This window comes from Musa acuminata, chromosome BXJ2-9 (genome assembly GCF_036884655.1).
Source record: "Musa acuminata AAA Group cultivar baxijiao chromosome BXJ2-9, Cavendish_Baxijiao_AAA, whole genome shotgun sequence".
In the NCBI taxonomy this organism is placed as follows: domain Eukaryota; kingdom Viridiplantae; phylum Streptophyta; class Magnoliopsida; order Zingiberales; family Musaceae; genus Musa; species Musa acuminata.
This window is the reverse complement of record NC_088346.1, coordinates 31,696,283-31,768,371: the sequence shown is the minus strand read 5'-3', so window position 1 is coordinate 31,768,371 and position 72,089 is coordinate 31,696,283. Positions and strand designations below refer to the sequence as shown.

Genomic DNA, 72,089 nt, shown 5'->3' with positions numbered 1-72,089 from the left:
AATTTATTTTTTTGAAACTATGCATGATGATGATGAGTTTTGGGTAATTTATAGTTTATTGATCTTGATGATTTCCATAATGATCTTTTACAATTTATGGATTATCGATTTATACCACGATGAAAGTTGCTTTTAAAAAATGATGCACGGCTTTTGTATGCAAACTAAGCATGAAAGGATAGATTCACCTAAAATGAAAAATGCATGACTACAACAAATAACAAATGATTTTGGTTGAAAATACCTTATGCTCAATGAAACTATGAATATGCTTTATGTTTAATGATTTCTTTGCCTCATATATCCTATCATGATGAATATTTTAAAAATAAATGAAATCATGTTTGATTTGAAGTAATGCATAATGATCATGCTTAATGAGTTTTCTTTCGAAATGATGCATAATGATTTTTATGATTTATGGATTATCATTTTTTATGATAATAAAAGTGGCTTTAAAAATAATGCATGTTTTGATTTGATATAAATAAAATAGGCATGCTTGTGTTAGGACTCTAGCTTCGAGAGTCCTAATTGATAGGGACATTAATGTAAAACCTACCTAAGTCGACCCCTATTAAAGAGGTGAAGAGACCGGGTAGGGTTAGGAGGTTGTTTCTTAGAGAAGAATAAGAAGTTGTAAAGCAATAGATGAATCTTTTCTACAGCCTTTGAGCAGCAACTTGGAGGGAGGAACCCCTATAGAGTTCCAAGGAGGCCGATCCCCTAAAGAGATCAACCCCAACTTTAGAATCTACAAGGGTTCTAACACTTGGTATCAGAGCAGCGTTCTTGGCATCTCGCTGCCCTTCCACAGCCATCCATCAATCCTCCACAATCGCCCAAAGTAATTCCCACAATTGCTTAAAAGATCGTCGCCAAATTCCGCCGTCATCTCCACCACCACGGATCATCCTTTGATCTCCCCGTGAATTGCAACAGGTTCTGGTTTTCTACCTTACTACTGTTGCAATTTAGTTATCCTTATTTAAAAATCCTAAAAAAAAAATTATTCCTATATTGCTGCATAAACTTTTCATCATAAAGTTTTCATCTCCACGATGAAAGATACATTGGAGAATTCCAACCGCATAGCACCATCTTTTTGATCTTGCTACTGTGTTTTTTCTATCCAAATTTCTACAAAATTTTTATGACATCTTTGACACTTCCTAATAGTGGATTTCCCTTTAGTTTCATCGAAAAATTCTCAATATAAACTACTGATCTTTTATATCCAATCTGCTACACTTGAAAATCTATGCTGCAGAAAATTTCAATCGCATATTGTTGTCTTAACCCATCTATTTATAATCTTTTTTGAATGAAATTTCTAATACACTTCATAGATCATCTTGACTTCCATCTAAGATTGATCTATTAAGAAATTTATCTCTAAAAACAATTTTGTGTTGCTGTAAATTTTCGTCGTAAACCGTTGAAATTTTTCGACGAGAATTCTGCAATCGCAACTTGCACCAATTTCCTTGCTGTTATACTGCCAAAATTTTCTTGATTAAATTAGACAACCTTGCAATTATATAAACTGTGATTTTGCTATCAATTTCCTCCTCAATTCTCTTACGTTTTTGGTGAAAATTATGTCGAGAAACCGTTGTTTCTTCGATGACAATTCTACTCTTACAAGACAGCACATACTTGCTGCAACTTCCACTTATTTCTATCAAACCTTTGCTACCATCTACCACAGATCCAAAACTTTCATCCACAGCCCTAAACCTCCACTAAACCACACCCTCAAACTGCACCCAAAACAGCCACAAAACAAGCCTAAACCGTAGCCTACATATACCAATCCACCAACCCTTTTGACCATCATCTCTCTCAACATATACATGCCTTTAACCTGACAACAAAAGAGATATCATAACATCACAGATTTGGAGGTATATACTATAGCATTTGAGGAGGCAATCAATGCTAAATTCGAAGCCTTTGAGGCACGAATGAAGGATATGATTCGGATACTCTTTACTGAACTCAGATTGGGCCGACCACTAAGCCCAAAGAAATCAAATCAAGGAGAGAGCTTTGCCCAATCACACCAAACCCGAAGAGATGACTTCCAAAAGAGGAGAGGTTCTATGATCGATCCCAACTATCTATGCATGAGGGCAGACTTCCCTAGATGGGAAGAAGGAGACCCGATTGGTTGGATTTTGCGTGCGGAGCGATATTTTTGGTACCACAAAACTGTGGATGCATCTATGGTGAAAATTGCAGCTATACATCTTGAAGGGGATGCCATACAGTAGTTTGACTAGTTTGAACATACTTATGGAGTCCTCTCATGGTGACAATTCAAAGAAGGACTACTGATCCGCTTCAAACCAACCGATTACGAGAATATTGACGGACAACTAGCAAAGATTCGACAAACCTCTACTATTCAGGAGTACCAAATCAGGTTTGAAAGGTTATCTAATTAAACTCATGATTGGTCTCAAAAACAGCTATTGAGGACCTTCATTGAGGGCTTGAAGCCGGAGATCCGAGGAGAAGTTAAAGCGTGACAACCATATACGCTTATGGCAGCCATCTCTTTCGCACGACATCAAGAGGAGCAATTGAACCATGAAGCTCAAAGGACTAGGGTCGCTCCTCAACTAGTAATATTGAAGCCCTCAGCCCCCCCTACTGTCGATCGAGTCCCTGCACCAAAGAAGTTGACAAAAGAAGAGCTTCGGGAGCAATCTGCGAAGCGGTTATGTTGGCATTGCGATGAGCCGTGGAGTTACAAGCATTGCTGTAGAAAAGGGAGACTTCTTTTGATTGAACCAATAGAAGAAGAGGTCATTGAACATTCAGAAGAGAACCTTGAACATAAAGAAGATGCAGAAGAAGAGCCACAACCGACTGACATTACAGTACACGCACTAGCCGGCTACTCAAACCCACAAATGATGAAAGTTGGAGGCCTTCTCAAACAACAACCGATCACTGTTCTCATCGACACGGGCAGTACTACTAACTTCCTAAATAGTAAGCTTGCTGTTTGGATAGCATTACCTATCGAGAATCGCTGCAGGTTTGCTGTTAAGGTCACTAACGAATGGATTTTGAATTGTGATCGTAGGCGCCCGCAAGAGAAACTATTGTTGCAGGACCAAGAGATAATTACAGATTTCTTCCTTCTCCCTCTTAACAATCATGAGGCCATGCTCAAAATTAAATGGTTGATGACATTAGATGATATTTTCTGAAATTTTATGAAACTAATTATGAAATTTTACAGTAAAGAGAAACAGGTGACATTGCACGGGAAACGTGGTGGCGACATAACAACGATTTGCACACAACAAATGGAGAAAGTTTTGCATAAAGCATGCAGCAGCTTTTTGGTACAACTTGAGCAATAAACTAAAGGAGAGCCAACAGAATTTGAAGATCCAAATCTACTTCCTTTGCTTGCTAAATTTTCAAATATATTTGACGAACCGTGTAACCTACCTCTTGCCCGTCGGCATGATCATTGTATAACGATCCTTCCAAGCAAATCTTTAGTAAATGCTCAGCCATATCAGTATCCACATCTCCAGAAGGATGAAATAGAAAGGATTATAAAAGAGATGCTCGAAATAGGAGTTATTCGGCCAAGTTGCAACCTCTACTATTCACCGGTGCTACTTGTACACAAGAAGGACGGAACAAGGCGATTATGCATTGATTACCGAGCTCTCAATGGCATAACCATCAAGGATAAATACCCTATTCCAGTAGTAGATGAATTGTTAGATGAAAGGGAGCACAAATCTTCACAAAGCTGGACCTTCGATCTGGGTATTATCAAATACGAGTATGCGAAGAAGACATATCGAAAACCACCTTTTGAACACACAACAACCACTATGAATTTTTGCTTTCTTCAAAAGAAGGTGGAATATTTTGGGCATATCATATCAGAGGAAGGTGTGGCAATAGACCCCTTCAAAATTGGAGTAATACAAAACTGGCTAACCCCAAGGAACATAAAATTGCTACATGGATTTTTGGGTTTAATAGGCTACTACTGCAAGTTCGTGAAAAACTATGGAGAGATCAGTGCACCACTTACTTCCTTACTGAAAAAAGATATCTTCCAATGGTCGGACAAAGCCTCCGCTGCCTTTGACAAACTTAAGGCAGCCATGACAATGATGCCGATGCTAACACTACCAGATTTTAGCCGACCCTTTATTATTGAGGCCGACGCATCTGGAGTCGGAATTGGAGTCATTCTCATGCCAGATGGTCGACCACTCATATACACTAGCAAGGCATTATCTCCCTCCCATCGAAATAAATCAACATATGATAAGGAGATGCTCGCCATTGTGCGCGCAGCAACGAGGTGGAGACCCTACTTGATTGGTCGACGATTTCAAATTAAAACCGACCATAAAAGCCTCAAGTACTTTTTGGAATGAAAGATATCATCCCCTAAGTAGCAAAAAAGGGTAACAAAACTTCTTGGATTTGATTATGAAATAACTTACAAAAAGGGGAAAGAGAATGTTCTTGTAGATGCGCTTTTACAACTACTCGAGCAAGTTGAAGTTTCGGCCGTTTCACTTCCAACCAGCGACTTCCTTGAGGATATTAAGATGGAATGACAGGAAGATTTAGAGACTAGTAAGATTATAAAAAATTTGGAGGAAGCACCAAGCTCCGTGGCTCATTACAATTGGAACTCAAAAGAATTACACTATAAGGGATGCATTATGCTTGTGACAAATTCTACTTGCATCTTCACAAGTAGATTTTGGATAAAGTTATTCCATATGCAGGGTATTAAATTGAGAAGGAGTACGACATATCACCCACAAACTGATGGCCAGACGAAAGTTGTAAATAGGTGCTTGGAGACAGCCCAAAGCCACCCACCAAATAAGACTACCCAAGGAGAACTCCAGACTCAGCCAAGTGCCATTATTGATCGACGGATCGTGACTCCACGATGACGACCCACTAATGAAGTACTAATATAGTGGGCGAACCTACCAATATAAGATGCCACTTGGGAGAACTATGACGACTTGAAGATCAAATTCCCAGAATTCATGAATCATCAGTCTCGAGGACAAGGCTGATTTGAAGAGGGCGGGTTTGTTAGGACTCTAGCTTGGAGAGTCCTAATTGAGAGGGACATTAATGTAAAATCTACCTAAGCTGACCCCTATTAAAAAGGTGAAGAGGCCGGCTAGGGTTAGGAGGTTGTTTCTTAGAGAAGAATAAGGAGTTGTAAAGCAATAAATGAATCTTTTTTGCAGCATTTAAGCAGCAACTTGGAGGGAGGAACCCCTATAGAGTTCCAAGGAGGTCGATCCCCTAAAATGATCAACCCCAAGTTTAGAATCTGCAAGGGTTCTAACAGCTTGATGATTGATGATTGTATCTTTAAAAATGATGATTGACGATTGACAATTGACGATTTATGATTCACGATAATAAGAGTGGCTATTACACATAAATGAAATAGTGTCATACTTGACGATTATATACTTAATGATGCATAAAGTTGTAATGAAAATATTGAAATTTTGATACCATGATTTGATGATTTTATGCATGAGATTTTAAAGTTATACATGATGATCTTTATGGTTTATTGATCTTGATGGTTTTTATGAAGAAATTTATTTTTCAATCCTAAACGTTGATGCATGTTTTTATTTGACATAAATGAAAAAGACATGCTAATATGAAATCAATCACTTAAAATGTATCACATAAAAAGGAAAATATATTATTAGGTTTAAAATCATGAATCTATTTATGAATTTTGTGAACATTGAAATTGACTTTGATGGTTTGAATCTAATGGGTTTTATCGAAATCACGATCTTGATCTCTTGAAATTTATAACATGAAATCCTTTATGAATCAAGATTTCTTACACTTTATTATCTTACATTTTGAGAAAATTTTCAATATGAATTATAAGAGTTCTTATGCATGAATTGAAATATTTTTTTCCTACGTTTCCTTTTGTGATTTACTAAAGAGAATATCTTTTTTTTGAAAATTATTGACTTAAAATTTTATTTGAAAATATCTTATTATTTGATCTCCTAAGATCTCTCTTTGAATATTTAAAAAGAATTTTCTAGATGAATCATGATTTTGATGATTGAATATTTGATATGCTTGAATTAATATCTTGTTCTCCTACAAAATTAAATGAATTTTATCTATATCATGATCTCCTAAGATTTTCCTTTGATTATTTAAGAGGATATTTTTTCAAAAGAAAACATGTCTTTTGGTATTTATGAAATATTTATCTCATCACCCAATAACTCTTCTTGATATTCCTCATGTGATGATATGAATACATAAAATATTCATTAATTTGTTTTGGTGTATACAAATAAGAAATTTCAATCATGCATGGTAGGATGTAATTTGACAAAATTGATACCATCATGATGTGAAATAAATAATGATTTAGAATTATGTATGTAATGATAATTTTACATTTTATATACATGATGATTTGGAATCATGCATATCATGATGAGTTTATATGTTTTGAAAATATATATGATGATTTGGTATTATGCATGAAATACTTTAATGTATGATAATGGTGCATGCAATGATGAAATATTTATGATAAAATAATTATTTTGACATTCAAGACTTGAATTTTCATCTATACTATTTATCTTTGTCATAATTTAGAAATTAACATAAAGGGTCTTTCCTTCTTTTTGATAATGACAAAGGAGGAGCAAAACATGCTAGAAAGCTAATTTGCTAGCTCGCACAATTCAAGAAAAAAAAAAAGCAAAAATTACACTTCTCAAAAGAGAAGAAATTGTTATCTTGAACATCACCAAGGAGTGCTATCTTGCCTATCTCAAGAAGCAAAAAGTTAACTTGCACATCTAGCAAAACTTATATTTCAAGAAATAAGAGTTGCTTTCTTGAAGATCTCAAAATTGCTAGCTTGTGTTTCTTAAAATGTTAAAAAAATTTTGCTCACTTGTATATTATAAACTTGCTATCATACTACCATATATATTTATGATGATAGCAAACTTGCATAATGATAAAAATGGATATTATGTTTTTCATGCAATGAGTTAAACTTGTATATCTCTAAACACAAGAGTTGGAACTTCTCGTTTTTGTTAATGACAAAGGGGGAGAAGTATGATGATATGACATGTTATGCATAAGTTTATGATGACATGTTGCTTGGAGTTTTGAATCCAAGAGTTTCTATCAATAAGCCAAATTGATAGGGGGAGTTTGTGTAAACTCCGGGAGTTAAGGTTAACTCCGTCATCAAGTGGTTGTCATCATAAAAAAGGGGGAGATTGTTGAATCTTGTATTTTGATGATAAAACCACTTGATGTGTTTATGATTTAATCTACGTTTTGAGGGACGCAGGATACTTCGATCAGGATGAGACAATTAAAGCAGGAAAATAATGTTGCACCGGAGGAACATGTCAGAAGATTGGACATCGGGCTGATAGATCGGTCGACGTATCGATAGTAGGCTTCGGGCCGTGGATTCGGATATCGGGCCAAGAAGAGCGGAGATTGTGCCAAGGATATCGGAGTTGCAGAGTCAACTGGTCGATTGGGCAATAGGCCACAAGAGAGGACGATGTACCGAAGAATCGGACGAAGTGTCGAGGGACCAATGACATGATTGATAACTTGATTAATTACTTAGGATTAATTATCTCGATTGAAGTTTTATTTTAAGTGTGCAGGATTAATTACGATAGCTTGAAGACATAAAGCAAGTCTACCAGAGTCAAGTTCGATAGGTGTTCGAGAGTCCGCCGAGAGTCTAAAGATTCGTTGGAAGTACTGCCGAAACCAATCGAGAAGAAATCGGGGACTTGTCGAAGTTTTCGGAAGTCCACCGGAGAGATCGTCGGAGGTTCGTGAAGATCACCGAGAAGGTTTGACTACTTGCTAAAGACTCACTAAACTCACTTTAAGATCGGGAGCCTATTAGGAGTCCACCGGAAGAAATCCGAGGGTGTATCAGAAGTCCGTCGGAAGTCCACCGAAAAGCTCACCGGAAGGAAACTCGACGTTGCTAGTTAAAAACTTGCTTAGGACTATGTCTTAATTTCATAGTTTGCATGTAATTAGGGTTAGGATTAAAGGTTATCCTATAACCCGGATTTATACATATATACATATGTATATATATATATATATATACATATATATATATATATATATACATATATATATACATATATATTGTTAGTGAAAAAAAGTAACGTGGCTGATGAGTTAGCACGGTTAGGTCCACAGGTCGATGTAGGGAGTTTCTTGCGGAGTGAGTAGGATGATGCAGTGGCCGTGCCCTCGGGGAGGAATGCTAGTCGATGTTGGTCGGGATCCAGGCCAACTCACTTCTTTCCCTTGTGTTACGGAAGGTATCTCTTGGGTCGAGATGCTCGTAGCTCGGGGGTGGCCGTTTCGGAGCGACTCGGGCAAGAGTCGGGCTGGCGGAGTCGGGTGTCGTTTATGCTGGGTCACGTCTCTCCATCTCCGAGATGGATGAATATTCCCAAGTTGAGACGCTCATTGGTCACGGGCGGCCGCTTTCCTACAAAATGGCCTTCGTCGGGTTCTTCCCGACTTCGGCCCCTCTGACGAACAAGTTAGTGGGGGGTTTTTTTTCTTGATCTTTTCTTCCCCTAGTCGGGTGTCGGACAAGGGTTTTTATACTATCGTGTGAGGACTGGTTGTGCCTCGGTTCGATGCAGCCACTGACCTTTGTGGGATGGGATGGCTTCTCTAACGAGCTTGCATCTTTGGGGATGCCTGAGCGGCGTCAGACGACACCGCCCAGAGCTCTTGGGATGGTCATGTCGCATAGTGTCTCGGTACGGAACCCGACTTGGCGTGCATCATGGGGTTCTGATGGCGTGTCGGATTCTGACATTGGTTGGGACGTGGTGTGTGACGTCGGTGGTGACTCATCCGGGAATCAAAATGTGTCTTATCACTTCTCCCCCCCCTCCAAGGCATGCCGCTGGGTCCCTAATGGACCAGGAGGAATGCCTGGGGCCGAGGGATGCGATTGTGCTGGCCGCCTGCGTGGGGGATCTAGATTGATACGTCAGGGGGCAATTTAGAGGGGCAATGCCTCGTTATTCGGGCAGGACTGACCTTGCTGATCAAATGGTAGGAGCCTAACCAGGTGAAATTGAAGCGTCGATGCTGGTGAGTCGAGGCCTACGCAGTGAACCCGACATGTCTAAGTTCAGATGAAGGGTTTCGCATGGCTGCCGAGTTTGCAAGTTAGTGAACGAGCTGGGGCGGCTCGGTTAGAGACTTGATGGGCTGCGAGTCGGGGGTCGATGTGGATCGACGTGGATAACGGACCAAGCCGGTGATTCGGGCATCAGATCGACCACGAGGTGTGGCTCGGGCATTGTATCGGCCGAGATGCGTCTCAGTTTGAAGGTTGGGCCTGTGGGCCGAGTGGTTGAGTTCGGGCTAAGATTTTGGTGCCGGCGGGTCGCAAGTCAGGAGCGATTTGGAATGACCCGGGCAGGGGCTAGATCTGGGGTCCGAGGGACTAAGCTCGGCTCCGAATCGAACCTAGGGATCGAGTGAGTAAGCTCAACTCCGAATCGAACCTAGGGACCGAATGAGTAAACTTGGCTCCGATTCGAACCTGGGGACCAAGTGAGTAAGCTCGGCTCCGAATCGAACCTGGGGACCGAGTGAGTAAACTCAGCTCTGATTTGAACCTAGGGATTGAGTGAGTAAGCTCGACTCTGAATTGAACCTAGGGACCGAGTGAGTAAGCTCGGCTTTGAATCGAACCTAGGGACCGAGTGAGTAAGCCTGGCTCTGAATCGAACCTAGGGACCGAGTGAGTAAGCTTGGCTCAGAATCAAACCTAGGGACCGAGTGAGTAAGCTCGGCTCCGAATCGAACTTGGGGACCGAGTGAGTAAGCTCGGCTCTGAATCGAACCTAGGGACCGAATGAGTAAACTCGGCTCTGATTCGAACCTGGGAACCGAGTGAGTAAGCTCGACTCCGAATTGAACATGGGGACCGAGTGAGTAATCTCGGCTCTGAATTGAACCTAGGGACCGAATGTTTAAGCTCGGTTCCGATATTGGTGCCGGCGGTGGGTCACCAGTCGGGAGCGATTTGGAGCGACCCGGGGAGGAATTAAACTTGGGGGCCAAGTGTTTAAGCTCGGTTCTGATTTCGGTGCCGGAGGGTCAACAAGGGCGATCTGGAGTTACCCAGGTAGGAATCGAACCTGGGGGCCGAGTGTTTAAGCTCGGTTCTGATTTCAGTGCCGGCAGGTCGCCAGTCGGGAGCGATCTGGAGTGACCTGGGTAGGAATCAAACCTGGGTGCCGAGTGTTTAAGCTCGGTTCCAATTTCATTGCCGACGGGTCGCCAATCGGGAGCGATCTGGAGTGACCTGGGCAAGAATCGAACCTGGGGGCTGAGTGTTTAAGCTCGGTTTCGATTTCGGTGCCGGCGGGTCGCCAGTCGGGAGCGATCTGGAGTGACCCAGGTAGGAATCAAACCTGGGGGCTAAGTCATACCTAGATGCCATTGTGCCACATGGGGGTCGGGTGGAGCATCATGGGACCTGGCGGGAAACTTCGTTTTGAACATCCTTCGACGAGGGGTTTCAGGTGATGGGACGCCTCTGGTGGGAGCTTCGAGGCGGGCGAATCTGGCAGATCCGAGGGGTTGTGATGGGTCTTTAATGACGTGATTGTTCCTCTCCTCGGGAAGCCCTAATTACCGCCTCGCCGTGGGTTACTCGCCTTTTATAATCCCCACCCAGGGCGGTTGCCATCACCTTTACCATTAGTCTTTCGTCCTGCGCTTCAGCTCCTTTCTTGTAACTCCGCCATCCCTTTTGCTTCAATCCCCCGCCCCAAACCCCGGGCTTCTTTCTCATAACTTTGAGGTTGGGATGTCTCCGTCTTTGTCTTCGTCTTCATTTTCATCTTTGTCTTCATTTTCATCCCCTTCTCCCTCCCCTTCTCCTTCTCCTTCCATAAATTCCTGGGATGAGGTAGTGAGCGTGTGTTCGGGTAGTGCCTCCTCGGAGGCCTCAGAGGGTTCAGCCATGCTTGAGGCCCTCAAATCATGGCACGATGTGGACTCGGTGGTGACCGAGGACCTTTTGAAAGTGCTTTGGGATCGCTATCGCATCCCGAAGTGTTACGGCCTGCACGCCCCTCAGCTTGGGCAGCAACCGTACGACCGATTTCCAGACGGATTCAGGTTAACCGTGGGGGCACTCAAGGTGGGGTTGTGGTTCCCAGTACACCCTATCATTAGGGATTGTCTTCACTTTTGGAGGATCTCCCCCTCCCAAGTGTCTCCAAACTCCTAGCGCTACTTGGTGGCTTTCATCTGGGAGTGTTGGGGGGCTAGGATCGAACCGTCCTGACCCCTCTTTCTGGCTTGCTTCTGCCTGGGCAAGGGACCAGGCGGGTATTACTTGATCGCTCGCAGCGGTTTCAAGATCAGTGGTGCACCCTCCAACAACAAAGGTTGGAAGAGGTATTTCTTCTATATTAGTTGTGATCAAGAGTGGGGCTTCAGCACCGGGTGGGCTTTTTGGACCATCGATAACGCCCCCCCGTCGCCTTCTGCTGGAGACGCAACAGTCATGGATTGTCTGAGGGGTATCCTGTCCTCTTCTCAAGCAATTAAGGAAATGACCGAGGAGTGGATGGTCGAAGTGGAGCTGAGCCCCGCCACCAGGGTTATGGCCATTCGTATATAATGGATCGTTCGCTCGTCCTAAACCATTTGACTGTTGCCTATTTTGCAAAAATGGTGGATCTGAGGTCGATGAAGAAGATGGCTAACGCCAAGGCCATCGAGCCCCCATCTTGAGACGGGGAGGGCTTTGGAGGTGGTGTTGTCCCGCTGGAGGGCACGTCGAAGAGGGCGTCGGCATCACAGGCATCGGAGCACCCTCTTAAGAAGACGAAGACGATGGCTCGAAAAATGCCCGTGAGCCGGGCCACCCGCTCGAGTGCCTCCCTAGAATCACCCGGGGCCATTACCCAGGGGGAGGGCTCGAGTAGTGTGAAGGGAAAAGGGTCGGTTGGGTCATCCGGTAGCGACCCTTCCAAGAGGTTGGTGACACGCCCCTTGCCAGTATGGGAACTATGCCGCATCTATTCCTGGGCCGAGGGTGGGCAGTACCAAGCCCAGCATATGGCTGATCTTCCGATCGGGGAGCCCGGGGCCCCCTATGCTGCTCAGTGGCTGACTCTCAAGGTTGACAACCGTCTCTAGGGCGATGGGCTAACCGTCCAAGAGTTCGTCCGAGGGGCATTGCATCCAGGCCTAGCCAAGGACCTCTACAACTCCACCTCTGAAGTGTTGGTAGAGCGGGCAGCCAAGTTGCTCGTCTGGGTAAGTAATGGCTTCCTTTTCCTACCTGATCCCCTCTTTCTTGGGTACTGACATCGATCCTCATGCAAAGCCAGCACTACGGTATGGCGTTGATCGATCGGGTCCTCGACGTCGGGTGGGTGATCAGGCACCAATTGGAGATTGACGCCGCCCTTCGACTAGAGTACTTGGAGCTGCGAGCCAGGGGGGTCCAGAGGCTATTGCCATGGCCAAAGAGCGTGCCATGACACTGGGTGAGGAGGTGGCTCGTTTGAAGACCGAGCTGGAAGAAAGCCGGTCACACATCTGTTCACTAGATGATGAGCTGCTGACCCTCTCATAGGACGTCGAGATCGCCAGGTCGATGGCTCGGGCCTCCGAGGAGGCTCTGGAGGAGGAGCTACCGGGGTTGCCCAAAAGGGTCGAGGAGGCGATCGCCGGGTATAAAGTGTCTGCCGGGTTCGAGCGTGGCTTGGTGAGGTCGGGCCGGGTCATGTACGAGTATGGGTACCGGGTGGCCTGCGCTTGCTTTCGGACGAAGTACCCTGACCTGGAGCTAGAGTCAGACCCGTTTGTCAACAACCTGGTGGATCAAGACATCGATATGCTGGCGAATGTCCCCTTCGACGATGAGCCCATGACTCCTCCCTCAAGCTAGGGGCTGCGCCCCCTCTCCTTTTGTCTTTTGCTCTCGTCGAGCTTGGGGCCGTGTCTTTCGACCGCCATCTGTAGCCCCTTTATCATCAAGAATCACTTTTATTTTGAAATTCTGACTTGCTTTTCTCCTTGACTGTGGGTGCGTGGGCCCCCTATATCTTCTCTGCGTCCTGACCAGCCTCCTTTATGGGCAGAATTTCTTTATGCAAGTAGAATTTGGTACAAACATAATGCATCCCTTATAATGCAACTCTTTTGAGTCCCAATTGTAATGAGCCACATAGCTTGGTGTTTCCTCCAATTTTTTTATGATCTTACTAGTCTCCGGATCTTCCTGCCATTCCCTCTTAATATCCTCAAGGAAGTCGCTGGTTGGAAGTGAAACGATAAAAAATTTAGCTTGTTCGTGTAGCCGCGAAAGCGCATCTGCAATAACATTCTCTTTCCCCTTTTTATAAGTTGTTTTATAATCATATCTAAGAAGCTTTGTTACCCATTTTTGTTGCTCGGAGGAAGATATCTTCTACTCCAAGAAATATTTTAGGCTTTTATAGTTGGTCTTGATTTAAAAGCATTGCCAGATCAAGTATGGTCTCTATTTGGTCACCGCATGCATAATTGCGAGCATCTCCTTGTAATAAATAGTTATCTTGAGATGGGAAGGAGATAATGTCTTACTAGTATAAGTGAGGGGGCGACTATCTTGTATTAGTACAACACTAATTCTAACTCCGAAGGCATCGACTTCGATAACAAAAGTCTTGTCGAAGTCGGGTAGTGCTAGTACGAGCGTTGTTGTCATTGTGGCTTTAAGTTCGTCAAAGGCGATGGTGGCTATGTCCGACCATTGGAAAGTATCTTTTTTCAGCAAGGAAGTAAGGGGTCCACTAATCTTTTTATAGTTTTTCACGAACTTGTGGTAGTAGCCTATTAAACCGAGAAAGCCGCGTAGCGATTTTATGTTCCTCGGGATCGGCCAGTTTTGCATTGCTTCAATTTTGGAGGGCTCCACTACCACACATTCCTCTGATATGATATGCCCAAGATATTCCATCTTATACTGAAGAAAGCTGCACTTCAATTTTTTGACAAAAAAAACATGTTATCATAGAATCGTCAAAATAAGTCGTAAGCGTTGAAAATGTGTTAGAACCCTGACAGATTCTAAGCTTGGGGTTGATCGCTTTAGGAGATCGGTCTCCTTGGAACTCTATAGGGGTTCCTGTAACATCCCCCATTTAAAAAAAAAAATTAGTAAATGCTTATTTGTAAATATGAGGATTATTTAATAAATTTTTTATTAAATAATATTATATTAAAGTTTATGGCTAAGGACCTAAGAGTAAATATTAAAATTTTGATATGATTTATAGAATATTCAGAATTGAGTAAATAAAAATAAAATAAAATAAAATGGAGGACATGTGTCATTAACAAGGATGAGCCACTTGCATTTATTCTAAAGTTGACACCTAAACCCCCATGCATGCTTGCCACCTCACTATTTTAGCATGAGCTAAACCTAAGTAATTTAAGGCACCATTAAAAAGAAACTTTGCAGCCAACGTTAGTTTGAGGAGAAGAAGAAGAAGAGAAGAAGAAGAAGAAGAAGGAGAAGAAGAAGAAGAGGAAACTTTGTTTGAGGTTTTGCATCAACTCCCTATATTTGGGAATCAAACTCATATAAGGCAAGTGTTCTAATCTCTTCCTACAGAATTCCTAATCTCTGTTTTCCTTTTAATTCTTCATAATTCAAAATATTTCAGCTTAGTACCAAACTTTTCTTTCCTTTTGATACAAAGCCATGAATCTGAAATTTTTTGGTAATCTGACTTCTATACATTGTTTTGGATCTAACTTTTAGCACTAAATTCTGATTTAGGCAAAGCCTAATCCATTTGAAAGTAGACTCAAATATCTTTATTTTGACACTAATATTGAATGATTTGGAGTTTAAATTCCTACTAAGACTTCTATTTCAATTAACCCTACAGATTCTGAAAAATAGGGACTAAAATTTCTGACCTTGTGTTACTAAATTGCCCATAACTCTCTAGAGAAAATTCTGAATTATACAAAGCTTGATTTTTTAGAAACTGGATTTACTTATCTTTATTTTGACACATAATTTGGAAATTTTGAAGTATGTTTTCCTTCTAAAACATCTATTTAAATTAATTCTATCAATTCTGTAAAATAGAGATGATCAATTCTAACCTTCTGTTACTGAATTGCTCATAACTCTCTAGCGAAAATTCTGAATTATACAAAGCTTATTTTTTTGGAAAATTGGATTTACTTACCTTTCTTGTGATATATAATTTAGAAATTTTGAAGTATGTTTGCCTTCTGAAACATCTATTTAAATTGATTCTATCAATTCTGCAAAATAGAGATGATCAGAAATTTTGAAGTATGTTTGCCTTCTGAAACATCTATTTAAATTGATTCTATCAATTTTGCAAAATAGAGATGATCAATTCTGACCTTCTATTAAGGAATTACTCATAACTCTCTAGTAAAAATTCTAAATTATACAAAACTTAGTTCTTTGGAAACTAGATTCCCATATCTTTCTTTTGACATATAATATAGAAATTTTGAAGTACGTTTGCCTTTTGAAAAATCTATTTAAATTGATTCTATCAATTCTACAAAACAGAGATGATTAATTCTGACCTTCTATTACTAAATTGCTCATAACTCTCTAGTGAAAATTCTAAATAATGCAAAACTTAGTTCTTTGGAAACTAGATTTATATATATTTCTTTTGACGTATAATTTGAAAATTTTGAAGTATGTTTGCCTTCTGAAACATCTATTTAAATTGATACTATCAATTCTGCAAAATAGAGATGATCAATTCTAACCTTCCTTTACTCTATTTGTTGTAACTTCCTGTTTTTAGTTCATCTAAAAATAGATTGATACAGCTTTCCAATGACACCCATTTTTAGTGAATTGGAGCATGCTTAGTCACTCAAACAATTCAGGAAATGTACCATTCAAATTCTATCAGAATTGAAAACTTTCTTGGGTTTTGCCTATTTAATTTTTATCCTATTGGAAATTTGATTTCTGCTAAATTCTTCTTCAATTGAGCTTTATATTAGTCCTTTGAAATTCTTGTATTGTTCATCCTAAAATTGTTATATGTCTGAAATTCATTATGTAATGCTTTGTTTGCATTTCCTTGTTTGTTAAAGGCACATGCATATCTCCGTTGTTCCGCATGTGCTTCTGATATGTGCCAATGTTATTATTCATACTACCCTTTTGTACTCTGGTATCTTGTGGGATATTGTGAACCTTTGCTAGAAATGGTAAAGGGAGTTATGCTTAGAGCCCATGATTGCTCTGCCGGCCCCATTGACTTCACTCAGACGTGGGTGGATGGAGCTCCCAGACGTGGGAGACTTATGCTTGGTAGTCATCTAGAAATGGATAAATTACATTGTATGTGGGCCCACAGCGCCCTCTATGTTTTTGATATGATATCCAAAGCTTTTCTTATGAGTTTATATTTATGCTTTGGATAAAAAAAAAATGGAATGCATGCTACATCAAAAATGACATACAAGCTTGTGTTTATTATTCGGTTCACTTGTTATACTTTGAAGTATTTCGTATGTCATTGTTATGCTCCCAAACACTCTTACACCTTTGATATGCTCCTAAATGCTTTATGTGCCATTTGACACATGCCTAAATATCTAATGAGATGATTCTAAATAAACGCTTGTATTTCTGCTTTTGTTATCTTGATACTAAGCCTTCTTGAACTTCTCCTATCGCCATGGATACGTTAGTCGCTTGCTGAGCTCTTTATGCTCACCCCGTTGCTATATAAATTTTTCAGGGTAGCTTGTCACGCACTAAAAAGCTAGAATTGGGTTGAAGCAGTGAAAGGCTAGAAGATTTTTGAGCTAATCTTTGTTGGATGAAAGGTTTTTTTGTTGTATAGTATACTTTACTACTGATGTAATGTTAAGGATATGTTGATACTTATGTTTTGTAAAAGTTTAAAGGACCGCTCATGTTTATGGAATGATACGTTTAAGTTGTATAAAGATAAGAACTCATGGTAAATAATTACCTTTTTATGATTGTATATATTTCTATGATTATGGATTTGTGTTGTGGTTGATGTTTAGTTGAGTTGCCTTTAGATTTTGTGAATCTCTGAGTGAAGTGGATTATGATTTATGTAACGTATAGGTTTATGAAGTGTGAATATCAATTTTGAATGATTCTTAGTATCCTCAAATTGTTAGATTGGATCCTAGATTGAATTGATGATGAATTATCATATTATTAATTTTAGACAGGGTCACACCTCTTGAATGTGATAATTCGGGGGGGCGTGACAGTTCCTTCCTCTAAATTACTGCTCAAAGGCTATAGAAAAGACTGTCTTTTTTTATTGATGGGTTAATGGCATGGGGTGGTGGAAGGTTCGAAAAAATTGAGGATCACGGAAAGGTACTATAGTAGATTTTTATACCTAAAGTATAGCAAGTTGGACGTAAAAGGTTAGCGGTTTATATTAAGAATTTTTTGACTAAACTAAAGGGAAATCTGCTGTTAGAAAGTGTTAAAGCTATCGTAAAAATTTCGTAGAGATTTGGACAGAAAAAATGCTGTTATGTAGTTGGAATTCTGTAGTGCATCTAGCAGTTTGGACGTAAAAGATAAGTGGTTAGTATTAGGAATTTTTTGACGAAACTAAAGGAAAATCTGCTCTTAGGAAGTGTTAAAACTATCATAAAAATTTCATAGAGATTTGGATAGAAAAAATGTAGTGGCAAGATCAAACAAACTGTGCTATGCGGTTGGAATTCTGCAGTGCATCTTTCATCGTAGAGATAAAAACTTTACGACAAAAAGTTTATGCAAAAATATAGGAATGGTTTTTTTAGATTTTTAAATAATGATAACTAAATTACAACAGTAGTAAGGTAGGAAACTAAAACCTATTGCAATTCACAGGGAGATCAAAGGATGATCCGCGATGGTGGAGATGATGGCGGAATTCAACGACGATCTTTTAAGCAATTGTAGGAATTACTTTGGGCAGTTGTGGAGGGCTGATGGATGGCTAGATTTTAGAATAAGGATAACTAAATTATAGTAGCAGTAAGGTAGGAAATCAAAACCTGTTGCAATTCACATGGAGATCAAAGGATGATCCGCGGTGGTGGAAATGACGACGAAATTCGACGATGATCTTTTAAGAAATTATGAAAATTGCTTTAGGCAGTTGTAGAAGGTTGATGGATAGCTGTGGAAGGGCAGCGAGATGCCAAGAACACTGCTCTGATACCAAGTGTTAGAACCTGAGTGGATTCTAAGCTTGGGGTTGATCTCTTTAGAGGATCGGCCTCATTGGAACTCTATAGGGGTTCCTTCCTCCAATTTACTACTCAAAGGCTGCTAAGAAGATTCATCTATTGCTTATTAAAAGAGAATGAATACATGACTATTTATAGGGCTTCTAAACCCTAACTCCTAATATGACTCCTATTCAAGACTCCTACTTCTAACCAACTCCTAATAAGACTCCTACTCTAAGAAGCAACCTCCCAACTAACCTTAATCCTAGCCGGCCTCTTCATCTCTTTAATAGGGATCAGCTAGGTAGGTTTTACATGAATGCCCCTTTCAATAAAATTCAATTAGGACTCTCCTAGCTAGAGTCCTAACAACTATCCCTATGAAATCATTTTAATATATCCAAAGCATACTTAATTTGACTAATAAAAGTTCAACACTTAGTTGTTTAATTTGTAATCCTAAGAAAAATATTAATTCACCTATTAAACTTATATCAAATTATTAGCTCATACTTTTGCAAATGATTCACACAAAGATTCATTTGTAGAACTAAAAATAATATCATCAACATAAATTTGAATAATAAAAAAATATTTTAAAATATTTAATAAATAAAGTGGTTCGATCTTACCTTTCAAAAAATTATTTTTAATAAAAAATAAGCTAAGTCTCTCGTACCAAATCCTTGGGGCTTGTTTCAACCTATAGAGAGCCTTAGATAACTTAAAAATAAGGTTTGAAAAAAGAACATTCGTAAATTCAAGTGGTTTCTCAACATAAACTTCTTTGGAAATAAAGCCATTAAGAAAAGTACTTTTGACATCCATTTAAAATGACTTAAAATTATTACAACATGTATAGGCAAAGAGTATCCTTATGACTTCATGTCTTGCTATATGAGCGAAGGTTTCTTCATAGTCTATATCTTCTTCTTAGTTGAAACCTTTGTCTACTAATCTAGCCTTATTTTAAACCATGATACCAAGTTTATCTTGCTTTTCCTAAAGACTCATTTAGTGTCAATTACAAAATTATCACTAAGTTTAGGAATAAGCATTCAAACCTTATTTCTCTCAAATTGATTTAATTTTTCATATATTGCAAAAACCTATGAGTCATCTTTAGAGCATCGACAATGTATTTAGATTCAATTTATTCAATTTGAAACAAAAATGTATTATTTGAACAAAAAATTTTAAATGAATAACGAGTTTGAAAATATTTTGATGCATCTCTAATAATTAGCTCATTATGATATATATCTATATACTTTTATTCCTTGGGTAAGGATTCTTTGGAAGTATATGCATCCAAGTTGCTTAAGAGAGGATAATTCTTATTCAAATTCAATTTTTCAAAATCAAAATTATCAACAAAATTATTTTTCTTAAATTCAAGAGACTCATTAAAAATAATATGCATAGATTCCTTAATAACTAAAGTTCTTTTATTGAAAACTCGATAAGCTTTAGAAATAGAGGAATATCCAAGAAAAATGCCTTCAAAAGATTTTATATCAAATTTTTCTAAGGCATCATTTTCATTTAAAATAAAATATTTATAATAAAAAATTTTAAAATATGAAATGTTGGGTTTTATATTGTTCCATAATTCATAAGGATTTTTGGATAGTAATGGTCTTAAGAGAACCTTGTTTATGACATAATATGCCGTGTTAATAGTTTTGACCGAAATATATTTGGGTAGGCTATGTTCTTTAAGCATGATTCTTGTCATCTTTGTAAATTCATATTTTTTCTCTCAACAATTCTATTTTGTTATAGATTTCTTGGAGTAAAGAAATTGTAGTCATTCATATTTGAATCACAAAATTTTTAAAAATTATGGTTTTTAAATTTATCACCATAATTACTACGAATAGAAAAAATCATAAAACCTTTTTCATTTTAAACTTGTTTGCAAAACTTTTTAAAACATTTAAAGCAGTCACTTTTATGTGCCAAGAAATATATTAAAGTATATCTATTATAATTATCAATAATTACAAAAGTATATTTACTACCTCCTAGACTTGTAATATCAATTAGTCCAAATAAATCCATATGAACTAATTATAGTAGTCTAGGGGTACTTACTTGATTTTTAGGTTTAAGGCTACTCTTTATTTATTTACCTAGTTGGCATGCATTATAAACTTTATCTTTGACAAATTTGATTCTAGGCATATCTCTTATAAGTTCTTTAGTTGTAATATGTGAAATCAATTTCATACTTGTATAACCTAATCTCCTATACCAAAGTCATGCATCATCGTTTAAAATTAAAAAATAAGCTTCATCACAAAATCATCAAGATCAATAGTATACACATTATTACTCCTTAAGGCAATCATAGATTTTTATTTTTGTACAATATCTCTATAATGTAAGGATTATATTCAAATTTAATGTTATATCTCTTATCACATAATTGTTTAATATTTAGTAAGTTATTTTTTAAATCATCTACTAATAACACATCTTCATTTGATTTATTACTTATATTTCTTTTGCTAATAATTTTTTCTTTGTTATTGTCTCCGAATGTGACATATCCTTCATCTTGGCTAGTGAGCTTAGAGAAATATGTTGGATCTCTGGTCATGTGCCTTGAGCATCTACTATTAAGATATCATTTTTTGCTCGTATCTTTCGATCGTAGACATATCTATAAGAAATGAGGGTTTGTTTTAGGTACCGATTTAACTTTGGGTCTCTTATGATTAGATCTACCTATCTTAACTTTAGGCATTAAGTCATTTATGGCTCCTTTAGGAACCCAAACTAATTTATGTGAGCTATATTTTTTAAATAAATATTTATAAACATAATGACCATATTTACCATAAAAATTATATTTAACTTTAGGAGAAACATATAATGTGGGTCCTTTAACAAATATAGTTAGCTTTTGTTGAGTGTTACTACTCACAAAATCGATTTCTTCCTTTCTATGTACATGACATTTGTTAGCAAGAATCATATTTAATGATTTGTTTCTAATTTTAAATTTTTTTTTATTTTTATTGTAATAACATAGTTTCTTTTTTGACTGCGTCTAATATTTCACATTTAATGCAAGAAGTTAGCATGTAATTGTTATACTCATTCTTCAATTCATCAAACTTTTTAGAGAGAGAAACATGATCCTTTTTTAGCCATTTATTTTTTTTACCAACTAATTTAAATTCATCATATAAATCATAAAATATAACAAGTAATTCATCATAAGATAAAGAGGTTTTAGTTGAGTCATATACCATTGTTGAGAATCATAAAAGCGTAGTTCACCACCTCGTCTTCATTAGTTTACTCTTCGTCTTCTAATACACTTGATTCATCCCAAGTCGTCTTGAGTTCTTTCTTCTTCTTTTGTGCTAGCAACTTCTTCAATTGTGGACACTCATTTTTTAAGTGCCCCAGCATTTTGTATTCATAGCAAATGATTATCCTTTTTAAGTTTATTTGTATTCTTAGAGCCTTATTTTATAAGATTTATTTTGTTCCCTTTTATAAACTTTTTAATTTTTCTTGTGAGGAGTGTCAGGTAATTATCATTACTTGGCTTTCACTTGAGTGGTTTTTGTTTTTGTTACGATCAAAAGCAACACTAAGAGGGGGGGGGGGGGGGGGGGGGGGGTTTAGTACAATGAAAAAATCATTGATTTCAGCAAATATTTGTGTCGATTAAATCTGTTTCAGAAAGATATTAAACTTGAAGGCATTCGTAAGAGTGTAAAGAGAAAGTTAAGGAAGATTGTAATAATGTAAATTTCTCAAATAGAAATACAAACCAGAATTTAGAGTGGTTCGATCGTTGTGGCCTACATCCACTTCCGATTTCTCCTCCGTCGAGGTCATCGGCGTCCACTAATGGTCTTCCTTCAATAGGCAAAGACCAACCATCTTTTACAGCTCTTTCTCCCTTTGCCGGGTTTAGGAGATAACCCTTATAAGCCTCACTCCTCTTTCTTGGATGGTTATAAAGCTAAGAGAGGGAGGGGAGGACTCTTCTCACTTTTACAACACTTTAACACCCAAGAATTCAAGATTATATTAACACTTTCATGCCCTTTCATGCAGAAAAAGGTGGGGTATTTATAGGCCCCAATGGCTTTAAAATTAGAGCCAAAAAGTGTCTTATCCTGGTTTTCCAAGGTACTAGCGGTACCACTATCATTATTGGGCAGTAACACTACCTGCCACTCTAACACTGGGCGGTACCACCGCTTAATCTGGGTGGTACCATCGCTTGATAGAGCTCGGAGACCGAGCTTTGGCGGTACCATTACTTGACAGGAGCAGTACCACTATTGGCAGCATTAACTACTGGTGGTACCACCGCCCAAAACACCTAGGAGTTCGAGTCCCAGGCGGTGCCACCACCGATCTGGTTTCAGGTGCTGAATGGGCTATTTAATCCGACCCAATTCAGTCTTGTTAAGGGCCTAGTTGACCCCTAACTGAGTTACTAGGATTACCTCCCAATCCTAACTCAACTTACGGTCTAACTACAATAACTATTTAACAAGGCACTCTTGTTCCGATATGTCAATTGTTATTCCGGTGAACTTCCGATGATCTCTTCGGCAAAGTTCCAACGAACTCCCGACAAGCTTCTAGACTTTACAACGATCTTCTTGACGAGTTCTGATGAGTTTCTTTGGTAAGCTCTTGGAGTTCTCGATCAGTTCCGATAGAATTTTTGATGAATGACCGGACTTCCAATGAACTCTCGAACTCCCAACGAAGTCCCGATCTTGACTCCGACACAACACCTGCTTTATGTCTTACTACTATCGTAGTTAATCCTGCATACTTTTCTCAACATATGGATTAGATCAAATAATTTATAATTAATTTCATTATCAAAATTTGAGAATCAACAATCTCCCCTTTTTTTATGATGACAATCAATTGATGACGGAGTTAACCTTAACTCCCCCTATCTATATGCCATACTTAAGAAAAGACATTCTTGAATTCAAGTATCAAACCGATAAGTTTAGTTCATTTAAATTTATCAACATGCACTATCATGATTTAACATTCTCAAAATATGATGCTACGTATTTATCAACAAAAATGATGTCAAGGTATGAAATCCATTTTCAAGTTCAAGGTATGACATCCATCATTTTCAAATATGATACAAATTTAAAATATGAATATAGCAAGATGAGCTCATAATATCTTATCATAATGAGATACATTTATCAAGCATTCATGAAACATTTCAAGTGTCTATGATAAGTATTTACGATAAAATACATTGGATACATTTGCAATGCCAATGCCAATTAGTCATCAATTTACCTATTTTGGTATCATTTCTGTCCTTTTGTTATCAACAAAAAGGTGAACAATTCAACAATACAAGTGTGGTAAGAATTCAAGTAAGTTTTACACTAATTTATCCAATCGATATTGCATCGTTGCATGGTAACATTCAACATCAAAAGTTATCAACATTAAAGAGAGAGATTCCATCAACTTCTCCCCCTTTGGCATCAAAACTTATAAAGAAGAGGAAGGAAGGTAAGGAGGGAATCCATTAAGAACCAAATTTATGAAATGATTTGAATCAAGTCAAAAACAATAAATGAGTTTCATGAATCATCCTTCAATTTTAACAAAGAGAAGGGATTCATGAAAAGGATCAAGATATTGAAATCAAATCTCTATTCTTGCAAGTGATTATCTCATACTAAAAATTCATAAAAATTATTCTTTCATGAGAAGAGTAAGGAAGAATTCATGTGAAAGAAGAATCATATGAAGGATAAAAGAAATTTCATGAATAAGCCTTCATAAATCAAATTTGTTTCTCATTAAAAATTCATAAGAGTGAAATCCGTGAAAGATGCATTTGTCAATGAATTTCATGTATCAACCATCATTAAGTTTTCATATTTTAGATTTCATGAAAGCTGAGAAAGTTCGGAAAAGGTATACATCAAAGATCATGCATTCGGACAATTTAACATCCCTAACTCCCTTCTAATGAAATCAAATTGTTCTTCATTTAAAGGTTTTGTAAAGATATCAGCCAAATGATGTTTCGTATCAATGAATTCTAAAATTACATCGTGATTATTAACATGTTCTCGTATAAAGTGATGCCTAATGTCAATATGTTTAGTTCTAGAGTGTTGAATAGGATTTTTCGTTAAACATATTATACTTGTGTTATCACATTTTATGGGAATGTTCTTTAGATGAATCTTACAATCTTCTAATATATTTTTCATCTATACAACTTATGCACAACATGCACTCGCAGCTATATATTCGGTTTCGGTTGTAGATAGTGCAACCGAGTTTTTGTTTCTTGGAAGACCAAGAGACAAGTGCATGACCTAAGAATTGACATATTCTAGATGTACTTTTTCTATCTATTCTATATCCAACAAAATCCACATCAACATAAATAATTAGTTCAAAGTTCTCGGATTTTAGATACCATAATCCCAGATTAGTGGTTCCTTTAGGATATCTAAGAATTCTTTTAATTGCTTTAAGATAAGATATCTTAGGATTAGACTAAAACCTAGCACAAAGTCCTACATTAAACATGATGTCCGGTCTAGTTGCGGTGAGATATAGTAAATTACCTATTATACTCCTATAAGCTTTTTGATCAATGCTTTCTCCACTTTCATCAATGTCTAACTTAGTGGAGGTACTCATAGGAGTGTTGATAGCCTTTGAACTATCCATATTAAACTTTTTAGTAAGTCTAAAGCATATTTTGTTTGACTAAGAAAAATATCATTACTAAGTTGTTTGATTTGTAAGCCTAAAAAGATGATTAGTTCACCCATTAGACTCATTTCAAACTCTTAACTCATACTCTTGGCAAATGATTCATATAGAAATTCATTTGTAGAACCAAAAATAATATAATCAATGTTAATTTAAACAATAAGAAAATTATTTTCAAAATTCTTAATAAACATTGTAGTATCGACCTTGCCTTTAGAGAAATTATTTTGGATAAGAAATAAGCTAAGTCTCTCATACCAAGCCCTTGGGACTTGTTTCAGTCCATAGAGAGCTTTAGTCAATTTAAACACATGATTAAGAAGATTATCATTCTCAAATCTGGGAGGTTGTTTAACATAAACTTGTTCAGAAATAAAACCATTAAGAAAAGCACTTTTAACATCCATTTGAAACAACTTAAAATTATTACTACTAGTATAGGCAAGAAGCATCCTTATGCTTCTAATCGTGCCATAGGAGTGATGGTTTCTTCATAATCGATACCTCATTCTTGGTTGAAATCTTTGGCAACTAATCTAGCCTTATTTCTAACCATGTTACTAAATTTATCTTGCTTGTTTCTAAAGACCCATTTAGTACCAATAACTAAATGGTCATTTGGCCTCAGAACAAGCTTCCACACCTCGTTTCTCTCAAATTGATTCAACTCTTCTTGTATTGCAATAACCCATGAATCATCTTTTAAGGCTTCGTCAATACATTTAGGTTTAATTTGAGAAAGAAAAGCAGTGTGAGCACAAAAATTCTTAAGAGAATAATGAGTTTGAACCCCTTTTGATATGTCTCCTATGATTAGCTCTTTAAGATGAGCATCTATGTACTTTCATTCCTTTGGTAAGGATGTTTCGGAAGAAGATACATCTAAGTTGCTAGTTGAAGGAGAAGGTTCATTTAAATTCAAAGCATTAAAATTAAAATCATCATCAAACTCATTTTTCTTAAATTCGAAAACCTCATTAATGACAACATGAATAGATTATTCTATAACCAAAGTTCTTTTGTTAAAAATATGAAAAGCTTTAGAAATAGAAGAATAGCTAAGAAAAACCCCTTATCGGATTTTGTATCAAACTTTCCTAAGACATCTTTTTCATTTAAGATAAAGTATTTAGAACTGAAAACTTTAAAATATAAAATATTGGGTTTTTTGTTGTTCCACAATTCATATGGGGTTTTGGAAAGTAATAGTCTTACTAGAACCCTATTCATGACATAGCATATCGTATTAACGACGCGACCCAAAAATATTTGGGTATGCTATGTTGGTTCAACATGGTTCTTGCTATTTCTTGTAAGTTTCTATTTTTTTTTCTACTACTCTATTTTGTTGAAGATTTCTTGGAGTCGAGAAATTATAGTTGTATCCATTAGATTCATAAAAATTTTAGAAATCATAATTTTAAAATTCGCTACCATGATCACTCCGAATTGATAAAATCATAAATTCTTTTTTATTTTGAACAAGTTTACAAAACTTTGAAAAATACCTAAAGCAATCACTTTTGTGTACTAAGAAGTATGTCCAAGTGTATATATTATAATCATCTATAATGACAAAGGTATATTTGCTACCACCTAGGCTTGATGTATCAATTGGTCCAAATAAATCTATATGAATCAATTGCAATGGTCTAGACATGCTTATTTGATTTTTTGGTTTAAAACTACATTTTATTTGTTTTCTTAGTTGATATGCATCACATATATCGTCTTTAACGAACTTAATATTAGGAATACCTCTTACAAGTTCATTAGATGAGATTTGAGATATTAGTTTCATGCTTGCATGACCTAATCTCCTATGCCAAAGCCAAGCATCGTCATTCAAAACTGAAAAACACATTTTATTACAAAGATCATCAATATCGATAGTGTATACATTATTTTATTTTAGGACAATTATAGATATATTTTTGTGTGGTTTTTCAATAATGCAAGCATTGGATTCAAATCTAATGATGTATCCTTTATCACACAATTGACTGATGCTCAAAAGATTATGCTTTAAGCCATCAACCAGCAACACATCTTCAATCAAAAAATTGGATTTGTTACCTATGGTTCCTTTGCCAATGATTTTACCCTTGTTGTTATCTCCGAATGTGACATACTCTTCATCTAGGCTAGTGAGCTTAGAGAATTGAGATAGATCTCCGATCATGTGCCTTGAGCATCCACTATCAAGGTACCATCTCTTGCTCCTAGTTTGTGATGATAAACATTTCAAAAGAGGATGATTTTTAGGTAGCCACCTCAAAAATCGACCTACTCAACTTATCATTTTGCATAGAGTTCTTTATGGTTCCTTTAGGAATCTAAATCAATTTATGTGAACTATATCTCTTAAGTGGACATTTATATGCAACATGTCCAAGTTTACAACAAAAGTTGCATTTGATGTGGGGTGATACATGCAAGGTAAGGCCTTTAACAAAGATGGTTGGATTTTGGTGAGAGCTACTCACAAATCTGATTACGCCTCCTCTATGAACTTGACCCTTATTGGCAAGGATCATATTCAAGGACTTGTACCAACCTCAAGCTTTTCTAAGGTTTCTTTGAGTAACAAGTTTTCCTTTTTAAGTGTTTCTAATTCATAGCATTTTGTATAAGGAGCTAAACTATCATCGTGCTTAATTTTTAGTCTATCAAAATCAGTAACAAGAGAAGCATGCTCCTTTTTTAATATTTTATATTTTTTACTAACTAATTTACATTCATCAAATAAATCATGTAAAGTACTTAAAAGCTCATCAAAAGATAACTTTGCATCTAACGAACTGCTTACCTCATCTCCAATAGCCGTTTGTGTATAGTGAGCAACTTGCTCGGTGTTGGTTGGCTCCTCTTCTTCGGATGCACTTGAATCATCCCATATTGCTTTAAAAGTCTTCTTCTTTGGTAGCTTCTTCTTTGCTTGGGGACATTCGCTTTTGAAATGTCCTAGCTTCTTGCATTCGTAGCATATAACTTATTCTTTCTTAGGTTCAAATTTATTATTAGAGTCATTTTTAAATTTGCTTTTTTTTATAAATTTTTTAAACTTTCTTGTCAAGAGTGCCAAGTCATCATCACTTGAATTTTTTTTCAAGTGGTCTTCTTAAATTCTTAGTGTCATATCCTTCCTGTTCTTTAGAAGGTTGTTCTCAAGCTCTTCATAAGCATTTCAAGTCATCTCATAGGACATTAGTGACCCGATAAGTTCTTCGAGAGGAAAGTTATTTAAATCCTTAGCCTTTTGAATGATCGTTACTTTAGGGTCTCAACTCTTTGGAAGGGATCTCAAGATTTTATTAACAAGTTCGAAATTAGAAAAAAATTTACCAAGTCCTTTTTGACCATTGACAATATCCGTAAATCGGGTGTACATGTCTCCAATAGTCTCACTCGGTTTCATTCAAAACAACTCATAAGTATGGACTAAAAGATTAATTTTCGACTCTTTTACTCTACCAGTGCCTTCGTGAGTGTATACCAAATATCAAAAGTTGTTTCATAAATGAACACTCGATTGAACTCATTTTTATCCAAATCACAAAACAAGGCATTCATAGCTTTGACATTTAAAGCGAAAGTCTTCTTCTCTAACTCATTCCAATCATTCATTGGAAGAGAAGACTTTTGAAACCCATTTTCTACAATGTTCCATAATTTAAAATCCATATAAATTAAAAAAATCCTTATTCTAGTCTTTCAATAGGTGTTATCCATTCCATTGAACATGGGTGGACGTATAATTGAGTGACTCTCTTGGTTACTAGCAAATGTCATCTCTCTTGGGTTTAAAACTAAATGAGAATGACCGTGCTTTGATACCAATTATTAGGATCAAGAGTGGCACTAGGGGGGGGGGGGGGGGGGGGTGTGAATTAGTGCAGCGAAAAAATCATTGATTTCGGTAAATATTTGTTTCGATTAAATCCATTTCGAAAAGATATTAAACTTGAAGACGTTCGTAAGAGTGTAAAGAGAAAGTTAAAGAAGATTGCAGTAATGTAAATTGCTCAAATATGCAAACTAGAATTTAGAGTGGTTCGGTCGTTGTGACCTATATCTACTTCTGATTCCTCCTTTGTCGAGGTTACTGGCGTCCATTAATAGTTTTCCTTCAATAGGGGAAGACCAACCATCTTTTACAACTCTTTCTCCTTTTTGTCGAGTTTAGGAGATAACCCTTACAAGCCTCACTCCTCTTTCATTGATGGTTACAAAGCTAAGAGAGTTAAGGGAGAACTCTTCTCACTTTTATAATACTTTAACACTCTAAGAATTCAAGATTATGTTAATACTTTCGTGCCCTTTTACGTAGAAAATGGTGGAGTATGTATAGGCCATAATGACTTTAAAATTGGAGCCAAAAAGTATCTCATCCTGATTTTCTGGGGTACTAGCGGTACTATTAACATTACTGGGCGGTACCATTGCCTATCACTCTGACACTGGGCGGTACCACCGCTGGCAGCATTAACTGCCGATGGTACCATCGCCCAAAACACCTAGGAGACTAAGTCCCAGGAGTGCCATCGCCGACCGTGATTTCAGGTGCTGAATGAGCTATTCAATACGACCCAATTCAGCCCTATTAAGGGTCTAGTTGACCCCTAACCGAATTAGTGGGATTACCTCTCAATCCTAACTCAACTTACGGTCTAACTACAATAACTAAGACATTTAACAAGGCACTATTGTTCCGGTATGTCAATTGTTCTTCCGGCGACCTTCCAACGAACTTCCGACAATCTCTTCGGCAAAGTTCTAGCAGACTCCCGACAAGCTTCTGGACTTTACGACGATCTTCTTGGCGAGTTCCGACGAGCTTCTTTGACAAGCTCCTGAACTTCTCGGTCAGTTCCGGTAGAATTTTCGACGAATGTCCAAACCTTTGACGAACTCTCGAACTCCCAATGAAGTCCCGATCTTGACTCCGGCATAACACCTGCTCTATGTCTTACTACTATCGTAGTTAATCCTGCATATTTTTCTCAACATATGGATTAGATCAAACAATTTACAATTGATTTCATCATCAAAATCTGAGATTCAATAGTTTTCTTTAGTTCTAAGTGCAATAGCCTTCTTGTTCTTTGGAAGGTTATTATCATGTTCATCAAGTGTCTTACAAGTCATTTCATAGGTCATTAATGATCCTATGAGTTCTTCAAGAGGAAAATTATTTAAGTCATTTGTTTCTTGAATTGCAATTAACTTTGGATCCTAACTTTTTGAAATTGATCTTAGAATTTTGTTAATAAGTTCAAGATTATTAAAACATTTGTTAAAAGCTTTCAAACCATTAACAACATCCATAAAACGAGTTTATATGTTACCAATGGTTTCACTTGGTTTCATTCTAAATAATTCATAACTATGTATTAAAAGATTTATTTTAGATTCTTTTATTCTACTTTATCTTAATGAATAACTTCATGTGTGTGCCAAATATTACGTGTAATTTCACATATAGAAATATGATTAAACTTATTTTTGTTTAAAGCACAAAACAACGTACTCGTAACTTTAGCATTTAAAAAGAATATTTTCTTCTCTAGAGCATTTCATTCATTCATTGGTCTAAAGAATTTTTTAAAACTACGTTCAATGACATTCTATTAATCAAATCCATAGAAATAAAAAAATCCACATTCATATCTTTCAATATAGTCGGTCTCATTCAACATAGGAGGACAAGTGATAAAGCGACGCTCTTGATTGCTAGAGAAAGGTATATAATCTCTCTTGGGTGTTAAACTAACTAAGAGAATTTGGCTTTGATACCAATTATGGATCATGAAGACACTAAGAGATATGAATTAGTACTTTCGAAATGAAGAAACAATTCAAAAATTCATTCAATGAAATCAGTATCGAAAATATATTTAACTTAAAATATGAGTAAGTATTGCAAGTAATTAAATCAGTAAGCAATAGCAACCAAGAGTACTACATCACTCTCGATAATTTCATAAAAATGTAATGTTAGCTCAAAAACTATTACTAATTACTTATAAGTACTCTAGAATAATAATTATTATAATCATAAAGTCAATCATTTACAATCATGTAATAAAAATACTTCATAATTAATCTTTTAAAATTTTGATAGTTCTACCTACATTAGCAAATAAGTATATGAGCATTTTCATTGCAAAATCAATTGATGTTCTGAAACAAAATAATATTGACCTTCGTTACCGCACTCAAATATTTTAGTACAAAAGACTTTAAATGCGAAGAGACGGGAATTAGAATATTCACCGATGGTGTATATAGTGATTTGATAAGAAAATAAAGTTATTCCCTTTCCCCAGTATGGAGTATTCTGTTTCTTGAACAATTTTATTATCTTGATTCAATCCTTCATGAAATTAAAAAAAAAGGTTCTGTATTCAAAAGTGCATATATGCCTTTCTTGGAAGCTGGTGAAGGACTCTCATTCCTCCCTCCATCTCTCTCCCAATCACACATTCATATTCTTTTCTTCCCCACAAACGTCACATATCATAAAGAAAATAGATATTGCTTGGCGTTGGACATTGGAATTTGGAAGCTGGAAAGAAAAGTTGTTTTGTTTGCTTTCCTTATTCCTGCAAGTGATGCGAGGGGCGTGATATATCATGTCATTTATATCACGGCTTGATAACCTTAGCCATATAATTCGGAAAACGACCTCAAGGTTGGCGTCGGAACATGTCTTCCTGCTTCAAATATCTAGTCATCAAGCAGGAGTTGAAGCCAATTCTATTGTCGTTTTTTGTTCAGGTACAAAATTCTGCAACTGCCAAAAAAGCGAAAGGCATTTGAAGAGAATCTCCAAGTGTTGGGACAAATGAAATTATGGAAGAAGAATGGTCCTCAAATGGTAGCCACATCCGATGACAGTGCTGATTCCAAGAGAAAGGATTCGAAACCTAATGCGGGTTGGCAGCAGCGGAAGACGATCGGTATACGCAGCTCGCCACTTGAAGCTCATTGGCATTTCCTAGAATTACCGAAGAAGAAGAAGAAACCGACGTTAGCATCAAAAATGAGCTTTAGGTCCTTGCAGAAGTCGCTCACGAAGATCACTAAAAGCGACACGTTTCGCACTATTTTTCAAGGTGTCCGTGATCCCGAGGAAGTGAAACAGGTGCAGTCTCTGAGGGACTTGCTCGCGTCAACTGGCCAACTTCCGGAGAAACATGATGATTACCATACACTTCTCCGGTATGGCAGATTATGAGATCCCAACCTTGACTTCGCTTGTTACGCAGACACTCTCCAGTTCCTGTTATTATTTCATGAATTCATAGTTCTTTTCTCAAATGCTAATGCGATGGCACTATTCTTCATTTTGATTTGCAGTTTTTTGCGAATGAGGAACTTCGACCTAGCACAGACCAGAATCATGTTTGTTAATATGCTCAAGTGGCGTGAAGACAATAGGGTCGATGTGATCGCAAGGGTAATTAATATATGGATCATTTGTTCTTTTTCCCTCTCTTTAACAGTATCACCCTTTTCTGCTAGTATCAAATTTTCATCAGATATTAAAATGTGTTCAATAACCCAGATGCAATCTTCTAATTCTTCCCGAGACATTACGAACTGCAGTACGGTGTTCTCTAGTGTTCTCGTATTCGCTCATTAAAGCAGTGATGATGTCGATTAATGTGTACAACCACATTGTGCACCGCAGGAATTTGAGTTTGAGGAGTATGACGCTGTGCAACAATGTTATCCACGTGGATATCATGGAGTTGATAATGTGGGAAGGCCATTGTACATAGAAAGGATTGGTTCCATAGATTTCAACACCCTACTGACTGTGACAACAGTCGACCGCTTCGTCAAGCATCATATTGTAGAACAAGAGAAAACATTAAATCTCAGATTCCCTGCATGCTCACTTGCTGCTAAGAGGCACATAGCATCCATAACAGCTATTCTAGACGTGGAAGGACTAGTAAGTCTCCCATTTTATCATTATGATGACATTACTCTTTCCATATATTTTTCTTAATGAGAGCTATTGCTTGACATAGTTCAATTTCACCTTGTTCAATGAACATTGAGGATGGTCAGGTTTCAGATGCCACTACATTGAGAAAACATTCTTTTGATTGAAATATCCTGGGAATTATTTTTGAAGATGGACATAAGGCATATCTGGTAAACGGAATAGCAAGAGTTCAATATGATTTCTGCAAAAGTTCACATGGAATTAATGCTAATCTGTCGGTAGAAACATCAGTGAGATGTTTCTAAAACATTAATACATGCATCGTTTGTGAAGCATATATCCTGTAGTTGATGATGACAGGTGAAACTGTATTACGAGTAAGGAAGTGTAGAGGGAGGGCATCAAAGAGCCACAATTCATGATAGCTTAAACATATTATCTGCATTTAGTCTATGGCCGAAGTGAGAAACAGAACATATATCTGAAACTTAATATGTGATTTGCCACGAGTGAGTGGCCTCACCTTAATTTAGGGAGGACATAAAATATCCCGCTCACAAGGTGGTGGGCCCATTCTGAGCTGCTGTCAAAGAGATTGACCATGACATTTAATTACGGCTTGGACAGGTGGGTCCCACTGTGAGGGGGTGACGCTCTTCCCTCCCTGTCTGTTTTGGATAGGTGAGCTGCTACGCCCATTTCATGACTTCATAAATTTCATGATTTTTTTAAAATACTTGTAAACATAATTCTGTTCTCTGTATGCATGTCACTTCTTGGCAGCCATGTTTGAGGATTTGGACTGCAAATAAATTTCTTTTCTGAATTAGAATGGGATTTTCTAGAAAATTTGTGCTGTATTTGGTTCCTATGAAAATAATAGAAAAGAAAACTTAGTATAATGATGTTTGGTTTTAGCATTAATTAAAAATAAGAGTTTTCTTCATTCTGTGAAGGCACGTAGTGGTTGTCAAAGAAAATAGTGGGTGTGCTAACTTGTGAAACGATTACAATTAATTTTTCACAATATTTGTCTATAAAACGGAGAATTATCTTAAAATTTGAATCTTCTATACAATTACAATTAATTTCCTTCTATACAAGAGGGAATCTTCTGACTTACTTATTTAACGGAGAATATCTTAAAATTTGAATCTGTTGGCAATAGGGTATCAAAAATTTTTCAAAGCCAGCCAGAGAGATTTTCACAGAAATTCAAAAGATCGACAGCAACTACTACCCCGAGGTTTGTGTGTTTTAATTTGTGTTTTATATACTAGAATTATTATATAGAATAAGATATACTTGACATACTATGTGATATGTAGGGATGTTTTCAATTAATTGGGTTTAGAAATTTATCATTTAATCGTTAAATGGCAATGACAACAAATTCTTCTTTTCTTATTTGTCCACTTCTATTTGACCGACTTAAATGGAGTTCAGGTACTTTTAATTTGTTATGGGATGGGCTCCTTTAGGAAAAGCAAGTACATACGTTCGAGGCAATCATATTTGTTTCGGCAAATACACTCTCTTCTTCTCACACTTGAACCCGTTTGGATCACAGCTAGACGAATAGAAGCACAACAGAATGCATTGATATTTCAATATCATTGATTTGTCATTTTGTCCATCGACAGACTCTCAATCAGCTATACATTATTAATGCTGGACCAGGGTTTAAGGCCCTGTGGAATATTCTACGTGCTTTTTTGGAGCCTCGAACATTATCGAAAGTACAGGTTGAGCTTCTTCATCTTCAGTGTAACTGCATTTTTCTTTTCTTCTTGATCTGACCATGGACGGTGTCAGGTTTTGGGGACTAGTTTCATCAGTAAGCTCTCTGAAGCTGTGGATTTAAGGTACGTACATATGGTTTTTGTTTTTAGAACTGCCTGTGAAGTGAATCGATGTGACGCTATCTATTTATGTTTTCAGTAATATACCAGAGTTCTTTGGTGGCAAGTGCAAGTGTGTTGCGCATGGAGGCTGCTTACGGAAAGACAAAGGACCATGGACTGACCCAGAAATCAAATCCAAGTTAATGGTAAAGTTCCCATGTTGCCCGTATATGATTCCTTTGATCTGTTATCTTGCCATACTCAGCTCAAGTGTTATCTTCTTTCTTCAGGAAGTGTTCTACAAAGCACAAAAACTTGAGGATGAACCAACTGACGAAAACATTTTCAAAGAGCTCAGCAAGTCCCAAGTCGTAACATCTTTGGCTCCTAGTTCTTCTACTAATGCTGTTTATGAGTTTTTTTTTATCTTGCAAGTAGGGAAAGTCTGTTGATGCTTTTCTCATTTCTATCTGCAGGTAACCTCTGATGGACGACTTGGGTCAAATTCTATTGCAACCACTCCCAAGACTGAAAATTATATTGTGAGTGTTCCTTCTTAAAGCTTGTTATATCACATATCAGAGGAAAACTAAAGAAAGAATTATAATTTGGGCAACATCATGTTGAAGAATCTGCGTTGCAGCTCATATATAATCTTGTTGGTGTTTACAAGAAATGCTTTGCTTAAATATATAGGTGAACATTAGCTTACAATCATGGATCGACCATGGGGACTCTAAAATTCTTAGGGCTGCTATGGTAGATTGGATTTGAAAGATGAGAGAAAGAAGATAACAACCTTATTCAAATTCCTCATTCAGAAACTGGACTACAGTAATTCACTTATTTTCATCCATTTCCCCACTACTTGGAAACAATATAACTTATTATTTTTTTTGCTATGTGAAACCAAACAAAGCAACCTAACAATTATAGACATTTACTCAAATACCTTACTATATACCATTTAAATCCATGACACCAAACATACACTAAGTCAAACATGCAAACATACAACACATTAGTTGTGAAACATGAATATATCAAACTAGCATAAAATTTCCCTCTTGGAAATTAACTGTGCGCGATGATATTATTTCTTGTTGAACTTCATATTCATAGTGTCAGATAAGTCGTTGGTCGTGCTAGAGCTTAGAAGTAGATTGGATTGATCACCACAGTTTTATTTCTGGATGTACATACCTTGATTCTCTTGATTTAATTAGTGAATCATATTACATGGAACTCAACGGTGAGAACAAAAAATTATTTATTTATCCAAGAATATGGTAGAATCAATGCTTTTATCTTTTTGAGTTCTACCGTCTGATCTATTTGAAGATTAGTTGGATTGATTAATACAGCTACTCGAGTTCTTAAAATTCCATATCTAAAGTAGCCATAGAAATTTATGTTCTTCAAAAAGACGTAATTACAAATCATTAAAGATTATGAAAATGAAGATTCTTACATGAAAATTTGTTCTTCAATGGTTATACTGAACTTTATTTCCCTTCTTTTGAACCTAACAGGCAAGACAGCTAGATCAACTTATCTAGATTGTTTCTGTACCCAAAATCATTATAGCATACATGAAATTTGAGCAAAATTTGCCATATTATTGACACCAGCTGGAAAAAGGAAAAGAAAAGAAAAAAGAGTTTCTCATTTAATGTCATAATCTTTATATGTACAAAATGAAGAGACTTAATCACAGTCCTTATATTCTGTAATTGGTTTCAGTTTCTTATCTTCAAATATAAACACTCAATCTCGATGAACTTTCCTATCCAGGGGGAAAGTATGATCAAACTCATGTTCCGAACAACATGACTTGTATGTGCACTAGTATGTATTTTGACGATCGTAAACAATCTAATGCAGGGAATTGATAGTCTGGAGCAATACATGGGAACAGCTTCTGCATCTAAGCATCTGGCACAGAAAATCTCAGAGCTAGAAGAATGGCTTGTGGAAACCAACGAGGTGAGAACTGTCTTAACTTTTGGAATCTTGAGGAGCCGTTACTTGTAAAACCAGTCAATCTGTCAATTTCTTCCTCTTAGATCTTGCAAACACTTTTCGCCAAGCAGCAACAGCTTGCAGATAATATAGAAGAGCTAAAGAATCTGACTGAGGTAACGACATCTTTCATTTTGACTCATTCTTCTACTCCTGACCTATTTATTTGTTTCTTCTTATCCTCTCTTTCTCTCTTTATATTACACACACATATATATATGAATGTTGACTAACAAACGATTGTTTAATCACTGCAGCAGTTGCGTGTTTCTGATGCATGAGAAAATTACCAACCTTGATGAGGAATGATTTCATAAGTTGGCAGAATTGTTTTGGACAGTGATATATGGCTGGTGCTATGAAGTGTCGTTGGTCTATTGCTTCGAGCATGTGGACTTCTACGTTCGCTGTAATATATAACTAGTGAAGATTGCTACTGTTGTAATTTCCATTGCAGCCTGCGTGCTCATTCAAGTAGTTGTTATCACTGTTACTATGAGAAGTGAAAACGCTATTGTTCTGTAAATTTTTTCTGATAGAAGTTCTTTAATAAAATATACATAAAAATAAAATTTTAAATCAATTTGCAGATCAACAATGTATATAATGTGCATGATCACAATCATAGATCTTGTCGGTCTCATTGACAGGAAATCATCGATAATATCTCAACTATAAAATGGATTAATATGTTTTGTAAAGTTATAATTATATGATATTCTTTATTTTGATAAAGGGAAGTAGTAAAAGGTGAGTTTCATTTGCAGAATCTTTATGTTAGAAAAAACATATTAAAGTGGAATAATTATTTTCTCATCAAAATACTAACTTGATATCAAAATTCAAATATCAACCAACACAGCGTAAATAATAGAGCAATAAATCAATCACACAGTGATATCAAATTTTTAACATGAAAAATCACGGGACCGTAGTCCATCTTGTTGAATCTCGGATTTTGATGATGAAGTCAATTGTCATTTGTTGTCTAATCTATGTGTTGAGATAAGTGTGCAGGATTAACTACGATGAAAGTTAGACAAGCAGCAGGAGTTGCGCCGGAGTCAAGATCATGATCACGTTGGGAGTTCGAGAGTTCGACGGAAGTTCGGACGATCGTCGGAGGTTCTGCGAGAACAGATCCGAGAAGTCCAGAAGCTTGCCAAGCGAAGCTCGTCGGAACTCGCCAAGTGGATCGTCGCAAAGTCCAGGAGTTTGCCGGAAGTCCGCAGAAGAATCATCGAGGGTTCATCGGATGATCGACGGAAGTTCGCCGGAAACTCGCCGGAAGAAGCGATTGACGCATCGGAGCAAAGCTGCAGAAATTGTCTTAGATTTAATCGTAGTTAGCACGTTGATTAAGTTGGAAAATGGGAGGTGATCCCATTAGCTTAATCTTGGGGCAATTGGGCCCCTGAAAAGATTGAAATTGGGCCGAATGGAGCTAACCATTCGGACCCTGATTGCACCAGGAGGTGCAATCGCCTAGGCCAGGAGGTGGCACCGCCTGGGCTAAGTCTCCCAGCGAGACTGGGCGGTGCAACCGCCCGAGCCAGGAGGTGCAACCGCCTGAGCTCAGTCTTCGAGCTAGACTGGGCGGTGCAACTTCCCTGACAGAGAGGTAGCACCGCCTGAGCTCGGTCTTCGAGCTCTGGCAGAGAGGTGCAACCGCCTCAGTCAAGAGGTGGCACCGCCTGGGGCTCAGTCTCCGAGCCAGACTCAGGCGGTGCAACCGCCCCTGACAGAGAGGTGCAACCGCCTGGGCTCAGTCTCCGAGCTCTGCCAGGTGGTGCAACCTCTCCAGTCAGGAGGTGCAACCGCCTGATCCCGGAATTCCGGGATTTGATCGTTTTGAGCTCCAAATTTGAACTGGGTTGGGGCCTATAAATACCCCACCCATTTAGCACAGAAATGAAAAAGAGACCTACACCGAAATCTTGATTCTTTTTGTGATTCTAAGAGCTCAAAATTGTTGTAAAGCCTTTAAGTCTCCTCCTTCTGTTCTTTAAGCTTCTGAATTGTAAAGTGAGGAGAGAAAGGTTCTGTAAGGGTTGTCTCCTGAGCCCATCAAAAGGAGTGAAACTGTAAAAGGGCAGTTGGCCTTCGCCCATTGAAGGAAGGCAGCTAGTTTGATGTCGGTGACCTCGTCGGAGGAGGAAGCCAAAAGTGGAGTAGGTCAAGACTGACCGAACCACTCTAAATCTCTGGTTTGCTTTTATTTCGAGTACCTTATCATTACTGCAAACCTCCTACATAACTACTGCTCTCTGCACCTTTACGAACAAGTTCTAAGTGCTGATCTTTTCGAATCTGCATTCAGACGTAAATCTGTGTTTTTCGTACGATCAGCTTACGTTTGTGTTTTGATTATGCAAAACTGTCTTCTGCGCTTTTTATGAACTAGCTTCTAAGTTTAGATCTCTTTGAAACTGTTTTAGACGCAAACTACGTTTAGACGTAAAACTGCGTTTAGACGCAAACTGCGTTTAGACGTAAAACTGCGTTTAAACATAAACTGCGCAAACTGTGTTTAAACATAAAACTGTGTTTTAGACGTAAACTTCTTTTAAACGTAAAACTACGTTTAGACGTAAAACTATGTTTAGACGCAAACTGCGTTTAGACGTAAACTGAGTTTAGACGCAAAATTGTGTTTAGACGCAAACTGCGCAAACTGTGTTTGGACATAAAACTGTGTTTTAGACGTAAACTACTTTTAGACGCAAACTGCGTTTAGACGTAAAACTGCGTTTAGACGTAAACTGAGTTTAGACGTAAAACTGCGTTTAGACGTAAAACTGTGTTTAGACGCAAAACTGCGTTTAGACGCAAACTCAATTTAGACGTAAACTATGCTTAGACGTAAACTGCGCTTAATCTTAAGTAATTTTAGAATCGGCTTTTACATCGAAATCGTTTTTATCGGACGAACGCAGCTTTCGTTTTTAAATCGCTGAAAGATTTCCGCTGCACTAATTGACCCCCCCCCCGCTTAGTGCTCTTGATCCTAACAATTGGTATCAGAGCAAGGTTAACTCTCTAACGGATTAAAACCCAAGAGAGATGGCATACGCCGGAAACCAAGAGGGGCATTCTATTACACGTCTACCCATGTTCAGTGGGACGGACTACACCTATTGGAAGACCCGAATGAGGATCTTTCTTATTTCTATGGATTTTGAACTGTGGAACCTTTGTTGAAAACGGATTTTCAAAGTCTTCTCTTCCAATGATCGATTGGAATGAATTGGAAAAGAAGGCTTTCGCTCTTAATGCAAAGGCTATGAATGCCTTATTTTGCGCACTTGATAAAAACGAATTTAATCGTGTTTCAACTTGCGAAACTGCATTTGATATTTGGCACACACTTGAAGTGACCCACGAGGGCACAAGTAGAGTGAAAGAGTCAAAAATCAATCTGTTGTTGCATTCTTTTGAACTTTTCCGAATGAAACCGAGTGAAACCATTGGCGACATGTTTACCCGTTTCACGGATGTCGTCAACAGTCTGAAAGGACTCGGAAAAAGTTTTTCGGATTTTGAACTCGTAAATAAGATACTAAGATCCCTTCCTAAGAGTTGGGATCCTAAAGTCACTGCTATTCAAGAGGCAAAAGATCTGCGCAACTTCCCTCTTGAAGAACTAATCAGGTCATTAATGACCTACGAAATGACTTGTAAAGCTCATGAAGAGCAAGAGATGGTACCTTGATAGTGGATGCTCAAGGCATATGACCGGAGATCCATCCCAATTCTCTAAGCTCACTAGCATAGACGAAGGATATGTCACCTTCGGAGACAACAACAAGGGTAAAATCATTGGCAAAGGAACCATAGGTAACAAATCCAACTTCTCCATTGAAGATGTTTTGCTGGTTGATGGTCTAAAACATAACCTCTTGAGCATTAGTCAACTGTGTGATAAAGGATATATTATCAGATTTGAATCTAATGCTTGCATCATTGAAAAACCACACAAAAACATATCTATGATTGCATTAAAACAAAATAACGTATACACTATTGACATCAATGATTTATGTAATGAAATATGTTTTTCTGCTTTAAATGAGAATGCTTGGATATGGCACAGAAGATTAGGTCATGCTAGCATGAAGCTAATCACTCAAATATCATCCAAAGAACTTGTAAGAGGAATTCCTCATATCAAGTTCATCAAAGATAATGTATGTGATGCTTGCCAATTAGGTAAACAAATTAAGAGTAGCTTCAAATCTAAAAATCAAATAAGCACCTCTAGGCCCTTACAATTGATCCATATGGACTTGTTCGGACCCATCTCCACATCAAGCCTAGGAGGTAGCAAATACGCTTTCGTCATCGTGGATGACTATAGCAGATACACATGGACTTACTTCTTAAAACAGAAAAGTGAATGCCTTAGATCTTTTACCAAGTTTTGCAAACTCGTTCAGAATGAGAAAGGTTCTATGATTTCGTCAATTAGAAGTGATCATGGTGGTGAATTTCAAAACCATGATTTCTAGGAATTTTGTGAACTCAATGGATACAACCATAATTTCTCTACTCCTAGAAACCCTCAACAAAATGGAGTTGTAGAAAGAAAAAATCGAAATTGATAAGAAATGGCAAGAACCATGTTGAATGAACACAACCTACCCAAATATTTTTGGGTCGAAGCCGTAAATACTGCATGCTACATTTTAAATAGAGTTCTAGTGAGACCTCTACTAACCAAAACTCCCTATAAGTTATGGAACAATAAAAAACCCAACGTTTCATATTTTAAAGTCTTTGGGTGTAAGTGTTTTATCTTGAATGAAAAAGACAACGTAGGAAAATTTGATGCTAAATCCGATGAAGGAATCTTTCTTGGTTATTCTACAGTTTCTAAAGCCTTTCGTATCTTCAATAAAAGAACTCTAATTATTGAAGAATCCATTCATATTGTTTTCAATGAGATTTCCGAAATCACGAAAAATGATCTTGATGAAGATGTTAATTTTGATTCCTTGAATTTAAATGAAACCCTTTCTCTAACTAACAACCTAGATGCATCCACATCCGAAATATCCTTACCCAAGGATTGGAAGTATGTAGATGCTCACCCTAAGGAGCTAATCCTAGGAGACACGTCAAAGGGGGTTCAAACACGATCTTCTCTTAAAACCTTTTGTGCGATTGCCGCCTTTCTCTCCCAAATTGAACCCAAATGCATTGATGAAGCCATGAAAGATGATTCATGGATTATCGCAATGCAAGATGAATTAAATCAATTTGAGAGAAATGAAGTGTGGAAGCTTGTTCCTAGGCCAAATGACCATTTAGTTATTGGTACTAAATGGGTCTTCAGAAACAAGCAAAATGAAAATGGTATCGTGGTTAGAAACAAGGCTAGATTAGTGACCAAAGGATGCTCGATTGGAAGCCATAAGGATGCTCCTTGCCTACTCTAGCAGTAATAATTTTAAGTTGTTTCAAATGGATGTTAAAAGCGCTTTTCTAAATGGCTTTATCTCCGAAGAAGTTTATGTTGAACAACCTCCTGGTTTTGAAAATGATAGCCTCCCTAATCATGTGTTTAGATTAACTAAAGCTCTCTATGGTTTAAAACAAGCTCCAAGGGCTTGGTATGAGAGACTTAGTTCTTTTCTTATCAAAAATAATTTCACAAAAGGCAAGGTTGATACTACATTATTTATCAAGAATTTTGAAAATAATTTTCTCATTGTTCAGATTTATGTTGATGATATTATCTTTGGCTCTACAAATGAATCTCTCTGTGAATCTTTTGCTAGAACCATGAGTCTTGAATTCGAAATGAGGTTAATGGGAGAATTAACATTCTTCTTAGGTTTACAAATCAAACAATTAAGCAACGGGATCTTTATTAGTCAAACAAAATATGCTATGAATTTATTAAAAAGGTTTAATATGAACAACTCAAAGGTTATTAACACCCCTATGAGCACCTCCACTAAGTTAGAAATTGATGAAAGTGGAGAAAGCTTTTTAATCAAAAGAATTATAGGGGTATGATAGGAAGTTTACTTTACCTCACTGCCACCAGACCAGAGATCATGTCACTAATCATGACGTAACCATAGAGTTCATTGATACCAAACATCAACTGGCTGACATTTTTACAAAACCTCTAAGTGAAGAACAATTTGATTTCATTAAAAGAGAATTAGGAATGTTGATGTGTCCGAATAGATGAATTTGTTAAAATTATTTTTCGAACTATATTGAATGATCAGATCACTTGATTGCCATGTTTATATGTGAAAATCTATAACAAAATCTTGTCCAAATGCATCTTATTTGTTCGAATGCTATAAAACAGTTTTTCTCGTACACTTTCATGAAAAATAAGTTTCTGAAATAGATTTGATGAAGTGATTCATGTGTATGTATTCCATCCTGCAAAATCTTTACATAGACAATGGATTATAACAAAAAGGGGAAGATGTATTTCAAGCAATCTATGCAAAATTCCTCTATAAATTATTTTCCTGGTATCATAATTACTATGCTTTTTGTTGATGACAAAGCGGGAGATATATGAATTGATAAACACTGCCATGATTAGAAATACTATGAGTGATGCTATAAACACTGCTATGATTATGCCATCCTTGCATCACCAAGAGATATATGAACATGTGCTAAAGTTTGCACTATGCCCTGAGTTGATATCTTATCATGTGAAGAAAATGCAAAACTTGCTAGAATATTTCAAATGTGTGCATCATGTAATAGTGCTTCACAGCTTTATATGATAATGTTCAAACTACATGATGAATAGTTACAAACACAATCATACAAACTTGATGATGTACGTCAAGCCTTGACATCATTCTTGAAGAGATACATCATGATAGGTATCATGATGGGAGTATTGATAAGTTTAATTGATCTAACTTATCAATACGTCACTTGAATTCTTAGGTCTTGAATTCAAAGTTGGCTTGTCTCAACTATGGCATATAGACAAGGGGAGTTAAGGATAACTCCATTATCAATTGATTGTCATCATAAAAAAGGGGGAGATTGTTGAATCTCGGATTTTGATGATGAAGTCAATTGTTATTTGTTGTCTAATCTATGTGTTAAGATAAGTGTACAGGATTAACTACGATGAAAGTTAGACAAGCAGCAGGAGTTGCGCCGGAGTCAAGATCATGATCACGTTGGGAGTTCGAGAGTTCGACGGAAGTTCGAACGGTCGTTCCTATGGCTCGATTGGAAGCCATACGATTGGAAGCTGTGCTTAATCTTAAGTTTTTAAATTGTATTTAGGCGCAAACTCAGTTTAGACGTAAACTGTGCTTAGACGTAAACTGCGCTTAATCTTAAGTAATCTTAGAATCGACTTTTACATCGAAATCGTTTTTATCGGACGAACGCAGCTTTCGTTTTTAAATCGCTGAAAGATTTCCGCTGCACTAATTCACCCCCCCCCCCTCTTAGTGCTCTTGATCCTAACACATCTCAAACTTCCATTATCAATAGTAATGATATAGTAAAACTTCTCTAGAATAACTAGAGGATCACAATAACATCAAAAATATAGATCTTGGCTCAACAATAGTATATCATCATCACATAGGATGGATCTGAGAATTCTAGGTCTCACAAAGTGGGTATAGTAGGAAAGTACCTCAGAGAGGGTAAACTATAGATCAACACCATTAGGATTATAAAGCATACTGCAAGAATTCTCTTCATATAATTTGGGTCAAAATTGACAACGTTTGGCCAGTGATCGTCTAGTAGAAAACTCAAGATCCTAATCTTTCTCTCTCCTTTTCTCTCTCTGTTCTTTTCTCTCTCTTTGCGCGTCGTCGCTGCTGCTGCACGCTCGCTGATCTCAAATTCGTTACCCTTATCTTTTGCCTTTTAATTAACATTTGGGCTCAAAAAGGCCCAATTGTCCAGGCCCACATATGGGCTAGACCCAATAATTCTCCCCCTCCAACTCATATGGTGGGTCGTACTAAGCCCGCTCTTCACCTACATGCTTCAAGCTTCTACTTAGGCAAAGACTTTGTCAACATATCTGATCCATTCTCATTGGTATGTACATTTTCTTATTGTAATTCTTTCAACTCAAACGCATCACGAATCCAGTGATATCTCACATCAAGATGCTTTGATCTAGAATGGTATGTTGAATTCTTGGAGAGGTGAATGATGCTCTGACTATCATAGTAAATAGTATATCCTTCCTGTTTTAAGCCTAATTCCTATAGAAACTTTTTCATCCATAAAGCTTCCTTGCAAGCTTTAGTAATTGCTATGTATTCTGCTTCTATGGTTGATAGAGCAACACAATTCTGTAACTTTGACTGCCAAGAGACTACTCCTCCTGCAAATGTCATCAAGAATCCTGAAGTGGGCTTCCTGGAATCAGTATCATCTACCATGTCTGCATTTGTGTACCCTTCTAACACAGGTTCATCACTGCTAAAACATAAACACAATCTGGAAGTACCTTTTAGATATCTTAATATTCATTTCACTGCTGCTCAATGTTCTTTTCCAGGATTAGAGAGAAATCGGTTAACAACTCCAACTGCATGAGCTATATCTGGCCTAGTACAAATTATAGCATACATCAAACTACCTACTGTATATAAGTAAGGCACTTTGAACATTTCTTCTTTTTCTTTCTCACTTGTAGGATATTATTTCGAACTAAGCTTGAAATGACCTGCAAGTAGAGAATAAACTGCTTTGGCTTTACTCAAGTTGAATCTTTCAAGAACCTTTTCAATATAAGTCTCCTGAGATAACCAAATCTTCCTTCTCTTCCTATCACGAAGAATCTTCATATCAAATATTTGTTTCACCGATCCCAAGTCTTTCATGGCAAAAGACTTACTTAGCTCTCTTTTAAGCTTTTCAATTTTACCAACATCATGACCAACAATTAGCATATCATCTATATATAGCAGGAGAATAATGAAATCATCATCTGAAAATTTCTTCATAAACACACAATGTTCAGATGTGGTTCTATCATGCCCTTGGCTCATCATAAAGGAATCAAACTTCTTGTACCATTGTTTAGGTAACTATTTGAGTCCACATAAGCTTTTCTCAAGCTTACACATCAGATTTTCTTTTCTCTTGACTTTGAAACTTTCTGTTTGCTCTATGTAAATTTCTTCTTCTAAGTCACCATGAAGAAATGCTATTTTCATATCAAGTTGCTTAACTTCTAAATTCAAATGAGCAGCCAAATCAAGAATAACTCGGATAGAGGATATTTTCACAACTGGAGAAAATATTTCTTTAAAGTCAATACCTTTCTTCTAACTGAATCATTTCACAACTAGTCGTGCCTTGTATCTTTGTTGTGAGCTATTATTTTCAGTCTTCAATTTGTAAACCTATTTATTCTTGAAAGCTTTCTTCTCTTTAGGCAATTTTACCAAGTCATAGGTGTAGTTCTCAAGCAAGGATCTCATCTCTTCTTGCATGGCTTTAATCCACTCATTCTTATGCTCATGTAGAAAATTCCAACCAAAAAAAAAAACTTGATGGGCTGAATCATAAGCATTGCCACCCATCCCAAGCATTTGTGGGCAGGGGCCAAATCTTACTATTGCTAAGCTATTCTTCTCATGAGCCCAAATCAAAGAAACATTAGGTGTCCATGGAATATCAAACCTACTAACCTTATTAGATAGGGAGACCCAAATAATGGGCACATTTTGAAATCATTCCAATCAGCATGAGTAGTCAACTCATTTACAAAACAAAGTTAAGATCTCTAACTAATATTAAAGAAAATCAACGGGGAAGATAAAAAATTGATTTATTGAAAAGAAATCGACCATTACTAACATTCTTTACAAAACCAAAACGTATTGTTTCAAAGCTTTGAGAAAACATTTCTACCTCCGATTGCACTTATCACTACTAGACATATGCCAAGGATCAATGTATCTTATTTCGTTCTAATCACATTAACCCATAAATTCAAAAATTCATGCAAAAGCCAATTTAATCAAATAAATATCATGAATACCTAAGCCTTCACAAGACTTAGGAGTAAAAATAATATATTAATAAATCAAATGAATACCACAAGAGAGATCACCTTTGGTTTAAAGAAAATCTCTAATAATATAATTATTATTGTTAAGATAAAATTTAACATAAAATTAATTATAAGAGAGTGCAAAGAAATAACATTAAGCATTAAGTTAACAAAGATAATCCTCCCCACTCACGATAAATAAGATCCCTGCTAAGAATTAAACAGAGTATTAATATTCTCGATAATATGGTTATGGACATTAGGAGGAACTTTACGAGGGACAAGTACCGAAATACTATTAACTCTTGGTAATAAAAACTTATAAATAAGCATGTATCATTAACATATTAAGTCTAGATAATAGAAAACTTAACACTAGGTAACTCTAAGTGAAATTGATTTTATGAGATATAAACTTAACTTAACGCTTCTAGGCCATTACATCACAGTCCGCAAATAATACAAGAGAATCCAATCCACTAGACTTATCCATCCTCAGTTACTATGTATTTATAATCTCATATCCATCTAATATCTCAGAAATCATATATCAGGTATGGTATTATCAGACCTATACGATTTTTACTTAAGTCTCGCTCTAATCGGATTCTCCAATAGAATTCTTTCTCTCTCAATCTAACTGACCCTAGCCAAGGATTTGCTTGAGCAAGAACACATGAGATATTCCTCTTATGATACCAAGAGTGACTGATCCTCTATCGACACTAAATAGCCCTCATAAAGTCGGCTGTCACACCCAATAACCGACTATGCTAGATCTGGAACTTCTAGGTCTATAAGTCTGGCATCAAAAAGTGAAGTACTCATATAGGATATCATTGGTGTCTCAAGTCTAAGAGCTAGATACACCATTGGGATGACGGAATCGTTGTCTGATAATAAGGAATCATCAACCATCTAACATTCTATGAGCAGATCAATCAGTGAACTCATTCTCCAATAAGTACCTGCGTGGTATTCCTAGTGTCTCCACATGAGTAGCTATGAGATTAGTTGCCTCCATCATATGGATGGGTATACATCACACTAGTCTATCCGATCATCTTGATATCCCTCTTGAGTGACCTATGATCGGTATTTAGGGTTTGTATTTAAAGGTGAATTGATCTTATTATCATGATTTCATCATGATCCGATTCTCATTGCATAGATTCATAAACATCACAATACATGCAATAGGTAATCTAAAGTGAGAAAAATATCAAATAAATAATAAGTATATAGAGTACGTATTATGTCACACGTGTCATCACTCACGTGATTGGCTTGCAGGGCATATATGACTAGCAACCCCAACTATCACCCTGCTAGTCACAGGTGCCCTATAAGCCAATCACGTAAGTGATGACACATGTGACATGACAAACACTTTTTTTGCTTATTATTTATTTGATTTTTTTTTCTCACTTTATATTAACAATTGCATATATTATGATGTCTATGGATCTATGCAATGAGAATCAGATCATGATTAAATCACGATAATGAGACTGATTCGCCTTTAAACATAGACTCTAAATAATCCCGGTCATAGGTTACTTGAAAGGGACATCAAGATAACCGGATAGACTAGTGTGTTATATACTCGTCTATACAATAGAGGCGATTGGTCTCATAGTTGCTTGTGTGGAGACACTAGGGATACAATGCAAATGCTCATTGGTGAATGAGTTTCTTAATCGATCATCTCACGGAATGCTAGATAGTTGATTATACCTTATTGTCAAATAGTAATTTTGTTGTCCCAATAGTATATCTGGTCCTTAGACTTGAGATACCAAAGATGTTCTATGTGAGTACTCCACTTTTTGATACTAGAATTATAGGCTTGAAGTTTCAAATCTAGCACAACTAATCATCAGGAGTGATAGTTAATCTTACGAGGGCTATTGATTATCAATAGAGGATCATCTGCTTTCGGTATCATAAGAGGAATATCTTATATGTTCTTGCTCAGGAAAATCCCTAGCTAGGGTCATTCAGATTAAGAGAGAAAGAGTTCTCTAGGAGAATCTGATTAGAGCAAGACTCGAGTAGATTCCGTATAGGCCTAATAACACCATACCCGGTATACGATCTCTAAGATATTAGATAGATGAGAAACTATAGATAAACGGTAATTGAGGATAAATAAGTCTAATAGATTGGATTCTCTTGTATCGTCTAGGGACTACGACGTAGTGGCTTAGTACGTCCGTAGTCGATGAGTTGAGTGAATTATTAAGAAGATAATAATTCATTAAGTCAAAATGAGTTCTGACAAGTATGACTCATGGTTAGTTCAATATTAGGCATCGAGGATCACACATATATGATAAGTGTTGCAACAAGTAGAGGTTCGGATATGAGATATACACTGAAGCCCCTATCTTATTGGTTATCCAATAAGCCCCTAAATTATTGGATCAGATAGATAAGATCTAATAAGAGCTAATAAGAGATTATTGGGTAAAGATCCACTAATTAAAGAGGCTTAGGTAGTTTGATATATTAGGACCAAGTCGACATTAAAAGGGGGGTGAATTAGTGCTTTTGTAAAATTACGTCAGTTTAAAACTTCATACGATGAAAATCGATATCGGAAAGATGCTTAACTTGAAAGCGTATTCATAAGGTAATGAAAGTAGTAAGCAAGTAAATCAGTTTGTAATACAAATGAAAAGTATGAAAGAAATGCAAACCAAGTTTTATAGTGGTTCGGTTGTCGTGACCTACATCCACTCTCGATTCCTCTTCACTCGAGGCCACCGGCTTCTATTACTGATCTTCCTTCAATGGGCAAAGATCAACTATCCATTTATACTCTTTCTCCTTATCACAGGTTTAGGAGATAACCCTTACAAGCCTCACACCTCTCTTGAATGATCTCAAAACTAGAAAGGGATGAGGATGACACTTAGAAATTTTACAACCCATAATAACAATCGCTTTCTGCTCTAATTTGTGATTCTCTATGTAGGAATAGCTGGGGTATTTATAGACCTCAAATAGCCTCAAAATTGGAGCCAAAAAAGGTCTCATCTCAGGTTTCCCGAGTCCTAGCAGTACCACCACTTATGTTGGGTGGTACTACTGCCTGCAGCACTGACACTAAGCGGTACCATCGCTCAGTCTAGCTGTACTTGTCACGCCCCCTCAAATTTATTATAGATCAATAATACATTCCAGGATCCAATCACACATTTGAGGATACTGAGAAAACATTCGAGTCAAAATTTATCTCTGTAATCCACAATTCATAAAACCTATGCAGTTTATCATCATATCATCATATCACTTAATGATTCACAAAATCTAAAGCCAACTCAACTAAACCATAACTACATCATAAATCTATAAGCATGTAAATCTATACAATCATAAAACCAACATGTACCATATATTTATATCATTACATAATTTAAACTTAACATTCCCAAAATCCCAATATGAATGGTACTTTTCAAATATTTTCAAGATACATCAATCTAGATTTGTCATTGATACACACAAAAGGAACTTATACAATATCAACGTATCAAGTACGAAAGGTTTGCCCCAAAACCTTCTAGCTTTCCACTACCTCAACCCAATTTACACATTTTAGCGAGCGATAAGCTATCCTAAAAAAATTATATAGCAATGGGGTGAGCATATAAAGCTCAGCAAGTGACTAACATATCCATAGCAAAGAGGATAATTTCGAACAAATAAGGTTTCAAAATACAAAGCAGAGATACAAGAGTTTAAAGATAGCCACTCAACAAATGTAGAGTTACAATGCAATTTCATTCGAAGCATGTTTTGTTCATAATAATGGAGTAAGAGCTAATTGGAGCATATCATTGGCAGAAGGAGCATATCCATGGCATATGGTATATTTCAAAGCATATCAAAGATGTAAGGAGCATTTCATATATCAATAACATATGAAACATTTCGGAACATATTAATGACGGATGAAATGCTTCGGAATGTATCAATGGCATATGAAATGTTTTAGAAGTATAAGACGCATTTCAAAACATATCAAAGAACAAATACGAAACAGAAGCTCAAACATCGCATTTGACATTGAATATATTTCATTCTTATCCAAAGCACACATAGAAGCATATAACAAAAGCTTTGGATATTATATCAAACAGATAGAAGGTGAAGTGGGATCCCAAATATAATATGGTCCATCTATTTTTGAATGACCACCAAACATAATTTAGAGCATCACGGGCTCTAAGCATATACCCTTTATCATTTCTGGCAAAGGTCTAGATAATCCCTTTACTATTTCTAGCAAAGGTCTAAATAATCCCATAAACACCATAGTACAAAAGGGTATTGTGAACAATAAATTGGGACATATCAGAAACATATGCAGAACAACGGAATGCATGTGCCTATACGAAACATTACGATACAAACATGAACTTTACATAATAGATTCAGGTATACAAGTAATTGAAGGATAAGAGTATATAAGAATTTAAAGTAATAATGTAAAGGTCAACTAAAGTAAGGATTTTAGCTGAAATCAATTTCCAAAAAGATGAAACAAGAATAGGCGAAATCGATCAAAGCTCGATTTTGACAAAATTTGAGAGGCATATTGTATGAATTATTTGGATAACCAATTATGCTCCAATTTATATAAAATAAAGATCATCGAAATATGTATCAATCTAGTTTTTGATAACTTAAGTTTTGTATGAATCGGAGTTCCCAGCAAAGAGTTATAAATAATTTAGTAAGCAAAGGTCAAAAAATATTATCTCTATTTTATAAAATTCATAGAGTTGATTTGAATAGATGATTCAATAGGCATTTATGCTCCAATTCAAATCAGATATGCACAGAAAGTTTTATGAGTATATTTTCTAATAAATATACTTTATATGAATCTGAGTTCCCAGCAGAAAGTTATAAGCAATTAAGTAATAAGAGGTCAGAAATTACAATCCCTAGTTTGTTAAATCTATAGGGTTAATTGAAACAGAAGTCTTAGTAGGCATTTAAACTCCAAATTATTCAATCTAAGCATCAAAATAAAGGTCAAATGGATTAGGCTTTGCCTAAATCAGAGTTTAGTATAAAAAGTTAGGTCTAAAACTGTTAGGATCAAGAGCACTAAGAGGGGGGGGTGAATTAGTGCAGCGGAAATCTTTTACTATTAAAATCGAATGCTGCGTTCGTTTGATAAAAACGATTTCGATGTAAAAGCCGATTCTAAGATTACTTTAACTTAAGATTAAGCGAGATGACATTAAAGTAAATCTACGAAGACAGTTTGCAGTTTATGATGAAAATCAGAATGCAAGAGCAAACTGAAATGCGACGTTCGTACGATAAAACCGGTTTACATCTAAATGCCGATTTTGAAGATACTGAACTTTGAGATACGTTTTATAAATGCGCAGAAGGTAGTTTGCAGTTATGATTGAAATCAAAACGTAAACGTAAACTGAAATGTAATGATCGTACGAGAAAGCCGTTTTACGTCTAAACGCATATTCGGAAAGCTCTGAACTTATAAACTCGTTCGTGTTGAATCTCGTATTTTGATGATGAAACTACTTGATATATGTTTATGATTTAATCTGCGTTTTGAGTGACGCAGGATGCTTCGATCAGGATGAGACAATTAAAGCAGGAAAATCATGTTGTGCCGAAGGAACATGTCAGAAGATTGGACGTCGGGCCGGTGGATCGGTCGACGTATCGACAGAAGGCTTCGGACCGTGGACTCGGGCATCGGGCCAAGAAGAGCGGGTATTGTGCCAAGGATATCGGAGTTGCGGAAGTCGACTGGCCGATTGGGCAATAGGCTGCAGAAGAGGACGATGCGCCGAAGAATCGGACGAAGCGTCGAGGGACCAATGACATGTCGGACAACTTGGTTAATTGCTTAGGATTAATTGTCTCGATCGAAGTTTTGTTTTGGTGTGCAGGATTAACTACGATGAGAGTAAGACAAGCAGCAGGTGTTGCGCCGGAGTCAAGATCATGATCACGTTGGGAGTTCGAGAGTTCGACGGAAGTTCGGACGGTCGTCGGAGGTTCAGCGAGAACAGATCCGAGAAGTCCAGAAGCTTGCCAAGCGAAGCTCGTCGGAACTCGCCAAGTGGATCGTCGCAAAGTCCAGGAGTATGCCGGATGTCCGCAGAAGGATCACCGAGGGTTTATCGGATGATCGACGGAAGTTGGCCAGAAACTCGCCGGAAGAAGCGATTGACGCATCGGAGCAAAGCTGTAGAAGTTGTCTTAGAGTTAATCGTAGTTAGCATGATGATTAAGCATGAAAATGGGAGGTGATCCCATTAGCTTAATCTTGGGGCAATTGGGCCCCTGAAAAGATTCAAATTGGGCCGAATGGAGTGAACCATTCGGACCCTGATTGCACCAGGCGGTGCAACCGCCTGGGCTGTGAGGTTGGGAGGTGCAACCGCCCCAGCCAGGAGGTGCAACCGCCAGGGCTGCGAGGCTGGGAGGTGCAACCGCCCCAGCCAAGAGGTGCTACCGCCCAGAGCTCAGTCTTCGAGCTAGACTGGGCGGTGCAACCTCCTCTGTCAAGAGGTTGCACCGCCAGAGCTCAAGTTTCGAGCTCTGCCAGGCGGTGCAACCACCGAGCTCAGTCTTCGAGCTCTGGCAGAGAGGTGCATCAGCCTGAGCTCAGTCTCGAGCTCTGCCAGGTGATGCAACCACCGAGCTCAGTCTTCGAGCTCTGGCAGAGAGGTGCATCAGCCTGAGCTCAGTTTCGAGCTCTGCCAGGTGATGCAACCACCGAGCTCAGTTTCGAGCTCTGCCAGGTGATGCAACCACCGAGCTCAGTCTTCAAGCTCTGCCAGGTGATGCAATCATCGAGCTCAGTCTTCGAGCTCTGGCAGAGAGGAGCAATCGTCTGAGCTCAGTCTTCGAGCTCTGCCAGGCGGTGCCACCTCTCCAGTCAAGAGGTGCAACCGCCTGATCCCAGAATTCTGGGATTTGATCGATTTGATCGTTTTGAGCTCGAATTTTGAATTGGGTTGGGGCCTATAAATACCCCACCCATTCAGCACTGAAAGGGGTAAGAACTGACCCGAAATCTTGATCTTTTCAGTGGTTCTTAGAGCTCAAAACTGCTAGTTTTCCTCCTCCTTCTGTTCTTCAAGTTTGAGTTGTAAAGAGAGGAGAGAAAACATCTGAAAGGGTTGTCTCCTAAGCCCGTCAAAAGGAGTGAATCTGTAAGAGGGTAGTTGGCCTTCGCCTATTGAAGGGAGGCCCCTAGTTGACGTCGGCAACCTCGTCGGTGGAGGAAGCCAAAAGTGGAGTAGGTCAAGGCTGACCGAACCACTCTAAATCTCTGGTTTGCGTTTATTTTCGAGCACTTTATCATTACTGCAAACCTCCTTCATTACTACTGCTCTCTGCGCTTTCACGAACAAGTTCTAAGTGTTGTTCTTCCGAATCTGCATTCAGACGTAAATTCGTATTTTCATACATTACAGTTTACGTTTACGTTTGATTCTGCAGAACTGTCTTCCGTGCTTTTACGAACGAGCTTCTTTGCAGTTTACACTTACATTTTGATCCTATTGATAACTGCAATCTGTCCTCTACAATTTTACGAACGAGTTTCAACATTTAGACGTAAAACTGCATTCAGACGTAAATCGGCTTTCCTCGCTCAATCATCAGATCTCAGTTCACATTTACGTCTTGATTTCAACTGCATACTGCCTTCTGCGAGTATACAAACAAGTTTCAAAGTTTAGACGTAAATCTGCGTCTAGACGTAAAACTGCGTTTAGACGTAAATCTGCGTTTAGACGTAAATCTGAGTTTAAGACGTAAATCTGAGTTTAGATGTAAATCTGCGTTTAGACGTAACTCTGCGTTTAGACGTAACTCTGCGTTTAGACGTAAATCTGCGTTTAGACGAAAACTGCGTTTAGACGTAAATCTGAGTTTAGACGTAAACTGCGCTTAGACGCAAAACTGCGCTTAGACGCAATCTGCGCTTAGACGCAAACTGCACTTAGATACAAAATGAGAATTTGCTTTTGCATCATAATAGTTTTTGAACGAACGCAGCTTTTGGTTTTTAATCGCTGTAAGATTTTCGCTGCACTAATTCACCCCCCCCCCCTCTTAGTGCTCTCGATCCTAACAGTTCGTAAAAGCGCAGAAGGCAGTAGCTATTTAGGAGGTTTGCAGTAAAGATAAAATGCTCAAAGTAAATGCAAACCAAGATTTAGAGTGGTTCGGTCAATCTTGACCTACTCCACTTTTGGCTTCCTCCACCGACGAGGTCACCGACGTCAACTAGAGGCCTTCCTTCAATAGGCGAAGGCCAACCACCCTTTTACAGTTTCACTCCTTTTGACGGGCTTAGGAGACAACCCTTACAGAAATTTTCTCTCCTCTCTTTACAACTCAGAACTTGGAAGAACAGAGGGAGAAGAACTTTTGGCCTTTACAACAATTTTGAGCTCTAAGAATCACAGAAAGGATCATGATTTCGGTGTTAGTTCATGCTCTTTCAGTGTTGAATGGGTGGGGTATTTATAGGCCCCAACCCAGTTCAAATTTGGAGCTCAAAACTGTCAATTCCCGGAATTCCGGGATCAGGCGGTTGCACCTCCTGACTGGAGCGGTTGCACCGCCTGGCAGAGCTCGAAGACTGAGCCTCTAGGCGGTGCCACCTCTGTCAGGGGCAGTTGCACCTCTCTGCCAGAGCTCGAAGACCGAGCTCAGGCGGTTGCACCTCCTGACTGAGGCGGTTGCACTGCCTGCGAGAGCTCGAAGACCGAGCTCAAGCGGTGCTACCTCCTGTCAGGGGAGGTTGCACCGCCCAGTCTCCCTCGGAGACTGAGCCCAGGCGGTGCTACCTCCTGGCTGGGGCAGTTGCACCGCCCAGTCTCCCTGGGAGACTTAGCCCAGGCGGTGCTACCTCCTGGCTTGGGCGGTTGCACCTCCCACAGCAATCAAGGTCCGAATGGGTAGATCCATTCGGCCCAATTTGGGTTTTTCAGGGGTCCAATTGTCCCAAGATTAAGCTAATGGGATCACCTCCCATTCCCAACTTAATCATTGTGCTAACTACGATAAATCCTAAGATAATTTCTGCAGCTTGCTCCGGTGTGTCAATCGCTTCTTCCGGTGAGTTTCCGGTGAACTTCCGTCGATTATCCGATGAACCCTCGGTGATGCTCCTGCGGACTTCCGGCAAACTCCTAGACTTGCGACAATCCACTTGGCGAGTTCCGACGAGCTTCTTTGGCAAGCTTATGGACTTCTCGGATTTGTTCCCGCAGAACCTTCGACGACTGTCCGAACTTCCGTCGAACTCTCGAACTCCCAACGTGATCATTGTCTTGACTCCGGCGCAACTCCTGCTGCATGTCTTTCTTCCATTATAGTTAATCCTGCACACTTAAAACAAAACTTTGATCGAGACAATTAATCCTAAGCAATTAACCAAGTTGTCCGGCATGTCATTGGTCCCTCGACGCTTCGTCCGATTCTTCGGCGCATCGTCCTCTCCTGCAGCCTATTGCCCAATCGGCCAGTTGACTCTGCAACTCCGATATCCTTGGTACAATACCTGCTCTTCTTGGCCCGATGCCTAAGTCCATGGCCCGAAGCCTTCTGTCGATACGTCGATTGATCCACCGGCCTGACGTCCAATCTTCTGACATGTTCCTCCGGCACAACATGATTTTCCTGCTTTAATTGTCTCATCCTAATCAAAGCATCCTGCGTCACTCAAAACGTAGATTAAATCATAAACATATATCAAGTAGTTTCATCATCAAAATATGAGATTCAACAAAAACAATGCATAGAGATTATATTACCAAAAAATTACAGATTCATGACTTTGTATCAAAACGAAAGAAATATTTGGTTCTTAGTTGAAATCTTTCAAATTTTATAGAAAAAATGAAAACATAGATTAGGATTTATATGGGATAGGGTTAGAACACTTGCCTTAAATAAATTTGAGTCCCAAAAGTGTGGAATTGTTGCAAGACCTCAAGCAATACTTCTTCTTCTTCTTCTTCTTCTTCTTCCCTTCTCTTCTCAAACTCACTTTGGCTGCAGCTAAGTTTTCCTCCTTTAGTTTCTTATCTAATTGCATTAGGCTTAGCTAATACAAGGCTTGTAAGTGGCAAGCATGCATGAAAGAAACCTATGTGTCATCCTTAGAACAAATATAGGTGGCACCAACCTTAGGTTAGTGTTAGAACCCTTGCAGATTCTAAACTTGGGGTTGATCTCTTTAGGGGATCGGCCTCCTTAGAACTCTATAGGGGTTCCTCCCTCCAAGTTGCTGCTCAAAGGCTGTAGAAAAGATTTATCTATTGCTTATGAAAAGAGGTGGAATACATGACTCTTTATAGGGCTTCTAAACCGTAACTCCTAATAGGACTCTTACTTAAGACTCCTACTTCTAACCAACTCCTAATAGGACTCCTACTCAAGACTCCTACTTATAACCAACTCCTAATAGGACTCCTACTCAAGACTCCTATTCTTTTACAACTCCTTATTCTTCTCTAAGAAATAACCTCCTAACTCTAGCCGGCCACTTCACCTCTTTAATAGGGGTCGGCTTAGGTAGGTTTTACATGAATGCCCCTCTCAATTAGGACTCTCCTAGCTAGAGTCCTAACAGTTAGCTAGTGACACATGTCCATCATTTTTTTTCTTTAACTTAAATCTGAATCTTTCATAAATCATATCAAACTTCTAATATTCATATTTAGGTCCATAGCCATAACTTCTAATATAAAATTATTTAATACAAAAAAATTATTAGCTAATCCTCATATTTACAAACAATCATCTATAAATTTTTTTTAAAAAATGGGGATGTTACACTCTCCCCACTTTCAAATGAATTAGGCTTTGCCTAAATCAGAGTTTAGTACTAAAAGTTAGGTCTGAAACAGTGCATAGAGGTCAGATTATCGAAATATTATAGATTCATGGCTTTGTATCAAAACAAAAAAAGTTTTGGTGCCAAGCTGAAATCTTTCAAAATTATGAAGAATTAAAATGAAAACAGAGATTAGGATTACTATGGGATGGGGTTAGAATACTTGCCTTAAACAAACTTGAGTCCCAAAAGTGTGGAATTGATGCAAAACGTCAAGCCAAAGTAATGCTTTTCTTCTTCTTCTTCTTCTTCTTCTTCTTCTCAAACTAACATTGGCCGCAGCTTCTTAAGTTTTCATCCTTTTATTTCTCCTCTAATACAATAGATTTAGCTAATATAAGGGTTGCAATGTGGCAAGTATGTATGAAAGGGGCTTAGGTGTCATCCATAGAATAAACATAGGTGGCACCATTAGGTTAGCTAATAACACATGTCCACCATTTTTTTTTTCTTTAACTTAAATCTGAATCTTTCATAAATCATATCAAACTTCTAATATTCACATTTAGGTCCCTAGCCATAAACTTCTAATATAAAATTATTTAATATAAAAGAATTATTAACTAATCCTCATATTTACAAACAAGCAACTATAATTTTTTTTTAAATGGGGATGTTACAGTACTACCGCCTGACACAGTCTCAAAGACTGTGTCTTGGAGACTAAGTCTCTAACGGTGCCATCGCCTGGATCGATGGTGCCACCGCCTGACCTAACTTTGGGTCACTGAATGGGCCTTTCTCTTGGCCCAAAATAACCCCAATTTGGGCCTAGTTGGTCCCTAATTGAGTTGGCATGGTTACACCCAAAATTAACTCAATTAGCCCTCTAAACTACTATGATCTAAACAAATTATTACAAGTAAGAATACTAAGTTGTCCAATATGTCATTGGTTCATCCGGCGCTTCATCTGAACCTTCGATGCATCATCCTCTCTTGCAACGTATTGCCCAATCGGTATGTTGACCTCCGTAACACTCGATCTCCTTAACGCAATGTCTGATCCTTTTGACCCGATGCCCGAATTCATGGCACAAAGCCTTATGCCGACACGTCGACCTTCCTTCGGTTCGACGTCTAATCTTCTGACATGTTCTATTCCTACTCAACTTGATTCTTCCTACTTTAATTGTCACTTCATGATCGAAGCTAGTCCTTTGTCACTCAAAACATATATTAGGTCATAAACTTTATCAATTGGTTTCATCATCAAAATCCGAGATTCAACAATCTCCCCCTTTTTTATGATGATAACTAATTGATGACGGAGTTTAAACCAAACTCCCCCTATCAATATACCATATTGATAGAAATGTAAATTCAAAAATAAATTATGAATCCCAGCAATATATCATTATAAAATCATATATAATCAAAATTTCAATACACCATTCCATGCATGATCGTCATTATAATTTCTCCCCCTTTGTTATCAATAAAAAGGAGAAGTGCAACGAGTAAGTTTTTGAGATATAATTTCAAATCATTACATTATAAACATAGTTTCATGTTTTTGAAACATCATTGCATACATCATCATGCAAGCTAGCAAGTTTTTCAGATGTGAAAATTAGCAAAACTTTTACATCTTTTAAGATGTACAAGATAGCATGTATTTTTTTCTTTACGATGTGTAAGCTAGTATGATTTGTCTCTTCTTGAATTGTGCAAGCTAGTAAATTTTGGTTCTCTTTTGATATGTGCATATTAGTAATTCTTTCTCCCCCTTTGTTATTGGCAAAAAGAGAGGAATAACACAAAGGTACAATTCATTTCCCTTTACACCAATTCTCTAAGCATCACATGAGGTATATGATCATAAATACAAAAGAATTATATATAATGAAAATCATATCAATAAAGATATAATATCAAAGATCATATGAATACCAAAAGACATGATTTATTTTGATCTCTTTTTTTATTAAAAAAATAAAAAGAAATCTTAGGAGACCGAATAGTAAGAGAAATCTTAAGTCATAAATTCTGAAAAAGATATTCTCTTTAGTAAATAGCAAAATAGAACATAGAAAAATAAAAGATCTTGATTCATATATAAAAAATCTCAAGTTATCAAGATCATGATTCATATATAAAAAATTTTAAGTTATAATTCACAAGAAAATTCATGATTCATAAAAAAATCTCCTCTTTAGTAAATGACAAAGATAAACATAGGAGATAAAATAGCAATGATACCAATCATGATTGATTTGGATATTATATAGTAAAAAGAAACATAGAGGATAAAAGATCTTGATTCATATAGAATAAATCTGATAAGACCCTAAAGTCTTATCGTAAAAAAGAAGTAGAGAAAGGGGATGATCACTTCGAGGGGATCGGCCTCCTTGATCGCTTCGAGGGGATCGGCCTCCTAGGGTTTGTCAAAAGACAAAAATAGTATTTTTCATAAATGATCGAAAAGAAGCAATTACATCCCTATTTATAGAGTTCCGGCTTTAGCTAAACTAAACAGACTTAATAAATACGCAGAAATAAAAGGAAAGCACAAAAAATAAAAAGAAAAATAAAAGGATCCTAACAATCCCGCCTCCTTTAATTCAGCCTTGTCCTCAAGGCTAAGCATCATCAAATTCTGGAAACTTCTCCTTTAGCATGTTGTAGGACTCCCAAGTGGCATCTTCCTTTGGTAAGTTGGCCCATTGCACCAGCACTTCAGTTACAGGATGTCTGCGGTACATTGCAACTCGTCGATCAAGTATGACTTGTGGTTGAGCTTGAACTTCCCCAGTAGTAGAAGTGTCCGACAAATGGCACTGCACTATTGCATCTTCACCCAATTTCCTTTTAAGGCATGCAACATGAAAGACTGTATGTATTTTAGAGCTAGCAGGCAAATCCAAGTGGTAGGCCACTGGTCCAATGTGTTCTAATACCTTATAAGGCCCAAAAAACCGAGGAGTTAGCTTCATGGAAGATCGGACCTTTATGGAAGTTTGCTTGTAGGGTTGAAGACGAAGGAAAACCCAATCACCCACAGTAAATTCTCGTTCACTTTGATGTTTATCAGCTTGTTGTTTCATTCTTGCTTGTGCGGCTGTGAGGTTATCCTTTAAAAGCTGAATAATCTTATTTATATCCATCAATTCCTTGTCCACTTGATCAACTTTAGAAGAACTGGGTACATACTTTGTAATTGTAGGTGGGGGTTGGCCATAAACTACTTCAAATGGAGTCATTTTAATAGAAGAATGGTAAGAGATATTATACCACCACTTTGCCCAAGGAAGCCATTTGACCCATTCCTTCGGCTTCTCGCTAGTAAAGCATCGGAGGTAATTTTCTAGGCACATGTTTACCACTTCAGTTTGCCCATCTATTTGCGGATGATAAGCAGTGCTCATATTCAGTTGAGTACCTTGTAAACGAAAAAGTTCTATCCAGAAGGAGCTAGTAAATATCTTGTCTCTGTCATTAATAATGGAACGGGGACTCCCATGCAATTTAGCTATATTTTCCATAAAAATACGAGCAACACTTGCAGCAGTATAAGGATGTCGTAAAGCATAAAAATGAGCATATTTTGTAAGTCTATCCACGACTACAAGTATAGTACTCTTTTCTTGAGATGATGGGAGACTGTCAATGAAATCCATAGATATGTCGGTCCAAGTAGCATCAGGAATAGGGAGGGGCTGTAGTAAGCCTGGGGTGGCTATTGTCTCACTTTTGTGACATTGGCAAACATCACATTCAGTAACAAATTTCTTGATAAAATTTTTCATACCTTTCCAGTAAAAAAGTTGTCGAACTCGCTTATAAGTGCGGAGAAATCCCGAGTGACCAACAATTGGTGATGAATGGAACTCCTTCAAAATTATTGCCTGGCAAGAAGAATGTGGGGCAACCACTATTTGGCCTTTATAGCGTAAGTCCACCGAATCCCAACTATAAATTGAGACAGAACTTGGGGCTTCTTCTAATCTTTTAATGATGTTTTGGATCTCAAGATGATTTATCCATTCCCTTCTGATAACTTCCAAAGTCTCGCAAATAGGAATAGAAATAGCTACTAGTTCAGCTTGTTCTGGAAGGCGTGAGAGGGCATCTACTACTAAATTCTCACTCCCCTTTTTATAAATGATATCATAATCGAATCCTAGTAGCTTTGTGACCCATTTCTGTTGCTCTGGAGAAGAAATCTTTTGATCTAGAAAATATTTGAGGCTTTTGTGATCAGTGCGTATTTGAAACCGTCGACCAATTAGGTAGGGTCTCCATTTTGTGGTTGCATAAGCGATAAGCCAACCTTCCTGCATTAATACAGCCCCTATTCCAGCTCCAGAAGCATCATATTCAATCACAAACATCTTATTAAAATTGGGTAAAGCCAGCACGGGTGTAGTAGTCATTGCAATTTTCAAGAATTGAAATGCCTGAGTTGCCTCTTCTGACCATCTGAATGTATTTTTCTTTAGAAGTGACGTCAAGGGGGCACTAATTTTGCCATAATTCTTCACAAACTTTCGATAATAGCCTGTTAGTCCCAAGAACCCCCTTAAAGCTTTGATTGACTTTGGAATTGGCCAGTCTGTCATCACTTAGATTTTTGAAGGATCAACTGCAACACCCTTTTAAGATATGATATGGCCGAGGTACTCAACCTCAGGTTGCCCAAAACTGCACTTTGACTTCTTGACAAAAAGACCATGCTCACGAAGAATATTAAATACAATTCATAAATATAATAAATGACTTTCTAGAGAATGACTGTATATTAAAATATCATTAAAGAAAATCAAAACAAACTTACAGAGATGAGCCCGAAATATATCATTCATTAAACTCTGGAAGGTAGAGGGCGCATTGGTTAACCCGAAAGGCATTACTAGAAACTCATAATGGTCGTTATGTGTCCTGAAGGTAGTTTTCTGAACATCCCTTTCATGTACTCTGATTTGATGATAGCCCGATCGTAGGTCCAATTTAGTGAAGACCTGAGCTCCTCCCAATTCATCCAACAGTTCATCCACTACTGGAATAGTATATTTATCTTTCACTGTAATGTTGTTAAGTGCTCGATAGTCGACACACATCCGCCATGAGCCATCCTTCTTTTTGACTAGTAAGATTGGGGAAGAATATGGGCTAACACTAGCTCGTATAACTCCTGTTTTGAGCATCTCTGTGACAATCATCTCTATCTCTACCTTTTGGAAATGTGGATATCTATAGGGTCGAACATTGGTTGGTGCCTTCTCGGGTAATAGTGGGATCCGATGATCATGGCATCTAAGAGGTGGAAGTCCGTGTGGCTCTGCAAATATATCCGCAAACTCTGTTAGCAATGATTCAATATTTCCAACAGGAATGTTCACTGTCATTTCCTTTTCAATGTTATGCAATTGCACCAAAAATCCGGTGTGTGTCTTCCGAAGGACCCGCTCCATCCGATGGCTAGTGATAGTTGTAACCTTACCTCCACGTCTTCCTTTGAGAGTCACTTGTCTTCCATTAATAAAGAACTTCATAATCAGTTTAGAAAAATTCCAGGAGACATCATCTAGGGTTGATAGTCATTCAATTCCGAGCACCACTTCATAGTCTTCCAAGGGTAATAAATGTTAGGATCGGAGCGGCACTAAGAGGGGGGGGTGAATTAGTGCAACGGATTAAAACTTCGGTTTTGATAAATCTTTCATACGATGAAAAGCAATATCAATGAAAACCGATTTTAGAAGCTTGATAACTTAGAAACGTATGGAAGCAAAGTAACCAAGTAGAGAAGTTTGCAATATGTAAATGTCAAGAGTAGGATGCAAACCAGATAACGCAGCAGTTTTTAAAGTGGTTCGGTCAAAATGACCTACATCCACTTGCGAAGCCTTCTTCAAAGAGGCTTCCAACTTCTACTAGCAAATTTCTTGTAGGGGAAGGACTAATACCCCTCTTACAACCTTTACAAGTGGTTCACACTCTTACAATTCTTTTCAACAAGATGGGAGGAGGTGAATACTTAAGCAATATGAAAAACAAGGCTTGCAAAGACTATTCTAAGGCTCTTAACTCAAACTATTGCTTTTCAAAAGGTTGTAATCTCAGCTGAGATTTGAGAGGTATTTATAGGCCTCAAGAGGATTCAAATTTGGGCTCCAAAATTTGAATTCTCTTTAGTTCCCGATGCTGGCGGTGCCACCACCCAGCCAAGCGGTACAACCGCTCAGCTCTCGGGTGCTGGGCAGTGCCACCGCCCAGCCTAAGCGGTGCCACTGCCAAATCTGGCAGTGCCACCGCCTACACTATTTCAGCTCACTGGTTGGGCTCCAAAATTGGCCCAAACCAGTCCGAACTAGAGCCCAATTGGCCCCTACTTGGTTTATAGGATTAACACCTAATCCTAACCCTAAGTAACGTGCTAACTACAAATTTAAAGACATTTTCTAAGCTATTACAAAGTCCGTAAGTCAAGACTTCTTCCGGCAAGCTTCCGGCGAACTTCCGACGGTTTTCCGATAAACTCTCAGAAACCATTATGCGGACTCCCGGCAAGCTCCTAGACTTCACGATTTGATCTTGACGAGTTCCAATGAGTTTCTTCGGCAAGCTCCGATCTTTCTCGGCGAGCTCCGCGAACTTCCAATGAACCTTCCAGCGAGCTTCCGAAAAACCCTTCGGCAAGCTCCCTACTCATTCTCGGCTAGTTCCGGCAGCATTCCCGATGAACCTTCGGACTACCGTCGAACTCTCGAACTTGCAATGAATCCTTCGTGCTTGACTCCGACACTTTGTTTTGCTTTATGTCTTCGTCGTTATCGTAGTTAATCCTGCACACACAAGCTAAATCTCTACTCCGATCTAGACAATTATTACAATGCGAATTGATATTCTATTGCCCGGCACGTCATTGGTTGGCGCTTCGTCCGATTCTTCGGTGCATCATCCTCTCTTGCGGCTTGTTGCCCAATTGGCGGTTGACCTCCGTAACCCCGATATCCTTGGTGTAATTTCACTCTCCTTGGCCCGATGCCCGATGTCCGAAGCCTTCTGCCGTCCAATATCTTGATGTGATCTCCTCCGGCGCAACGTCAATTCCTCCTGCGTTAATTGTCTAATCCTGATCGAGTAGACCTGCATCATTCAAAATGCAGTTTAAATTATAAACACATATCAAGTGGTTTCATCATCAAAATACGAGATTCAACAATCTCCCCCTTTTTGATGATAACAACCACTTGATGATGGAGTTAACCTTAACTCCCAGAGTTTAAACAAACTCCCCCTATCAATATGCCATATTGATAGAACCTTGAATTCAAAATGAATTCAAGTCATTGCAATATTCATCATGAATACTTGCAACACATCATCATGAACATATGCATAAACTTATGCATCACATGTCATGTCATCAATATACTTCTCCCCCTATGTCATCAACAAAAAGGAGAAGTGCCACAATCAAGTGTTTGTTATATGGGTTCAACTCATTGCATGAAAAACATAATATTAAATTTTTATCATCATGCAATCTAGCAATTTTACAATATTTTAGAACTTGCAAACTAGCAATTTAGAGATGTTCAAGAAAGCAACTCTTGCTTCTTGAAATATGCAAGTTTTATAAGCTAGCAAATTCAAATATATACAAGTTGGCATATTTGCTTTTCTTGAGATAGGCACGATAGCACATTTTTGCATTTTCTTGATGTTTCAAGCTAGCAATTCTCGGTGATGTTCAAGATAGCAATTTCTTCTCTTTTGAGAAGTGTAATTTTTGCTTTCTTCTTGAATTGTGCAAGCTAGCTATCTCCCCCTTTGTCATTGTCAAAAGGAAGGGAAGACCCTTTATGTCAATTTCTAAATCATGACAAAGGTGAGTAATCATTCTTATTTAAAAATTTCATAATTGAGATAAACCTTGAATTCAAATTAAGGCAATATTAATCATGATTCACATCATATGTAATACATCACATAAAAAGCATAAGTATTGCATGCATCATTTTAGCAACAAATCGTAGTATTTCATCACATTACAAGATATCAGCAAGTAAAATTACAATGCAAGTTCTTGATATCTTAATATGATGCAAACATGGCATATGGCAATCATAGCATTTTGATTATCAATTTACTATATATTTCGATGCAAGCTTCTTTTGATATCTTAACATAATTCAAATTCAAATATGGCACTTATAGCATTAATTCATATATTTATCATTCAAATATGACACTCATAGTATCAATTCATATATTTCTCCCCCTTTGTCATTACCGAAAAGAAGGGAGAAATCAATGGCCAAAAGATTTTAATCATTATACAAGCCAACTTACAAAATCATGTCATGATATCAAGAAAATTCAAGAAGGACATGATTTATTCAATAAATCCTTTTAATAGAGCAAGAGAATTATACAACCAATATATCAATATCATAGATCAAGTCATGATTCATGATTCATCATAAAGCAAATTAATTTTTAGTCATCTCATAAGGCTTTTAAAGAATTTTTGAAACATAGGAGAATGATTAATTTAAGCATGCAATGTTTCAATCAAATTCAAGTCATGAATACCAATACTTTCATAATGTGAGTACCAATTCATGAATACCAAAAGATATTATTTGTGATTTCAATTTTACAAGATCAAGATTATGATTTAAATAAAACTTATTCAAATCAAATCGGTAACTTGAAACTCATAATCAAGTCATCAAAATCAATTTCGAGATTCACAAAATATCATGAAATCATTTATCTCGATCAAATGGGAAAAGTATTTTTTAAGTGATTCTTTTTCATCTTTATATGCCAAATCAATATAAGCATGAAAGTTCAAGACATAAAGGCAAAATCTTATAAGACAACTCATTTATAAAATATTCATCATGTTTATTTTCATGAGATTCACAAGATTGGTAAAATAAATTCATTAATCTCAATAGGATAGAAAATTATTTCCATTTCGTAAAATTGATTTCATGTGAGGGTATTCAAGTCTTTTTTGAAAACAAGTATCATCATTTAAAATTAAAAACATAAGTTTCGTCATGAAGCCGTTAAGACCAAACACATCATGATATCACGTCTATCATCAAAAGACTATCCAGAAATTCATACATAGATGTACATGTACTATGTCATATTAATATGTTATGAGAATGTCATCTTAATTCATCATAAAAATGATTAGACCAAAAGCAAATTAATCTAAAACGAGAGGTTCAAATCAACATTTACTTCAAAAACTCATGCATGACGTATACATATGTATGGATTAATCCTAAGCATTATCACATATCATATTATCATCCCTAATATTGCATCATTCAACATTTCAAAACATAACATGCATGAAACCTTTGCAATATACTTTTCATGATCAATTTTTTTAATTTTTCAAAGATGCTACAAAGAAAAACATGATATGATTATTGAAAAATAATTTTTTTATTTCCTATTCCTACTATCTAAATTAAACATTCATGAAGGGCTTTAAGTAATTTCAAAATAATTCAAGAGAGTTGAGTTACTCACCTTATAGTCGAAGCCCGTCAAAGCCCAATTCGCCGTTTCGCCTTTGGAAGTTTTTGATTCATCCTTGGTTGCCTTCTTCTTCTTTGGCCTCTTCCTCCGTTCAAGTTCATTGTTTATTTTAGATTTTTGTTTAATAAACTTATTAAGATTTAGTGTTCGAAGTTCAAGTTCAACATTGTCCTCATCACTTGAGTCATCGTTCAAGTGGTATTCATTTGTCCGGAGTTCCAAATCCTTCCTATTCTTTGGAAGGTGATTTTGTTCATCATGTTCATCATGTGCATTGTACACCATTTCATACATTATCAACGAACCAATTAGTTCTTCAAGTGGTAAGTTGTTTAGGTTTTTAGCTTCTTGTATTGCAGTTACTTTTGAATCCCACTTCTTAGAAAGAGAACGCAAAATCTTGTTTACAAGTTCAAAATCCGAAAAACATTTTCCAAGAGCTCTTAAACTATTGACGACATCCGTGAAACGGGTATACATGTTGCCTATAGTCTCGCATGGTTGCATTCGAAAAAGCTCAAAATCATGCAATAAAATGTTAACTTTCGAGTCTTTGACTCTACTAGTTCCCTCGTGCGTGAATTCAAGTGTTCTCCAAATGTCAAAAGTCGTTTCGCACGTAGAAATCCGATTGAACTCATTTTTGTCCAAAGCGCAAAATAAGGCATTCATAGCCTTTGCGTTTAAAGAAAAATACTTCTTCTCCAAATCCGACCATTCATTCATCGGTTTAGAGGGAAGTTGAAAATCATTTTCAACGATATTCTATAAATCCAAATTCATAGAAATCAAGAAAACTCTCATTCGAGTTTTCCAATAAGTGTAGTCCAATCCCTTAAACAACGGTGGACGAACAACCGATAAACCGTCTTGAAAGCCATAAAGAGCCATTTCTCTCGGGTGTAAATCCGAAATGAGAAATACCGGGCTCTGATACCAATTGTTAGGATCGGAGCGGCACTAAGAGGGGGGGGTGAATTAGTGCAGCGGATTAAAACTTCGATTTTGATAAATCTTTCGTACGATGAAAAGCAATATCAATGGAAACCGATTTTAGAAGCTTGATAACTTAGAAACGTATGGAAGCGTAGTAACTAAGTAGAGAAGTTTGTAGTATGTAAATGGCAAGAGTAGGATGCAAACCAGATAACGCAACAGTTTTTAAAGTGGTTCGGTCAAAATGACCTACATCCATTTGCAAAGCCTTCTTCGAAGAGGCTTCCAACTTCCACTAGCAATTTTCTTATAGGGGAAGGACTAATACCCCTCTTACAACCTTTACAAGTGGTTCACACTCTTACAATTCTTTTCAACAAGATGGGAGGAGGTGAACACTTAAGCAATATGAAAAACAAGGCTTGCAAAGACTATTCTAAGGCTCTTAACTCAAACTATTGCTTTTCAAAAGGTTGTAATCTCAGCTGAGATTTGAGAGGTATTTATAGGCCTCAAGAGGATTCAAATTTGGGCTCCAAAATTTGAATTCTCTTTGGTTCCCGATGCTGGCGGTGCCACCGCTCAGCTCTCGGGTGCTGGGCGGTGCCACCGCTCAGCTCTCGGGTGCTGGGCGGTGCCACCGCTCAGCTCTCGGGTGCTGGGCGGTGCCACCGCCCAGCCCAAGCGGTGCCACCGCTAAATCTGGCGGTGCCACTGCCTACACTATTTCAACTCACTGGTTGGGCTCCAAAATTGGCCCAAACCAGTCCGAACTAGAGCCCAATTGGCCCCTACATGGTTTATAGGATTAACACCTAATCCTAATCCTAAGTAACGTGCTAACTATGAATTTAAAGACATTTTCTAAGCTATTACAAAGTCCGTAAGTCAAGACTTCTTCCGGCGAGCTTCCGGTGAACTTCGGACAGTTTTCCGATAAAATCTCGGAAACCATTCTGCGGACTCCCGGCAAGCTCCTAGACTTCACGATTTGATCTTGACGAGTTCCAACAAGTTTCTTCGGCAAGCTCCGATCTTTCTCGGCGAGCTCCGCAAACTTCCAATGAACCTTCCGGCGAGCTTCCAAAAAACCCTTCGGCAAGCTCCCTACTCATTCTCGGCTAGTTCCGGCAGCATTCCCGACGAACCTTCGGACTACCGTCGAACTCTCGAACTCGTAATGAATCCTTCGTGCTTGACTCCGACACTTTGTTTTACTTTATGTCTTCGTCGTTATCGTAGTTAATCCTGCACACACAAGCTAAATCTCTACTCCGATCTAGACAATTATTACAATGCGAATTGACATTCTGTTGCCCGGCACGTCATTGGTTGGCGCTTCGTCCGATTCTTCGGTGCATCGTCCTCTCTTGCGACTTGTTGCCCAATCGGCGGTTGACCTCCGCAACCCCGATATCCTTGGCGTAATTTCGCTCTCCTTGGCCCAGTGCCCGACGTCCAAAGCCTTCTGCTGTCCAATATCTTGATGTGATCTCCTCCGGCGCAACGTCAATTCCTCCTACGTTAACTGTCTAATCCTGATCGAGTAGACCTGCATCACTCAAAATGCAGTTTAAATTATAAACACATATCAAGTGGTTTCATCATCAAAATACGAGATTCAACAATAAAAAGAAATCCACAAATAATTCTTGACCTTGCAAAATTAGTTTTATCTTTGAGCACTTGCTGTCCCAGGTTAAATCCGTCCATCAGCAACCTTGACTTCAAATTTGTCACAACATTCGATGTGGTAAGCTAATCGGGCTGCAACTTTTCTATCCATAAAATTATTAGTGCTACCCGTATCAATCAAAACAGTGACAGACTGGTGTTTCAGAGTTCCCCCAATTTTCATAGTTTGTGAATTAGAGTAGCCAGCCAATGCATGCACTATATGTGTGACGACTTCAACATCATCATTAGTTTCCACTTCTTCATGATCGGAATCCGATACTTCTACTTCCGGTTCATCCTCGATCGGTTCAATCATCAAAAGTCTTCCTTGTTTGCATCGATGCTTCTTACTCCACTTTTCATCGCAATGCCAGCACAAACCCTTCGCTAACCTTTCTTTGAGTTTCTCTCGGGTTAGTCTGCTAGTGTTGTGGTTTCGACTAGGAGTAGATGAAGTAGGTTGCCTGCTAATCACCTGTTTATTGGCACCTTTGTTTCGACGATATTCCACACTGATTTTTTCTTCATGTAGGCAAGCAAATGAAATCGCAACCATCATAGTGCGGGGTTGACGAGCCTTAACCTCGCACTGGATCTCAGGAATAAGCCCTTCAATAAATGTACCCAGAAGTTGTCGTTCTGACCAATCTCTAGCTTGGTTAGACAATCTTTCAAATCTACTATGATACTCCAACACTGTAGAAGTCTAACGAATTTTAGCGAGTTGGCCATCAACATTCTCATATTCGGATGGGCCAAAGCGAACAAGAAGTCCTCTTTTATACTGCTCTCATGATGGAATTCCATGGAAAGTTTCGCACCAATCATACCATTGAATTGAATCTCCACCGAGCTGGATTGAGGCCACTTCTACCTTGGATTCTTCTGGGGTTCTGTGAAAACGAAAAAAATTTTCTGCCCTAGAGATCCAACTAGTCGAATCCCCATCTTCCCATCGTGGAAATTCTACCCTGATACATGGGTAGTGTGTGTCACCATCCTGGGCCCCTTTTCCTGTATCTCCCGATCTGTTCAGCGTAGAACTTGAGCTCCCATCTTGTTGAAACCCGCTAAAGTGCTCCAACAAGCTCTTTTTGAAATCATGAAGAGTTTCTTGTAGCCGATTTTCAATTTTGGTTTCCAACGCTTCCATTTGTGCCTTCACTGAGTTATCAGTAGCCATTGCGTACGATTGCAAGTTGGTAATCCCCAGTTCTTGTTTCTGATGTCTAGTCAAGGGCATCTGCACAGTAGCTGGCAGCAGCAGCGACGGTGGCAACAACCGGCAGCAGCAAGCGACCCCACGCGGTTATGGCACGGCTGAAAACTGTTGGGAAATCTTGGGGGTGACATCATATGCATAGCGGAAGAACAAGAAAACAAAATCCCCGATTCCCAAAGAGATGTTCGTCGTCATGCGAAGATTGGTGCGCAAAATCCGTGAAACTTAAAACTGCGTATATAGTAGATTGTGTTACCTAGGGAGATCGTATATCCTAGTTTCCTTGCAGATCTTTAGGAGAGGGTGAAGGAGGTCAAGCATCCTCCTCTCTAGCGGTGATCCACATAGCACGGCTGCAACGACGCTCCTCAAAACTCCAGGCCTGCTTTGAGGTGGAGAGAGGGAGAAGAATACAAGAGGTAAGCAAAGGCTCTAGCCTATGAGGCTCTGAATCCCTCCTATTTATAGAGGTCCCCTGTCAAACCCTAATGGGTCCTCCCCTAGTGGGTATTGGATCTGCATCCAATAAGACAAGGGCTCCGTCGGATATCTTATATCCGAACCTCTACTCATCGCAATGCCTACTATATGTATGTGACCCTCTAGGCCCAATATCGAGCTGGCCATGAGTCATACCTGTCAGAACTCCTTCTAACTCAGTGAATTATTATCTCTGTAATAATTCACTTGACTCATCGACTACGGACGTACTAGACTACTACGCCATAGTCCCCTGACGATACAGGGGAATCCAATCCATTGGACCTGTCAGTCCTCAGTTACCGTGTATCTATAGTCCTTCATCCATCTAATATCCCAGAG

At 37.8% G+C, this 72,089-nt stretch overlaps 1 protein-coding gene across 1 annotated transcript; it reads left to right on the top strand.

Moving 5' to 3' along the window:
• The first annotated feature begins 31,897 nt into the window (after nucleotides 1-31,897).
• Nucleotides 31,898-37,417, top strand: LOC135622169 (phosphatidylinositol/phosphatidylcholine transfer protein SFH11-like). Its single transcript, XM_065123813.1, has 12 exons — nucleotides 31,898-32,361; nucleotides 32,500-32,599; nucleotides 32,834-33,100; nucleotides 34,266-34,343; nucleotides 34,741-34,842; nucleotides 34,913-34,962; nucleotides 35,039-35,147; nucleotides 35,232-35,309; nucleotides 35,418-35,483; nucleotides 36,826-36,927; nucleotides 37,008-37,079; nucleotides 37,221-37,417. The coding sequence occupies exons 1-12, from the start codon at nucleotides 31,985-31,987 to the stop codon at nucleotides 37,242-37,244; spliced, it is 1,425 nt and encodes a 474-aa protein (XP_064979885.1). The 5' UTR covers nucleotides 31,898-31,984; the 3' UTR covers nucleotides 37,245-37,417.
• Nucleotides 37,418-72,089: the final 34,672 nt, after the last annotated feature.

Coding starts and splice junctions, on each gene's coding strand:
- LOC135622169 (XM_065123813.1), top strand. CDS start 31,985: ATGAAATTATGGAAGAAGAATGGTCCTCAAATGGTAGCCACATCCGAT. Junction 33,101..34,265: donor TTCTAGACGTGGAAGGACTA/GTAAGTCTCCCA, acceptor TGTTGGCAATAG/GGTATCAAAAATTTTTCAAA. Junction 36,928..37,007: donor GGCTTGTGGAAACCAACGAG/GTGAGAACTGTC, acceptor TCTTCCTCTTAG/ATCTTGCAAACACTTTTCGC.